The 56,805-nt window shown below is 33.0% G+C and overlaps 4 protein-coding genes and 1 long non-coding RNA gene across 12 annotated transcripts; 3 read left to right on the top strand and 2 right to left on the bottom strand.

Annotated features, from left to right (window-relative positions):
* The first annotated feature begins 6,399 nt into the window (after positions 1 to 6,399).
* Positions 6,400 to 21,120, top strand: LOC108328995 (uncharacterized). Of its 7 annotated transcripts, XR_008246787.1 has the most exons (18): positions 6,401 to 6,607; positions 6,692 to 6,806; positions 6,895 to 7,006; positions 9,043 to 9,087; positions 9,187 to 9,254; positions 9,353 to 9,407; positions 9,520 to 9,599; positions 9,694 to 9,777; positions 14,437 to 14,550; positions 15,463 to 15,581; positions 15,674 to 15,791; positions 16,051 to 16,184; positions 16,271 to 16,424; positions 16,510 to 16,589; positions 18,517 to 18,686; positions 19,270 to 20,410; positions 20,834 to 21,013; positions 21,085 to 21,120. XR_008246787.1 is itself a non-coding variant. In XM_017562946.2 (15 exons), the coding sequence occupies exons 1-15, from the start codon at positions 6,429 to 6,431 to the stop codon at positions 18,608 to 18,610; spliced, it is 1,551 nt and encodes a 516-aa protein (XP_017418435.1). In that variant the 5' UTR covers positions 6,401 to 6,428; the 3' UTR covers positions 18,611 to 18,701. The 7 variants fall into 7 exon arrangements, 1 of the variants encoding a protein (XP_017418435.1); XR_008246788.1 differs by lacking the exon at positions 20,834 to 21,013; XR_008246786.1 differs by having other exon boundaries at positions 20,834 to 21,120.
* Positions 18,794 to 23,723, bottom strand: LOC108328994 (chloride channel protein CLC-b). The gene is made up of 6 exons (XM_017562945.2): positions 23,335 to 23,723; positions 23,005 to 23,205; positions 22,747 to 22,924; positions 20,901 to 21,433; positions 19,237 to 20,395; positions 18,794 to 19,071 (listed from the first exon to the last, which is right to left on the bottom strand). Exons 1-6 carry the CDS (start codon positions 23,529 to 23,531, stop codon positions 18,964 to 18,966), a joined length of 2,376 nt encoding a protein of 791 aa, XP_017418434.1. The 5' UTR covers positions 23,532 to 23,723; the 3' UTR covers positions 18,794 to 18,963.
* A 17,118-nt stretch (positions 23,724 to 40,841) lies between these two features.
* LOC128195527 (uncharacterized) lies at positions 40,842 to 42,799 on the top strand. 2 transcript variants are annotated; one of them, XR_008247147.1, is made up of 3 exons: positions 40,842 to 40,919; positions 41,348 to 41,543; positions 42,656 to 42,799. It is a non-coding gene; the product is annotated as an uncharacterized LOC128195527 (long non-coding RNA). The 2 variants fall into 2 exon arrangements; XR_008247146.1 differs by lacking the exon at positions 40,842 to 40,919 and adding an exon at positions 40,926 to 41,011 and having other exon boundaries at positions 42,656 to 42,798.
* Positions 42,800 to 42,841: 42 nt separating this feature from the next.
* On the top strand, positions 42,842 to 43,721 carry LOC108329691 (uncharacterized protein At1g28695). The gene is made up of 2 exons (XM_017564030.2): positions 42,842 to 43,030; positions 43,215 to 43,721. The coding sequence occupies exons 1-2, from the start codon at positions 42,842 to 42,844 to the stop codon at positions 43,719 to 43,721; spliced, it is 696 nt and encodes a 231-aa protein (XP_017419519.2).
* A 2,193-nt stretch (positions 43,722 to 45,914) lies between these two features.
* Positions 45,915 to 48,678, bottom strand: LOC108329692 (30S ribosomal protein S21, chloroplastic). The gene is made up of 2 exons (XM_052873434.1): positions 48,242 to 48,678; positions 45,915 to 46,191 (listed from the first exon to the last, which is right to left on the bottom strand). The coding sequence occupies exons 1-2, from the start codon at positions 48,628 to 48,630 to the stop codon at positions 46,071 to 46,073; spliced, it is 510 nt and encodes a 169-aa protein (XP_052729394.1). The 5' UTR covers positions 48,631 to 48,678; the 3' UTR covers positions 45,915 to 46,070.
* Between the last annotated feature and the right edge of the window lie 8,127 nt (positions 48,679 to 56,805).

Below are 56,805 nucleotides of genomic sequence, written 5' to 3'. Positions count from 1 at the left end.
ATCGACAACATAAAACACCAAATTTTGCTCAATTTTGATTCACCTCCAAACACTTGGCAGATCAAATTCTCATTAGCTTCTAAGCTATCTTTGATTTCGATATGGATTTAGCCAGCAAAATACAGCTATATAAACTCTTTAATTTTATCACAATAAATATTTATTCCGACATCAATTTTTATTTGAAAGAATTATTCCATTTGAGATATTATGATAACTCTTTCGGTCACATTGAGATCGATACTTCAAAGTATTCAAAACTATCCCTTTCATCATTCAATTACGTTATTCTTTCTTTTTCTTGTCCTAATCGTAGAAAGATATCTGCAGAAAACACTTTAACGTTCAACTTAATAAAGATTAATAATTAGAGTCTCATACCTATATTTTTTGTTAAATATATTTATAAATATTATAATAAGTTTATTATTAGGTCTAACTCATTACTCACCAATTATTATTATTTTTGTTAATTGTCAATCAATTACTATTATTTTTCTAACTATCCATTAATAACTATTATTGTTTAGTATAATTTCTAGACCGATCATTAACCGCACAAGGTGATCCTACAATACAATAACTTTTTTTAATATACTTTATTAATATAATATCTGAATCAATCACCACGGCATTTAAAAAATTGTTTGTCATTTAAACTAATGTCACTGTTAAATGTGTGCATAATTACAACAGATAAATATAACTAAATATTAAAGTTGAGATTCTTTGTACACTTTAAAAAGGAATTCTAAAGTAAAAAGTACTTTGGAGGATAAACCAATAAACTAGCAATAAGTAAAAAGGTACTTAAGTAAGTGTTTTTATTCAATTTTGATAAATGTGGAGAGTGCAAAAAGAAACACTTGACAATGACGGAAGAAGAGCCTACTGCAGAAGCTAGTAATGTTGAACCTGATTCTGCTGTAGAGGGTATGGAGAATATTGCAGTTAAGAGTTCTCAACTTTCGAGTAATGCATATTTTATTTGACAGTGACATCACTCAGGATTTTATTGATTTAGATATGGCAAAAAAAATATTGGATCGCAAATTTGAGAAAATTTCCCCATTCACAACCGAGGGTGAGATCAATTGGATATTCCTTTCCATGTGCAAAGGGTTTACTTGGCAGTTGCAGACATTTCACTTCTCAGTGTGACCTCGTCTCTATTGCATCATAGTACTATGATGTGGTGGTGTTATTACACAGGTGTAAAATTGTGCATATAAAATTTTAGAAATAAAATAAGAAAATTTAGAGATTGAATTAATATCTCTTTTTTTTTCTTATATGTTATAATATATTCATTAATAAACATTCAAATTGCATTAAAAACTTATGATAGCACATAATTGTATATTTTTCTTAAACTTGTAAACTCAACGTTAATGTGTTGTTCTTAAACTTTTAAAAGTTTTTTTTTTAATTCTTTTAATTTTTTTTATACTAATTAGTGCTTCAAGTTTGAAGATCCTCATAAAAGATACAACTTTTTACCATAAGTGAGCTAGTTGATGGAGTACCATGAAATTTTTACTAAAGTAAGAAAATGGGTGCTTTTCTTGCAACAACACAACACCTATTCCAACACATGATGCATCGCATTCTAACTCCAAAGTTTTTGAAAAGTTTAACAGAAGAATTACTCTGAGTTGCTTGAAAGTCAACTCTTATCTTTCACCCCAACAAAATGAGGTATCCTTTTTCACCAACTCACTGAAGGGTGAAACATTTACTAAAGAAGTTAGGTGCAAATCTTTTATAAAAAACTTGCAAGTCCATGAAAACTTTTAACTTTTCCATATTTTGTGCAGTTGGTGATGGAAAACTATCCCTAATTCCTTATAAGAAGAACGTCAGGAGGAACTAATGGAATTGAAAGGACCTATGACAAGATCAAGAACTAAGAACTTGAAAGAACAAATATATTTGAAATTATTGATACTACATGAAGATGAAAATTTAAAGGACCCAAAGATCATGGCTTGGAATACAATCGAATATTAGTTTAGGCAATCAAAAGTTTTGCAATTTCTTTTAATTTAATTTATATAGAACTCAAAGGGTGAGCATCTTTTACTAGGCTAACGTCTTTTGTTGGGTGAGCATTTCGAGTCTAACATTACAAATTGCAAAATTCGATGGGCAAGTACCACCATTGGGCAAGCCTTCACTAAGCCAATTTTCATTTCCTGTAATTTCTTTTTTTAGTTTTAATTTTGTGTTTTAGGCTTTCTTTTTTGTTTCTAGGGTTTATTAAACATTAATGGTCTATATATTTTGAAAAATAAAACCTACGTACACATTTTTAGTCATATATTGAATTTGGCTTTTATTAAAAGAGGATTCTCTTGGATCTTGTTTTAGAACATCGATTCTTATCAAAGATTAATATCTTTACGGTGAATTTTCCTTAACTTATCAATTTGTTAGATTGTAGCATAATTTCATTCTTGTTTAATTTCGCATTCTTTATCTTATTTTATTGTTTGTATTTTAGAACAATTCAAAGTAAAAAACAATTGACATCTTTCCTGGATCGGGTCGTATCATTTTAGTTTCTAGAATTTCTTATTTTATCTTATTTTCCTGTTATATGAAGGAAACCCTAAAATATTTTAATGTTTGTATCCTTCATATTTTTCAATTTAAATAGAGTATTTTTGCATTTGATTCGTAGAAATTATACATGTTGGTGTTTTCTGTAATTAATTGATCCGCATGAGTTTTGGGTTTTGAAAGGACATTATGTGTAAAATTTTGGGTTTTTTTTAACGATATCATTGCCTAGCGAGAGAAGTTAAAGAGCAAATATCGCCCAATGAGTCATCTTGTCTCGCCCGTCGAGGCTTTGGGTTAAGTGGTGTGTTTTGTGTTCGTGTGTGTGGAATACAAAATCAAGGGGAAAATTATTTGATCCAAGAAAAAAAAGAGAATACGAATATAAAATAAAGGTCCACAGTAAAAAGGAAGTTGAAGAGTCCAATACAATTAATTTGCTACACTATCTTATGATTAATTTATTTGTTGATTTTTGCATTCAGTATTTATCATCAAGTTTCTCCGTTGTCAAAATTAATTCCTTTTGGTAGTCTTATTTATTTCAAGGTTTATTTGATTTTAGTGTTTTTTTTTAAATTCTTGAAGTTTTGCGTAAGGCCCGAAAAAATATAGAGTTTATAAATAAGGCTTAAGTATATTTTATTAGTATCTTAAGGTGTTGTGTAGCTTAATTAATGAGAGCTCTTTCATAAACTAAGTGGTCATGTGTTCAAGCCTATATTAGAACGTAAAGTTTTATGTTATTTATTTATTTTTGATGATATAAGTGTAACACATGTTATTGTATGATTGTTAAATTTGTAAGGTTATGATAGTCTCTATACCATGGAAATTATAGTTTTCTTTTAATTATAATTAAGAATTTATGAAGGGTTAAGGTTTCCTTTTAATTATGGTTAATATTTCTTTTTAATCACTTTTAATTAGCACTTTCTAATTATTTTTAAATCCTAATTTTAATTATTAATTTCTAAATCCTAATTGGATATATTAGGATTGAACCCTAAATTAATTTTCACGAATGGATGTTTCACACTTAAAAGAAACCTAATCAGGAGCTTTCTTTCCAATCTTGGAGTTATTTTTCTTCGCGGACCAACGCAACCTTGGGGTGCCATTTTTTAGCTCGTGCAAGATCTTTGGGTGGTATAGAGCTCCACTCGAAACTCTTCTTCGTTAAGGTGGAAATCTTCCATTTGTCAGCCCATTGAAGGTTCTCTCACCTCCATGGGCAACATGGCATCAATGCCGTATGTCAGGTTGAAAGGGGTTTCCCTAGTGTCGTGTTATATGCTTCGATATGCCCACGGTACCTTAGATAGTTTGTCCACCCAAACTCCTTTAGCTTCTTCTAGTCGTCTCTTGAGCTCGACGATAATGGTCTTGTTGACGACCTTTGTCTGACCATACGTCTATAGGTGTTATATTGAGCTTGTGACGTGCTTGATGCCTTATCGATTATGACTGTTCAGGGTAACCCAAAGTGGCATTTGAGTTTCCACATGAATTTTTGCACCTGTTAGGCATTGATGATGGTCAGTGCCTCTACTTTGACCCATTTCATGAAATAATCGATGACCACCAAGAGGAACTTCTTTTAAGCCTTGTCGATCGGGAAGGGGCCTACTAAATCCATTCCTCATTTGGCAAACGACTAGAAAGTCACAATGTTGTAAAGTTGAGTCAGGGAAGCGTTTAAGTTGTTTGTGTGTGCTTGGCAGGCTTTGCACTTCTGAACAAAGTTCTTGATATCCTCCTCCATAGTAGGCCATTAATAACCTGCTCGGACTGCCCTGACTTTAAGTGTGTGGCGGCCGGTGTGAAATCCACATACTTCATTGTGGAGCTCATCTAACATGTATTGGGCCTCTAACTCCGATGGGCATTTAAGCAGTTTTCTGTACAATTCCTCACCCTTTAGGACAAAATGGGTGACCTTCTTAGCTTCAGTTGGCCAAACAACCTCTCCTTATATATTATCTTCTCATTAGCAACAGGTACTTGATCCTCCTTTCCATGTCATTCGCCTGACTCCTAGCTTAGTCTGAGCTCCATGTATCCTCACGTGTCCATCAACTTTTCGGCAAAACCAACAATTTATTCGTTGTATGATACGATGAGGTCCTCTAAGAGATGCATCCTTTGGAAAGTCTTCCAATATAGGGTATTGAATGAGCTCCCCTGATTAATGAGAACCTTGCTCAGCCCATACCTTGCTATCTCCGTTGTAACCATCATGAGGTCATCTTGATCAGGGTCGGGAGCTTTGAAGTCCTCATATGTCCTCGTCCTCAACCACTTTCTCCCTAACAGCCCTGATCGCATTCTCTGCCCTTAGGGCGACCAACTCTCCCTCGTAGCATTGTTGCATTTCCAACATCTGTTGCTGCAGTGCTCTAATAATCTTCGTCGGGTCTTCTAAGTTCATGTTTCTTGTGCTCACCATTGGATTTACTTAAAGATCATTAGGCCCCACGGTGGGTGCCAAAATGTTTCAGGTGTAGGATCAAGGATCACAATCAAACACTCATTCACACTTTTCTCCAAGTCACTTTGTGTCGTCTTAGGTATCCGTAATTAAATTCCTGTTAGATTCTTGATGTTTGAGCTGCAAACCGTGCAGACGGATACCTGCCAAAGGCACTCCGACACTCAAGTCAATATTTGAGTCGATCGGTTACCACAACAATGTCTTAAAATTCATAATAAATGCAATCACCCACATGTTTACCTCAAACTTGTATTTATAGTTTTTGAGATGGACTTATGATTAATAAATCTATAATCACGACCTAATTTCTAATAAGTATGACTTACCTATAAGCTTGATTTTAGGTTTTGCTTAAGACTCCTCAAGATTTGTGACCGCTCGATCATCCTATTCTCCTAACTGTTCTCTTAGCCGATCGATCGTAAACGCATAATATTGCTCGTACACCATATTACTGGCTTACAGTACATATAACATGAAGGTGACACACATTTTATTACGCTATTTAGGTAATTCTTATTTTCAAATTACAATGTTTAGAGGTAGTTGTACGCTAACGAATTTAAGAACATTTGTTCATGATGTTCCTTAGCAATAAACAATATTTGTTGTTGTAAAATTTGTAAAATATCATAATTATTGTTATTTATTAGTGACATTATAATTCATGTATGACTTATCTTAAAAGTTGTCAATCTATTGAGTCAAAATTTAAAAATGTGATTCCTCATGGACTAAAAGTGGAATCAAGTGCAAAATTCTATTTAAAATAGACCTAAAACATCCATAAAAATTGACATATATTGGAGGTAATTTTGTGTTGAAAATGACTTGGATGAAGAAATATTATTGTGTTTGAAGTGGACAACAATTTCATATATCTGAATATTAAAAGTGTTTATTATTGAATGTTTTTTTTTATTAACTTTAGGTATATTTTGTAATCTTATTATTGTATTTTCTATTGAACTTCTTTATTCGAACAAATTATGATATCTTCTAAATAGTTCTATTTCTCTATTCAATATAACAGCATATAATAACTTTATTCTCTATTGTGATTATGGTAACTTTTCTTTTATGATTATTACTCTTATATTATGGTAACTTTTCTTTTATGATTATTACTCTTATATTATGGTAACTTCTCTCTATTACACATTAATGCAATCAAATAAAATACCCGTGCATTGCAAGGTAAAAACACTAGTATACAAGATTTACATACAGTCTAAATCCTGTGCGTAAAATTTTGTATGTAAATTCACAGTTTTTCCTAAATCCTAAACTATGAAGATATTTTCGGAACTATAAATCTGAAGATAATTTATAACTTTATTATCCATTCCCGTGTTGTTCTCCAAAACGGAAAATGACCCTCCGTCTAGTGTCAGCACCGCCATCATTCTCTCTCTTCACCTGCCGCTCCACCGCGTCCACCGCGTCCACCGCCCTCCCTCCGCCTACGCCGACACCAACGCCAGTGCCAGCTTCTTCTATTCCACCGTCTCCGCCGTTAACGTGCGCACTTCATTGCCCGCACTTCCAATCGTACGCTCCTCTGTTACTCAATCTCATTTCATAAATTCCATTTTAAAATGGCAAATTATTTGTTCATATTGTTGTTTTTCTCAGGTGTTCGGGGTGCACGCACGAGTTCAACCTCCACCGTCCGGTCATACTGGACGATGCCAACGATTTCTTTCGGAAACACGGTGTCTCCGACTTCACATTTGACACGTGTAAACTGGTTGGTTTTCTTCGCAATTCGTAAAGTCTTTTGGGTTTATCTCTCTCTTTAAAATAACCTTTTTAATTTAGTTTTGCTTTTGTTGTAGTGGGGTTGGAGGTGCCGTGCGAAATTGGCCGTGCGTGGCTCTTCAACGGAGCCTCTGATCGGGCTCTATGAGGAGGGTACTCATAACATAGTTGACATTCCACAATGCAAAGGTCCATAGTTCGTATATCTATACAGTTATTCCATAGTGCAAAAAAACATAGTTCATATGGCGTCCGGCCTCATAAGTAAGAAACCAGAGAAACTACTTTACTCTAGTTAAAATGTTAGTTAATTTCATTTAATTTTCTCAATGACATTGAAAAAAAGAACTTTCATTTTCTAAATTATCTTTCTCTATGCTATTCCATAACAGAAAAGTACATAGTTTATACTCAATTTACACTCAAATATAGGTTAAAAAAAGCAAACAAACTAATTTACACTAGTTAAAGTTGTAATTAGCTTCTCTTAATTTTCTCAGTCTGATTTAAAAATTGAACTTTCAATTTCTAAATCATCTTTCATGCTAATTGATGGAAGCTTCAATTTAATGGAAAATATTTTCAAATGGGAATACTCTTCCTTTATTTTGAAAACCATGTTATTGATATTATGTGAGTTAAAAAGGGTTATTTGAAGTTAGTGAATTAAATAACGATTATTTGGGAGAATGATTTCATTTAAAACGGTGGAATCAATTTAGATTTACTTATATTTTGGAGCACCTAACTTAGAGACTATATATATATTGTTATTCTTTGAGGGCCATCACAAGATTCTATTCCATTTTTATCCACCTTTCAAAATGGAATAAAATGTAAAACGAGTTTAATACAAAATTGGTACCTTTTATAATTCTCATTGTTTGGTGTACGGACAAGATGTGATCTTCTTATCCTATTGTCTTTTCTATCATGTTGGTTCAACAAATTTTTTCTCCTTAGGTTGAGTTTAGTTAGTAGACAGCATGATGGTATAGTTGATTTCCCTCTCGCCTCTCACTACCCGTGGTACTTCTATTGCAACTACTATCATTGTCACCGCCATTCAGTTGTTGCAACTACCATCAAAACCTTTGTTGCTGTGGCACCACTGTCACCTGCACCATTATTGTTGTTTCCGCCACCTTCATATACATTGCTTTTACCATCATAGTTATCATCATCTTTGTCAAATCAACCATCGCTATTACTACTATCTGCGTCACTGTGGTTACTTTAGCAATTATCACTACTCTATTAGCTTCACTACCATGTCATCCTGATAGGAACTTGATATTGTGGAGTGCCCAAATCCCACAGTAGTATGGGATGCTCGGTGGAGTATTTAGTGTTTTAGTTCTTCCCCTTTAATAGCTAGCTTTTGAGGGTGGGTTCTCCAAGTACTTGGGTACTTATTAATTGGTATTAGAATTGGTGGTTGATGTCTTGAAAAGGCTACCTAAGAAGACATGTGAAGGGTTTTGAGCTACGAGAGAGTTGAGTGAAGTGTCATCAAGTAAAGTCTTGTAGAGTGGAAGTTGTTGAGGGACAGTGCTATGATAGGAACTTGGGTATTATGGGTCCAAATCCGACATCAGTGATATTTTATGTTTCCCAAGTGATTGTGTACTTATCACATTTTTATTGCAGCAACTATCTATTGTGTACTTATCACCACCTCTACCACCACCTCTATTGCTGACACTACAACTACTTCTACCATTGTTATCAGTATTAGCACTATGGCCATTATAGTTATTACTCTCACAACTAATTATTACCATTGTCATTACCTCCACTCTCATTGAAGTCACCATTAATATTGCTATCTTTTACTGTTATTGTTGTAATTGTCACCATTGTCGCCACCATGATCACCTCTACGACTACCATCATCACCATCAACACTGTTATTGTCTCCACCATCCCCACCAACACCACTATGTAGGATTACTGTTTTTCTTGCACTTATACAATTAGGTTCTTGTCTTACTCTTCAATTCTATTTTATCCTATAATTTTCCCCACCAAACGAGCCCTAAAATTGTTGGAACTAATGTTGATAGATAATTATTTGAGTTCCAATTTGGTCACTTTCTGCATTTTGTTTTCTTTGGCTGTGTTTGTGAGTGCAAAAGTAGTTTGTTTCCCTTTTTATTTTTTATTGTCTCAGTTGTTGTTGTGAAATTATGTCAATTAAGCTAGTGTATGTCTTATGCGTGCAGCTCATCATCCTAATATTAATGCTGCTGTGGAGCTGCTTCGACGGGGTATTTCACTGTATTGTTATTATCACTATATTTGTTTATTTTATTCTTCAATTTATTCATTTAATTATGTTTTATGTGCTTTACCTCAATATCATCTAGGTATTACTGAATTAGGCATTGGACCATACATTGAAGATGAAGTTACCGGTGATTTGCGATATGTCCAGGTGCCCTATTCATAACAATAGGGTAGTTGAAGAGTTCAGTCAATGGTTGTAATTTTCTGCATTCGTAAAGTTAACCACTAGTGAATGGGTGTTTGCAGATGGCGGTGACGACTTATAATACATCTCTTCCTGCGGCTGAAAGATATATGAACGGTTACTTCTTAGTTTCTATAACTCATTAATTATGCCAGAAAAACGAATAGATATTTTCTTACTGTTAATGGCATTGAATAACAATGGCTTCATTTATTTTATATGATTTCAGGAAAGGTTCAGATTACATTGGTTTGGAATTCTAGAAATGAAAATTCACCTGGTGCTGACAAACTGAATGCATTGGCAAATGTGAGCTTGTTGGTTCCTTTCTTTTTGCTTTTATAAGTTCTCCTGCCTCTTCCCTTTTAATAATAGAAAGTGATGGTCGATATGATTGATACAGTTTCTATGGAAAAATGGTGGGCCACGGAGCAGGGTTCATTTAATTCACTCTGTGTGGGCGAACTTTCAGACTTCTACTAACAATGTGAGTTTAAATTATTCTTATAAACCAAATAAATGGTTTATATGTTATTAAAGTGGAATCTGGTATGCTGTTTGTGGTACTGGGAAGGTAGATGGTGTAGTTGCAGTAGGGAAGAAAGGAGGGTCTATATATGGTTCATGAACTGCTTTATTACACTAATCATTTGATGCTGAAAATTTAAATAACAATATTGTTGATTCTTAATGGTTATATATTTGAATTTTAGGGAACAAAGTGCTGGTTTACAAATTTTCCCTTAACATTTCATGGTGGGCAAAAATATCACATGTGGAGAAATTGTAGAGAGAGTGAGGGTAGGGCATGGGACTTTACAACATGCAAGCAGAGTCTTAAATATTACTTCAGTGGTTGTATATGTTGACTTTGCAATTTAGGTTGCCTTAGCAAAATGATATCATATGAACAGGCAATCTGTGGAATAATTTTTAATTTGCTTACTTTGGATGATGAAATTTTGAAAGTTTGTGTTTGCCAAAACATTTCATCTGTATTATAGATGAAATTTTGATAAAATTATTTCATCTGTGTACAAGACAGTATTTTTGATAGCTTTTAGCTTATGTCAATAAGCTACTCATATTACTGTTTTAAAATAGTCTACCCAGATGAAACTTATATTTTACGGTCTTGCCCCTTCAAATAGAAATAGAAAACCTCAATGTCCAAACTTTGTTGATTATGATAATTTTTGGATTTAATGTTATTGTTTGTTATTGTTTTAATTATTCATTATTAATAAAATATTTATTTATTTATCGGTAAATGATAACTATTTTAATTTACAATGAAGAATATTTTTTACACATATTCCTTGAAATGTATTAATATAAAAAAATTTAGATTATAAAAAAATTAAAACAAATTAAAAATAGAAATTTATTTTATTCAAATATGTAATTACCTAATATTAAGATTTGATATAATAACCAATCATGTTCTTATTTGTCATTTTACAACTTTCAAGCAATTCGTCCACTAGTTTCATCAAATACTTTTTTTCTTTATAAATTCGGGCTTGGCATGACGCCTTCGAATGGATAAATTTATTAAAAGAAAACAAAAACAAAAAATATATGGGCAACCAAACCAAACCCATCTAACAAATTACTTAGAGAATGTTAGGTTTCTTCCAAGAAACTGGATTTTCAGATTCAGTAAAGAAATAAGCACTCAAATCTTACTACACAACGTAAGACTTTAATCAAGGAAAACATAATACAGCAAACATCCAACAGCTTCCAAGAGAAGAAATTCCCCTCAACCCTGATTCTGAATAAACTACTCAACACCCTTTTGCAGATAAGTCTCCCCCCTTAAAAGATAACCCACCTTAGGCATCATAATCGTCTCCTAACTACTACAATTAATCCCTCTTAACTTCCTAACCTCCTCTCTTCTTACTTCTAATTTCTGTGTTATTTTTGCCAAAATATATTTCTGCCAAACTGTCTAAAAGTTGTCTAATACATTATATATCCTATCATTACTTGCTGCTGCAAAACAACCTTGTCCTCAAGGTTATAGTCTAGAAACTGGTCCTTAATCATTGCGACTGCGTCAAGGCTTCCTTTCGGCCATTGGATTAATCCTTTCCCATTACGTCTACCAAACAGCTTGGTTGAAAAAAAAAACAAACACTTTACTTTGACCCGAAGTTCAATAAGAATCCCTTGATTTGAGTAGCTTTTGTCCCTTTGGTCAGCATCCTGCACCCCTCCTATGGTCAGACAACCTACTTGAGCACCATCTATGTATGTTGTGCATGTCACCTGAGTATCATGAGTTTGATTGCAGAATTGTCCAGCCACGTAATCCTCCCAACTCTTTGAAGGTCTTCTCATGATATACCTCATTATCCTCAATGATAGGATGAATGTGTTCTCATTGTAATGTAATGACTTCGGACTGTTTCAAGAGAGACTGGATGATCGAGACCTTCACGTAGCCCAATTTCAACCATCTTCAGGGCTGATTGATGAACTTGTTTATTGAAATCCAAACATCTGCCCACAATATTATCGCAATATAATTGAACTATATCCTCATATCTGTTTGTATCCCTAGCACTAGTAGCAACAGGGACACTCTGCCCAGCTCGTACTGTGTAGCCACCAACATTACCATCAATTTTTTTTTTCGTTCCCCTTTGGCTTTCATCATCCAGAAAATACTCGTACATGTTTTTTAATCCTTGAATCTATAAAGGGTCTAACTTTGACAACATAATCTTTCACAAACAGATGCTTAATAAACAGTCTAACTCGGCTTCCAAAATCAACAAATTTATTATTGGACTTTGCTAGCAATCAATTTCCATAACAGATAATTAACCCAAGACAAACGGGAGATCGTCCAACTTTCTTGTCCTTCATGCATAGGACCTGCCACTTTGTCAAGAAATACTCTCCCAATTGGTTTTCTAATGTTGGGTTTACTAGAGATACCAATATCTTGAATTCTTGGATGACTTTTTTCCCTCTCCCCGTCCTTGTTACTACTGCCATCCCTACTGCCATCCTCTCACGTAAAATTTCCACACTCCCCATCTGTGTTATTGCTGCTAAACTCTCAAATAACATGTTTCCCATGTTCCCTTCAACTATCCTTAGTTGAGGTGTTGCAAGATGATATGGTCTGGAAGGTGTATGAAAGGAGGAGGAAGAATAGAGAAAGTTTGGAAGAGTGGGTAGGAGCCTAACTGTTTTACCAGTTAGGAAGGGGCAGGGGTACGGGAATGAGATATTATAAATAGTTTTCCTATAACTCTGTTTAGGCAGTTTTGTATTCTTTGTGTAAAGACAGGACATTGGCCTGTGGAGGGGGATTAGGTTCCCGATTAGCTTACCATACGTGTACATTTGTTCATTTGTTAATTCAGAAGTTCTATTCTTTCCTTTGGTGTCTTACTGTTGAGTGTTTGAGAGGGAGCTAGATAGGTTTCATTTACCAGGAACCTATCACAAGATCTTCCCAAGAAAGGTTCTTGGATTTCTGTTGCCAGGTCTTGAACCCCTTAACTTCATCTTCTCCCATGTTATTGAAGGTTAGGTGTACTTTTGTGGTTCCTGTAATGTTCTAGACTTCAAAAACATTTATTGTCCCCAACACCATCTACCTTTGAGCCATCCACACTCAAAACAACCTCATCTTTTACTTAGTTACAATGGTCCCACCACATTCAGCCTTCTTTCCTCTATCTTCACCCTCCTTCACTGGTTTGACATATTCACCAAGACCTACCACACTATCCCCACTAAAAACAATAGCTTTTGAAACTTCATTCTGAAAAGCAAGAATCACAACATTCCCATCACAGTCTTGGTCTCCACCTTCCTCTTCACTGATATCCTTTTCTCTTTTCTTCTCTTGATTGATGGACTTGTCTCCTACATTTGAGGGTTTCTTGGCTTTCTTGATGTCTTGTGAACTATCTTTCCCAACAACCATACCCTTCTTTACCTCTTTCTTTCCTTTCATGATGTCACGAAGAAGTTCCTCTCTCCCTCCCTTTCTTGATCTGTCAACATATTTCTCCCTTCCTTTAGAGTTCCTTTCTTGAATCTAGTCATCCAGAATCCTATTACATTCCCGTATCATTTCTTCCAATTTTTAACTTTTTCTCATCTCTTGACGCCATGTCCTCACCTTTTCTAGTTCGCTAGTCCCCCTCTCCAAAGTATTGATGCATCCTTCCATGCTTTCCGTCCTTTTTGATTTGGATTTTCAATTTGTTAGGTTTCTTGGGAACAACAAACCGGATTTTCAGATTCAGTAAAGCAATAAGCACTAAATCTTACTGCACAATGTAAGATAATACTTTAATTAAAGAAAACATAATAGAGAAAACATCCAACAGCTTCCAAGGGAAGAAATTCCCTTCAACACAGGTTAAGACCTGGTTCTGAATAAACTACTCAACACCCTTTGTCAGACAAGTCTCCCCCCTTAAAAGATAACCCACCTTAGGCATCATAACTGCCTCCTAACTGCTATAATTAACCCCTCTTAACTGCCTAACCACCTCTCTCCTTACTTCTAACTTCTATGTGTTATTCCTGCCAAACTATCTCTTTTTATTTCTGCCAAACTGTCTAAAAATGGTCTAAAAACTGTCTAATACATTATATATCCTATATGAGAACCTCCAAACAAAAACTAAACAAGTCTGAATGTAAGTAGTTGATATCCTTTTTGGAAAAAATCAAGAAAAATTCTGGATGGTATAGAAGAATACCATTTATACTCTATTCTATTTTCTAAACCTAAGAGACTCAATTTATCCACATAATGATTACCTTCTCTATAAATACGAGGGCATTTAAATTTCATATCCTGACAAAACTTCATACAGCTTTAGCCTAGTTTTTCATCTTTTAGCTAACATTTTAGCTTTCAGTTATTTCAGCTAATTTTATCAAACATAACCTGTATTTACGGGGAAATCTTTAGATGAGGAAATTCACAAACTTTATTTTCCATTTCAGTTCTTAAATAAAGTAACTAAATTATCCAGGGTTCCTTGTATGGCAATCATGTCAACTTTTCTTGACAACTTATGATGATTACTTCATGAATAGTGCTGGCCATAGTTTTTCTAAAATAAATTCAAACCTCTGAATTCTTTACTTGATGCCTCAGATAATTTTTGGGAATAGATGGAGACATCTTCTTGGAGAAAGAGATTTTTGGGAACATGTTGGTGGAATTGATGTGTCCTTGGAACCTTCTAGTTTTGGCCAGGCAAACACACGGGTAAAGATTTTTAATTTAGTGGATCTTCATAATTTATATGCAAATCAGATACTGCATCTAATTCATCTTTTTGAACTAGTTACTATTGAAGCTTGGACACTGGATACAAAATACAATCATGCATATTTATGGTATTGGTATGTCAAGATGTATATGGGAATATGTCTAAACACTATATTATGCTTGGCTGTGTTAGAGGGCAAGCCATGGTGAAACAGTAAGTACTGTTGCCTTTTGACCTGGAGATCATAGGTTCAAATCTTGGAAGCAACATCTCTAAGTGTAGGGTAGACTGCATCTATCCTCCCCAAAATCCATTAGGTATGCACTAACTAAATCACCTTTTGATGCATAGTATGTGTTTAGAAAAATTCTTTTAGGATAGCTAGAAACATGTTTAGTTACAGGTGTCAACTAATTTTCTTTCCTAGAGCGTTATATTTAGGTTCCACTGTTTCATCTCAGTTTGTCAATGTGAATACTATGACTTTATTGAGTGAGATGTGTTGGATACAACAGGTTTTGTTTCTAATGATCGTACTTCGTAAGTAGCAACTAAAAGGAAAATCACACAATTAAAAAACTTGGAGTATAAAACCCCTCAACAAAATCAAAAGCTGTCAGATAAGCCTGACAGTTACTGGAAACTTTTCAGCAAAGTTGCTGGAAGAATCCCCTGAGTTCTGACAGTCTCTGGAAAAGCTGACAGTTGCTGGAAATGTCAAGAGCCTGGTCAAACTTAGTGAGAATACGTGAGTCTGATACCATGTGAGAAAACGTGAGAGGAAATTTTCTGAATGTGCTATTACCACATAGAATATATCCAATGTTGTATCATTGAGGGTCGCTGTACCATTAAGCCTGTAAGGATTGATTCAATGTGCCTCTTGTCTTGCTTCCTCATTCTTCCAGGCTTTTGATACCTTGCTGCGGAAGTTACAGAAATATGTTCCATATGAATCAGCTGTTGCTGATTTGTATGCTGGAGCTGGGGTTATTGGGTTGTCATTAGCTGCCACGAGAAAATGCAGGCAAGATCTCGATGATTCTAAACATCTAAAATGTTGTTTTCTAACTTTGTATACATAATTGATTTGGAGGTTTTATGCTAGTTATCTTACAGATCTGTAAAATGCATTGAGATAAACAAAGAGTCGAAGGCATCTTTTGAGAAGACCATTGAACGTTTACCTTCCACTGTTGACAGCAGTATTACTTGGCATCATGCAGATGCTTCAAAGGTTAGTACTGCATATCCGAAGCATCATCATATACAGTGTTTTACTCCCAAATATTTTGTTTTCTGATTCACATAACAAAATTATGGTTTAAATTTTGGTATGCATGTAAATTATGAACATATGTTAAGATTTTATTTAAAAGGATAATCTATATGTGTCTATGAGAGAAAACATAGCACGTTTTTTTATATCTAGAAAGAGATGTATCCTTGTCATGTGTTATTTTGAACTGATTGTACGAAAAATTTACAAGTAACAGGAGCCTTTTTTGTGGCTTGTGGGATCAGATGTTGTTGTCATTGATCCTCCTAGAAAAGGACTAGATGCATCTCTTATTGATGCATTGAAAAACATATCATCAATCGAGCGGAAAGCCTTGTCATCTTCTGAAAGGTTTTAATTTTGTGAACCTATCTTGTTTGGTCTGTACCAAAATATTTCCCCAGGCAAGTTTCTGATCTAGTGTAAGTTAACTGCAGCTCAAACTCATCCCAGGAAGAGAAAAGACCATGGGTTTTACGTGCTAAAGAAGCTTCAGTCCAGATTGGAAGCAAACCACTACCGGCTAACATCCCTCAATCAGTGCCACAAACCCTTATTTATATAAGTTGTGGATGGGAAAGTTTTAAAGAGGTGTATAACCTCTCTTAATGTTTTATGGACGTGATTTTACTTTTCTCAAACTTTTCTTTATGCTAGCATTAAAATTTGTTGACAGGACTGCAAGTCATTGTTGTCTAGCAAGGCATGGTATTTGGAAAAAGCTCATGGATTTAATTTCTTTCCTGGTACCCAGAGGTATTTATGTTTTTCTTTATTTCTTAATTATTTATATGTTTTATTATTTACTAATTATCATATTTTCTCTTATTCTTGCATAAAATCTGAACAGAGTTAGTAAATTTCCCTTTTTCTCATTTCCTGAATTACATTCTAATTGCGTTTCCACTTTTTATCCATCCTGAACACAAACCTTTGGTATAGTGTTTATCCACTTCAAGTACTTATATTTATAATGATTCAGTAAACTATAGATTACTATGAAGATCATATATTCATACATTATGGGTCTGTTTGGACGAATTTTTCACAAACGCTTCCAGGAGAAGAAAATAAGAAAACTATGAAATAAATATAACTATAAGCTATAATTAGCTCATGCATAAGCTTATTTGGTAGCTCTCTCATGTTAGCTTCTCCAAAATTAGATTTTTGAATTACGATTTAGCTACTTTTAGATTATGGAAAATTTTCTTTTCTTTTCCTAAAAATGCTTATTAAGAAGTTTATCCAAATAGGTTCTATATCGTATCAATGTCATCATTGCTAATCCTTTATATTTTTTGAGTGAAAGGTCACAAACTATTGTACAACTCATGAATGTTGTTATTCATTTTATTTTATTTTTTGTGTGCAAATGGTTAGCTCGACTTTTCGGTAAGTGTAGGGTTCCCTTGGGGTGGGAGGTTGATATTCAGTTTAGTCAAATTAGGTCTACAAAACATGGTAACTAATAGCTTGTTTGGTGTAGTTTAATTCGAGAAAAAATAATCCCATATTTTTCAAAATATCCTTTCGGAAGTTGAAAGAAATAAGCAATTATTTCTGCAAAATAAGCTAAAGCAAAAATACTAAATTGGAAACGGAAATAATGGTTAACACCCAGGAAAATTTAAAATTGCATTTATATTTGAACTTGGGTTGTTCTCGCAGTACTCAGCATCCCTACCCAATTCTTTACAGTCTCCTCCCTTGTCCTGGGAAGGGTGGTACTGTGCCAGCAAAACGAAAAACCCAGCTCCTATAGTGGACTCTTATTATACTTCAGTTGTTTTATTTTCTTTATGACCTTGCTCAGTGAGCTCTGTTTACAGCAACCCTGTATTTATACCGCTCCTTCATAAGGAACTAAGCCAATGATAATCTCTGTTAATTTATATGTATCTTCTTACTTTAATTTACTTGTGCCTCTCTTTTATAGAATAGTAGACGTTGTATCAAGGAGAAAGGGCTACCATCAGGTCACTGTCAATAGAGTGAAAACTGTTGTGGACAATGGATCTTAAAGGAATTGATAATGTGAGGAGTTCCACATTGAGTAGGATAATCTACTTGATGCGATACTTAAGCCTTGAGGTTCTCCACCAAATGGACTAAATTTTTTGGTTGGGCAAATGCAAAAAGAATACTACTAATAGTAAAGCTGACTCAGAAAAGAAGATTACCATCGACTCAGTGTTAATAGAGTGAAAACTGCTGTGGACATTGGACCTTAAGAAAGGGTGACAATGTAGTCTCACTTTGAGTCGGATAAGCTACTTGATATGGTACTTTAGCTTTGAGATTCTCCCGGTTGATGTACTATACTAGTTTCTGGGTTGGTTCTCCTCTTCTGCTTAAATCCTAGTTTCAGACATGGCATATGTGCTTTATGTTACTCTAAAATTAGAGCATGATTCCTAAAGAGTAATTATGCCATCTCTATTAAAAGCCTGCTGCATATATGGTCCATGACATGATATATACTTTAAATATGTTCCACTCTTCCCCTTGGATATTTTTCCCCATAAAGTAAAATTTTTTATAACCTTTTTTTTCTCTGCAGAACTAAACTAAGGATACTTTATGTAGTTGGTCGTATGATTGTACAAGCATATTATCCTGCCCCACTCTTCCCCGAAAGTAAAAAAGAATATTAACGTGTAATTTGCCCATTTTGTTGCAGCATTGAAGTCCTAGCAGTGTTCAAGAGGGGCCCTCAGAAAAAGAAACCAGGAAAGAAAAAGAAAAAACACTTGCAAAGAGCTGTGAAACATTAACTTGGACAGGGTTCGATATACAGATTTTCGTGTACAACATCAAATTTATGTAATGTTGCATTGAAGAAAAGAAATGGCAAGTTTTATAGTACTTTGGAGTGGTGAAAGTTTACCATTGCCATTTGCGGGGCGGGGTCGGGGGAAGTCGTTTGTATTGGGGGAAAAATGAATTGTGTTTCATCGTTTGATTAATTGTGTTGAAAGAATATTAAAATTTGAATATAGTTTTACATTGCTTTTGTATCTTATTCAACATGCTTTTGATATAAGTAATACAAAATTGAGGAATTATGAAACCAACTTGCCCCAAGAGGGTGCGGCTTGACCATTCAATCTCAATTACTAGGAAAGCTTCAATTTCTTTTTCCTCTGCTCTTAGATTTTGCCAGGTGAGGAAAGACTGTCAAAATGTTGTGTGCCAGAAGATCTTGCCTGGTCAAGATCCCAATTACTGGGGATACCTGTGACGAGGTGACATCATTTGGTTAGTCATAACATAACTAAATGCTACAAGAATTTTTCAAAATAATTAAAAATGAACAACGAATTTTGTTTATCTCCCTGAAATATTAACATATCTATTTCGTTTTTGAATTATGTTAATATTATGTGCTTAAAAAACTCACCCCGGATGCTTGATACTTGGGAACTACAAGCAGATGACGAAGTCCAACTTGCCTGAAGAGAATCATTGCTTTTGCTACTGACATGCTCTCTAGCACGGTAAAGGGAGTTGTATTGGTTAGAGGATGTAGATCTACAAACATCTCCATTTCCTCGCTGGTCACAGCCACCCCTTCAATACTTCCTTCTCTCTCAGCAAGCTCTACCCAGGTAAATTTCTCTCTCACTTCCCAGTCCATTGTTCTCCTTCTTTCTTTAAAGAACCACTTCTTCTTTAGTGCTTGGATGAGATGTGCTCTTAAAACTAGTCCATGCAACTCTGTTGCTCCATTGGCATGTCCTACTACTGGTGGTACTACTACCCCATCATCCAAAACAGGAAAGCCATTATGCGTAGTGTTTTTCAAGACATCTACTATTTTAGATACCTTCTCTATTCCGTGGAGGGTAACCACTGATGGCTTTACATCAACAAGCTCACCCACAGTGAGATTTCTCATCCATGGCTCGGGATTTGCATCCATGAAAGGGAGGCCTTTCAAGTGCAGTATAATTTCATAGATACTTGGGTTGAAACTGTCTCCCACAGTTTTGGCTATTAGGAGAACAATCATTGTTATTGGTAATAGAAGAAGATTATTGGTGAGTTCTAGAAAGATCACACAAAGGGATACCGTCATCCTCATGGAACCAGCCATGAGGGAGGCTGCACCAAGTACGGCAAACAGCCCTTGGTCAATGTTTGTATGAGGCCCCATATAGAAGCCAAGAAGGCGTCCATAACCTGAGCCCATAAGAATAATTGGGAGGAAAAGCCCAGATGGCACTGCAATTCCAAAAGTAATTAGTCCTAATATGCAATATAGTACAAAGAAAATTAGGAGGGACATGGGTTGATATTCTAGAGGGGTGTTGGTTGAGAATATGTTTCGAACAGCATCGTCATTAGTGGTAAGCAGCAGAGTGGCCAGATCGTTATAGAAGCCAGGTGGGCAGTTGAATTGTTTGAAATTTCCGGATCGTCCATTGGTGGGGCATGCTGACTCTGGAATCGATGAATCACATGGGGTACATTTTGCTAAGAATGGGAGACCATATTGGCACATAGATGTGAAGAGTGCAACTGCAAGACTGAGGAGGAGTTTATGTATCTTTCCTTTCCTGCAACAATTAAAGGTAGGCATCACCTTAGTAATCATGTAATTTTTTTGTGTTGGCATTTTGGCGTTTCTTTATTATAGAGCATGAATCCAGGATACCCTTTGGGGTGTAATTCTATTATATACCCTCAAGTTAGGGTGCATCCTGGATCTCTTATCTGTTACTGTTGGATATGAATAAAATAAATAGACGTTATTTATTTAGTTCAAATCCTATGGTTATGCACCCTACCTTAATGAGTGCGTTGTAGAATTCCTCACAGTTTGGGGTCTTGCTGCAACTTTAGTTCATTGGATGCTATCATTTATTGATTTTGATATATTTTTTTTCTATATTTTTGACTTAGTAGCTGAACACACATCTTGCACACATGTTTTCATTGGACAATGCATTTGTGGTCAGTATAGAACATTAAATCATGATATTTTTTCCTTTCAGTCTTATGTGTTTTTAAAAGTTAAGGATGTGCAATATGTTGAGGCGAGGGTTGGATATCATTGCTTACTGATTGATGAGATTGTAGAGTCTGAGGATCTTGTGTAGCACATGATTGTAAAGGCTTCCCAATACCCCGCCTATAATACCAATGACTACAACGATGACAATATCCATAGCATGGTACCTCACTGTGACATTGCTTACATCAAACATAATCAGACCTCCTTCACCAAAAAGGCCACATTTTCCAGAATTGCAGATTTCAATGAAGGCCCTGAGAACCACCACCACCACAGCTGTGCTAAAAAAGGTTCTCCAGAGTAGAGCACTTCTCCACCAGGTTGCCACCTCTTCAAGAGCAAAGAGAACTCCACCCACTGGAGCCCGGAAAGCTGCACAAACTCCCGAAGATGAACCACAGGTGATAAGATCCCGACGGTCACGATCATTGTTAAAATATCGAAGCCAACGCCATTTGATCCTGTAATTGTCGGGGCCTCCCTGGCCTAGTAAGGAAGCAATGCAGCTTCCTATGTGTACCAACGGTCCTTCTTTTCCCAAATCTAGTCCTGCAGAGACAGCTCCAATGCTTCCAATTATCTACAACAACCAATGCATGGGATATGATATCAATAAAAACTGGAAAAGTAACATTGATCAGCAATTAGAGATTTACACATATGATGCAAGAAGGACCAGTAATTTTTGTACAACAGTGTTTCTGTTAAACGTGGATACCATTTCCATTATAGTTACTATGGTCGTGAATTTTACCGATAACAAGACTTGTAAACTTGGCCAGTGATATTTGTAAGGGTGTGTTTGGGAAACAAGTATTTTCCAGTTCAACAATTTTGTTGCTTCTGTTCTATACACCTACTTATGGTGTCTCTGAAACGACAATTCAAACGCACCTAACTCTGTTGTGGCATCCTAATGTACTATGTAGCTAATGATAATCACCATGTAATATATGTTAGTAACGCCTTACTTCTGTGTTTGTGCGGAAAATAAAAAATAGCTAAGTCCAGTACTTCATTACTCCACTCCGTGCATAGTAATTAAGGATTCCAGTTGGAATTCTAGAAACATTCGACGAGAATTGGTATCTAAATTTTTATATGTATTTCTAATTGGTGGACAGTTGAAGTTTCCAATTTCATAAACAATTTTCTGTAATTTTTTTTTATTAAATATGGTCTATGGTTTAGACAATATAAAAATCCTACATAAATTTCATTATATGATAAGAAAGTATCTTACATCCAAATTGGAACTCTGTTAAATTATGCGTTTAAATTTTAAATTCTCAACTCGAATTATTATATTAAAAATTGGTCTTGTTCATCAAATCTATTATTATTTTGTGTTTTGAAGATTAATGAGTAAGAAAATTTTAATAAATTATATTAAAAATAAAAACAAAAAATAGACAGACATATATAAGTACATGCTCATTTTTGTTTTGCCACCGCAAAATCAAAATATAAGGAAGTTTTATAAACAAAATAATTAAGCAATAAGAAAAGGCTTTAAAAAACACACTTTAATAATCATAAAACAAGTATTTCCTGAAGCATTGTGCTAAGAGTGATTCAAAATTAATTGAAAAAAAAACTGAATTTAAATTTATCATATATAATGAAATGGCAATTTTATCTAAATTAAATGGGTTGAACAGATATAATTTATTCTAATTTAAATCAGATTAAAAAAATCCAATCAAATCAGTCCAATTAAATGGATCTAAATTTCAAATAAAATCAATTTTATTGAATTGATATCGAATATAGAGTAGATTTTAAAATTTTGAATTCTTGCTCACCCTTATCCATATAAACGAGTTTTGCACCTTTAAAATGGTTTGTTGTGAGTTGAACGAGAAACGAAGGAATTGCATAGAATAAACTTACCTTGACAATCAATGTTGTAGCACCAAACATGTTGGGAGTATCAACACCATTAAGATAAGCTTTGATTTCAGGAATTCCAGGTCCTGCTGCTGTGGGTGCAAAACACACGCACAGAATAGCAGCAACAAATGTCAAAAGGAAATTAATGCCCGTGAAATATAGGAAACCTGTCCAGTACCTGTTCCATGCACATTCACTCAATCACACACAAATAACTCAGCACATTGTCAATCCTTAAAGAAACTATAAATCATTCACCTTTCTTTGTGGATGTATTTAAGAACAGCCAGAAGCTTATACCCAGCAATGTTCTCAATAGCAAGATTGATGAGAGTGGCTATAATACCAGTGAGAAGTCCAACAAGGAATGCAAGTAACCATTTCAAGAATATGTACTGCAACACTTGAACTCCTGATCTGCTCCTCCAGTCATGCTTGAATAGATCATTCTCATTTATCCTGCACACAAAAGTTCTTTTCTGATTAACAACAAAAAACGAAGCACAAGAAAGTTTAGTATCTGACAGAATTTGAAACAGTTTTCTCAGAAAACAAAACATTGCATTCACTAGGATAATTCCTTCTTACTCATAATCCAAGCTTTCTATGTAGGAAACTTTTTCTCCAATAAGAGCAAGAGGGTTGGAAGACAGTGTCCGGTTCCTCTTGAGCAGTGGCTCATTCAGTGGATTGCTTTCTGGGTCTATTTCTTCCTCTCTTTCAACTTCTTCCATCTTGTCGTTGATTTTGGTGCTTTCTCCAAACTCCCTAGAATCCTCTCCCATTGGAACAAACACAGATGTGTTGAGGTAGAGAACTTATAATAAGGCTGCTCAACTTTGTGTTTGTTTTGGATCAGAATAAGCTGAGACTGCTAATTATTTTTTCTCTCTCCCCACCTGTTCTATCTACATGACTCCATCCCTTTATGAGATCATCACTCTTGAAAACTCCTACCGATGGTGTTCAAAATAATTAATGACTTTAAGTTTCACAGAACAGAAATGACAAAGATATCATTACATAAATTGTTTTTTTTATAAATTTAATGTTTTGAGATTTTTGTTAGAAATGGTATATGTGTGGGGTTATGTCATATATATATATATATATATATATATATATTTAATAAACTCTTTTATATAAAAACTTATTAATAGTATTAGAATGAGGTTAGAAGTGATATCATTTTTTTTTATGTGGATTGAGTTATGTCACGTACGTATAATTTTTTGGTGACCCTCTCATAAAAAGGGAGAGAAAAAAAATAATCATATAAAAATGTTATATGAGAGAAAATTTAGGAAAAGAAAAATGTCTTTTCAAAGTGAGAGTAGGTCGTCAAAAATTTAATCTTTTAGTTAAGAAAGTTATAATGTATACGTAGCTCAACTAAGTGTATATATTTGTTAAAGAAGGTGTTACCTTTTATAAATGAATGATTCTAGGCTAAAGACAATGGTTGGGACCAGAGACAGTGAATGCAATTGTTCTTTGCGATGAATGGATAAGTTTTTATTATTATGAATATGGATATGTGCTATTGAAAAATAAACTAGTTTAGCCAAATGGGTTCTTCCAACTTGCCATCTGATGTGTGAATTTGATGGCTACATCTATGCTTTTTCACCATTTTTATCTATATTTTTTCCAAGGATTCCATTCCAACTATCAAACTAATTAAAAAAAATAATTCAAGATTCCACCTCTTGCAATTATTTTAAAGGTACCTTTCACCATTCAATATTATGGTTATTATACACAAATCTGATCTATATGAAGTAAGGCTAGAACTGTAATATTGTAACATCTTGTTGGTAAGATTTTTTTTTCTTTAAGATTTTGAGGTTTTTGTTGGGATCTCATTATATAATATTCTAAATTTTTACTTGATTTATTATTGTTATTATTGCTTTTCTATCACAAACAATTTTAGTCTTCAATGCCTTGATGTGCAATTCTCAAATTATGCGATCAATGATAAGGGATCAGCAAAAGTTGAGACCTTTTCCACTTTAATATTGGGGTGGGGTGGATCTAGCTTGTAAAGTAGTACCTTCAAAAAGATTACGTGCTTTTTGTTTCATTTGAAATCTTAATACATATGATTAAATGTTAAGAATAAACAAATAATTGAAAAACTATCTTTATGCTATTCAAATAGTATACCTATTAAAAAATTAGTTATTTATATGGATGAACTGTTTAACAAAACTAGTGGATAAATATATACTTTTGTTTATTAATATTTGGTGTTAACTTGTATTCATAGTTTTTTATATAGTTTAAAATTTTGGGATAGTCCTTATATTTGTATTAAAATTTTAATTTTGTTCTCAAATTTTAAATAGTCTAAATTGGATTCTTATTTGTGAAAATGTGTATCAAATAAACTCAAATCGTTAACGGGGTATAAATGGTTAACGATGGTACAATATAGATATGGTGATTCAAATTATTTTATTATGTGGGGTTTAATTTATGATGTGAAATTTTTTAATTGGAGATCTTAATTACAACAAAACTTAGGCATTTAGGGATTTCAAAACAAGAATTTGAATACAAAAAGAACGAAAAATGAACACAATCTATCAGGGATATCGAAACACTATGAAAGGGATTTCAAGAGCAACAAAACAAAAGACCAACACAAATAACTAGGGATTTCGAAACAACTAGGTGAGTTTGATTTGGTAGGTCTTTAGGTGTTGTGTTTTTGTTTTGGAGATGAGAAATGGGTTTTACGTTGTATTGTTAGGGTAGGAGCATTTTTACTTCCATGGATCTTACCTTGAAGTTAGGGCAACCCCAGAATTTTTTTTCCTTATTCTTAGGAATTCTAGTAGTTTGAAACACTGCATTTTCACTATAGAAACAAATGGGTTTAACCAACATCTTGCAACGCCATTACTATGTTGCATCTCTAATCATTGCATGTGCAAGATGAATAAGAATGAGACATGTCTCAGCTGAATAATGTTCGAAGCCTTCCACATTTCACAACCTCTTCTTTCATAAACCCCACATATTCATTAATAGATCTTTTAAGTAAGACGATGAGTCAACATGTCAACCACAAAAGTTATTCAACAAAAAAATAACTCATCACGTCTTGATGTTGTTTCTGTCAAATTAACAAAAAAAAATTATTTGATACACATTTTCAAAAATAAGAACACAATTAAGATTACTTAAAATCTAATAACCAAATTAAAATTCTGATACAAATATGAAGACCATTTAATAATTTTAACTTTTTTATATATTTAAATAAAAGTCTTGTTGTTATTAAATTCAAAATAGAATTTATATAACTCGCCGAAGTATCAATTGATCTTAGCTCAAATATCTTACCTTTTAAATTGATTAAATGCCTATATTATAATAATTAATTGTAATGTCTCAATAAGTTACAAAAAATATACAAATGCAAATTTTTAAAAATTATAATTTCATTAATAAAGAACATATACAAAAAACATATAGACTCTACGTCAAAAGAGATGCAATGCAACACACTTTAATTTGTTTGATGCAAAAAGAATTTCTTTTTAGCTCACTTTGACAAAAGTACACTTAAAACTAATAGTCAATTATGAAATAAAGTGATTATATCTCTTGATTGTTATGAAAACAAGTTAATCATGTTAAAAAGATTGTCTCTAAATTTTTTAAGAAATTCAATTATAAAAATAATGTATTATGATACATTGATTTATAAATAGTTATAAGATAAGTTTTGTTTTAATCGAAGAAAAAAAATAATGAATGAAATTGTGAAAAAAAAAATATAAATAATTAATAAACTAGGTATCATTAAAGGAAAAAAAACATACATGTATAATTGTTGGAATAGAAAACTTAATGTTATTAATATAAACACATTATTGAAACCAAAGAAACATATATTAATCGTAATCCCTACCGGAAATGGTTATTATACTACTTTCTATTTCACAATATTAATTTTAACATTTAATAAGTTGATTCTAAAATTTAACATTTAATTTTAACATTTCGAAATATTAATTTTAACATTTAATTTTAACATTTCACAATATTAATTTTAACATTTAATTTCAACATTTCACAATATTAATTTTAACATTTAATTATCATTTCACAATATTAATTTTAACATTTAATTTTTAACATTTCACAATATTAATTTTATCATTAATATTTCACAATAATAATTTTAACATTTAATATTTAACATTTCACAATATTAATTTTAACCTTAATATTTCAGAATATTAATTTTAACATTTCACAATATTAATTTTAACCTTAATATTTCACAATATTAATTTTAACATTTAATTTTTAACATTTCACAACATTAATATTTCAGAATATTAATTTTAACATTAATATTTCACAATATTAATTTTAACATGTAAATTTTAACATTTTAATATTAATTTTAACATTTAATTTTTAACATTGCACAATATTAATTGTAACATTAATATTTCACAATATTAATTTTAACATTTATATCAAAATATATATTTCTTTTTTTATTCATTTATTAACATAGAGAACTGTGCTTGTTAATTCGATCGTATGATCATGAAGAGGGGTTTCTAAGCGGACGGACGATCCCGAATAGTAGGGACTCCTAAACATTGCTTCTATCAAGATTACAAGTAAGAATTACGTAATGAGTCATAATTGGACCGTGATTAAGGTTTCACTAATTACAAGTTCATATCAAAACCTATAAACAGATGTCAAAGATAAGAAGGTAAGTGATTGCAATTATTACAAATTTAAGATTTTCCTATAATTTCAATCACACTAAGTTATTGACTTAAGTATCTAAGTACCTTTAAGAGGTACATCCAAACGGTTTGGTGTGTAAATAAAAAATGACTTTGGCTAATGACATTTAAAAGTACCTAAACGAATTTGGAATAAAATGTGAAAGATGGTTTTGTGAATATCCTGTACCCTACACTTGAAACACACAATATTAATTTTAACATTTATATTGAAACATATATTCCTTTTCTTGATTATTAAATTTTAATAAGTTGATTCTAAAATTTTAAAACGGAGACTATTAGTCAAACTTAACGAGTTCTTTTGCGACAAAATTTAAGTAACATATTGTGAAAACTAATGATGATGTATAAGAAAACACATTAAAAAAGATATTGGTAGCACGGATAAGGATAAGTTTTAGAGCAAGTTGTGATGTGCCACGTGGCTTCTTTTTTGAGGAGTAAATAGGATGAAACCATTGATAATTGAAATAGCCATTGACCCCTTCGAAAGGGCACTTACACCCACATCATACATCTCTCTATTATTACTTCTAATCAATGTACGCAACATTGTCCAATCTTCATACATCATCAATTTTAATTCTTTTAATATATATATATATATATATATATATATATATATATATATATATATATATATATATATTTCTTTTCTCTAAAATGTAGTTGTTTCAATCCACAGAAAACTAATCATATCATTCCTTATCCATCTTTACAATGCTTCTAATACTACTTATTTTTAAGTAATTCTGAAAATATTAAAAATAACACTAAGACTCAGTTATATTTTATCGTTCAGGGTGAATTTTAATTTACTAAATTCGATAATTAGATTTGAAATTCCATTATTTTGTAACTAATTTCTTAACATGAATGATAAAGAGATTTAGTGAGATAAATAATGTTTGAATATATATGTTCACCTTTTTAAAAAAATATATTTAATTTTCATTCATTTTTTTCTTTATTTAACTATCAAATTTCTATTACGTTTTATTTTTTCAAAAGTTACCAATTGGTTAGATATTTTATAGGTGATGAATTGTTATAAATAAAAGTGTTCAAAAAATAAAAAGTGGGATAAAATTCGACAACAAAATGTGTTTTTGTTTTGTATTTTTATAGCTTTGTGTTGTGTTAGAGATTTTAATTTTTTTTTTAAATTATGTAAATAATTAAAAATTATGATAAAATATATAAAAATAAATTCAATGATAAAATCTAGATTATAAATTAGAAAGTATAATGTGCTTTGTTATGTTTTTCATTTTTATTTTTTTGCCATTTGCGCACGTGGGAAGCTTGAGTGCCACTGCAATGAGATCCATAGACACCCAAGTCCTCGTGGCTCAGTCATTGGTGAACCCCACAACCATTATTCTATTTTGTTTTTATATGAATATATAATTCATTTTAAGTTCTTCAGTCTCCCGAGAACAGGATGGTCTTTTTTTAATACACATTTATTTTTATTTTTATGTTTATTTTTATTCTTTTAAAGGAGAAATTGAGTGAAATATGTTTTCAAAAAAATTTTTATTCTTATAAATAATTAGTGTAAAAGGCTTTCTCTAAACACTCACATTTTATAAACAATTTAAAATGGTTATTTTGTTTTTTTATAATTTCGATAGTAAAAAAAGAAAGTACCGTCAACCAGGATGAATTTGTTTGTGCTAAATTGTTTACATGAAGTGTTTTTCCAAGAAAATAAACATTTTTATGCCTTTATATGTGTTTATTTATTCTACATATATTTTAAAAATTTAGTTTTCTACTCTTCTTTTTTTATTGAACGTATTCTATCGGTTTATCAAATAAGTGATTTTTAAATATTATTTATTAAAAATACTTACTATAAGCATAATCAATCTGACCATGATTTCGAGAACCATTCTAAAGAAATAGAAAACACTTTTTAATTATATTAGGTTTAGGATTAAAAAGAAGGTACCAATGGTGTCTTTTCGAGAGCCTTTTTCCAAACATTCCGTGCACAACGTTGTTGCGTATACATGTAAGATTGGTGAAGGTTGCACAATACAAATAATGATTGGGCCATAAGAACAAGCACATAATTTGTTTGGTGGGGACTACCAATGTTGTCAATTAGAGTGTAAAACATGTCACATGTTTAAAACTATTACACATCAATAAGTGACGACTCGTAATTGTAGTATATATTTTTTAGAAATGTCTTTTTAACATGACAATTTTTTTACAACCACTTGGCCTATTTCAAATATATAAATCAATAAAATAGTAACACATATTTTATTATAAAAAGATTGTTAACATTTTTCATTTTCTTACTCTCTTTTGTATTTCATTGTGCATTATGGTAAAGGGTGGTGATCCTGGTGCTAGTTGTTGTGATGGTCGTAGTTTCTATCATTTAGTTATTGGTGGGAGTAATTTCTTTTTTGAGGTTTGAGACCAAAGTAAAATTTGAAGTTTAAAAAATCCTTAACTGGCTTTCGAAAGCTGGTAAAAGTTGGTTAAGGACTTGTCGGCTTTCGAAAGTCGATTAAGAGTCCAACGTGTTTTGAAACATGGTTAAGGCTTCATCGACTTTCGAAAACTGATTAAGGTTTCGAGGTATTTTGAATTACGGTGAGATCTTAATCGGCTTTCAAAAGCTGGTAAAGTCTTAACTGTATTTCGAAATATGGTTACGACTTTTAAGCCTCCATCCTCCATCCTGCATTTTACATATATTTATCTATCTACAAAATTTCAATCCAATCTAACATATACATTTCCAGCACAACCATAAATGAGCATACATTTCAATCCACCACACAACCATGAACAAAATGAATGAGCAAAAGAGGAGGGGAAGGAAACCAACCTTTAGAGCACAACTATTATAAAATACTAATTATTTTTTATTGCAAAAGAACGTTAGCTTTGCAACGTTCACTACAACGTTCAAAAATTTATTAAGTGCTGCAACGTTCAAAAGTTTTATTATTCTATTCTTCCCTTCTAACTCCATAAATAGAGATCTTTCTCCATTCCGAAAATCACATCAAAATCAATATTCTCTCATTCTCTTTTCTTCTTAGTTTCATCCTTTTTCTCTTTTCCTTTTCTAAAAATATTTTGGTTTTAATTTATACTCTTTTTAGATATCCTTGTTAATATTGAGATCCTCAGAAATTTCTAGGAAGTTCTTGTTGTATCCTAGGGGACTTGTGCAATACATCGTGGATAAGTCCTTAAGGACAGTGAAACACACGCCTAAGGAAATATTGTTCGTGATTTTGTCAGTTTTTATACAACAATCTTAAGAACTTATGGTTGCATCAACAACATGACTTCAGAGAGCCAAACCATTATTTCCGAAACTCAAACGGTCTTTGCGAAATCATTCCAAACGTGTCAAAAGTCGAGGCTTTCTCTGGACAGAACTTTTTGTGCTGGCAAGAACGCGTGTCCACCCTTTTAGACATGTATGGAGTTGTTGCTGCTCTTTCATCTTCGAAGCCCGACTCAAGTATTCCTTGAAACTCAAAACTAGTTGAAGAGTGGACTTATGCGAACAAGGTATGCCAACACACTTTGCTTCGTGCATTTTCTAATGATTTGTTCAATGTGTATTGCTCCTACAAGGAAGTAAAAAACATTTGGGACTTGTTGATTCTCAAATACATTGTCGAAGATGTCTTGAGACAAAGATTCATCATAGGAAACTACCGTTGGGAGATGATTGAAAACAAGGACATAAAAACTCAAATCAATGAATACCACAAGCTGCTCGAAGATATCAAAGCAAAGAATATTCTTCTACCGGATGAATTTGATTGAAAACTTCTGATAGAGAAATTGTCACCATCTTGGATAGATGACAAACAACAATTGAAACACAAACACATATTGATGGTCTACTAGAACTTATTACACACATAATTATTGAAGTTACCAATAGGAAGGAGTCTGCTACGGCAAAGGCCAAAGCTTTATCTACAAAAGCAAATATGGTAGAAGTAAAACCTACTCGTAAAAGGTACGAACACAAACCTAAACACAAACTTGGTCACAGAAAGAAAAATAATTTTCTTAAATCTCATCCCAATGAATATAAACCCACCTTTAAGAAGAAACAAAATTGTTTTGTATGCGGAAAGTCAGGCCATCATGCACCACAGTGCAAGCGTAGAGTAAGAAACAACAATCCTTCTAGGAAAAATATAGCCAAAGGAGATGACATTATTGCTGCGATTGTTTCTCAAGTAAATTTGATGACCAATGAGCAAATGAGTGGTAGACTCTGGTGCTACCAGACATATTTGTGCAAACAGAAGTGTCTTTACCTCTTACACTAATGTAGGGGATGTAGAAGAACACGTCTACCACGGAGATTCCAGGACCACTCCTGTTTTGGGAAAACGAAAAGATCTTCTCAAGCTCACATTTGGAAAGACTCTGGACTTGAATGATGTGCTACATGTGCCATCAATCAGAGTTAATTTAATCTCTATAGCATTACTGGGAAAATAGGGGTTAAAGTGTCATTTGAGTTTGACAAGAGCATTATGACAAAAAATAATGCTTCCATGGGGAAGGGATATTATGATCAAGGACTCTTCATATTGAATGTTTTTGAAAATATTAATGAACAAAGTTCTTTTGCTTATATTGTTGACTCATATGATATATGACATGCTAGATTAGAACATGTGAATTCCTTGCATGTTTTGAAATTACAGCGACTAGGATTAATTAATATGCATGATAAATAGAATAGTAAATGTGATATATGTGTAGAATCTAAAATAGCAAAGAAAACATGTTATTTTGTAGAACGCCAAACTGAATTGTTAGGGTTAATTCATATTGATCTAGTTGATTTGAAACAAACCATGTCTAGAGGAGGTAAAAATTATTTTGTGACCTTTATAGATTATTATTCTAGATACACTAAAGTTTACTTAATCAAACATAAAGGTGAAGCCTTTGATGTGTTTTTAACCTATAAAACAAAAGTAGACAATCAAATAAATAAGAAAATTAAAAGGATTAAATCAAATAAAGGTGGTGAGTATGTGTTTTTTAATGAATTTTGTGTTAAAGAAGTATCATTCATGAAGTAACTCCACCATATTCACTTGAGTCTAATGGAGCAGTTGAGAGAAAGAATAAAACTCTTAAAGAAATGATGAATGTTATGCTTGTTAGTTCTGATGCACCTGATAACCTTTGGGGAGAAGCCTTGCTTACTACATGATTTTTACAAAATAGAATACCCCATAAGAAAACTGGTAAAACTCCCTATGAGTTGTGGAAAGGCTACCAACCTAACCTTAAATATCTAAGAGTTTAGGAGTGCCTAGCTAAGGTGATATTACCCGATCCTAAGAAAAGGAAAATAGGCTCTAAAACCTCTGATTGCTACCTATAGGTTTCTAGTTCTTAAAAGTAACATACTTGAGAGAAATTCTATAATGGAGACGAAAAATGTTGAGTTTTTTAAACATGTATTTCCCTTAAAGGTTAGTGAGATGTCTCAACCTGTTGATGATAATAATAATAGTGATACCATGAATGAGAATTTGAGAAGAAGTAAAAGACAAAGAAAACAAACTTACTTTGGAGATGACTTTTATACTTATCTTATTGATAATGATCCAACAAACTTTGTAGAAGATACTATTGCTCTTGATGCAAAATAGTAGGATAAGACCATCAGGACTGAAATTGAATCAATTTAGAAAAATAATACTTGGATTTTAGTAGATTTGCCTAAAGGATCAAACTCATTGATTGTAAGGGATCTTAAGAAAAAGTATCACCGTGATGGATCCATAGAGAAGTATAAGGCAATATTAGTAGCAAAAGGTTTTACTCAAAAACTCAACATAGATTACTTTATACTTTTTCTCCTGTGATTAGGATTTCCTTCATTTGAGTGTTGTTAGCTTTAACAACCATCCATAAGCTAGTGATACACCAAATGGATGTTAAAACAACCTTTTTGAATGGTGACTTGGAGGAGGAAATTTATATGACTCAACTTTAAGGGTATGCTGCACCTAGTTAAGAGTATAAAGTATGCAAACTCTTAAAATATTTGTATGAGTTGAAACAAGCACCAAAACAATAGCATGAAAAACTTGATAATGTGTTGCTTTGTGATGGTTTTTCACCTAATGATGCTGATAAATGTGTGTACTCTAAATTTAAAAATGGTGATTGTGTCATTATATGCTTGTATGTGGATGAAATGTTAATCTTTGGTACATGCAATGAGATTGTCGCTAGAACTAAATTGCTTTTAGGATCAAATTTTGAAATGAAAGACATGGGTGAAGCTAGTGTGATTTTAGGTATTAGAATCATAAGCAAATGAGACATTATATTACTATCCCAAGAACAATACATTGAGAAACTTCTTAAGAAGTTTGGGTGTTATGACCTAAAACTAGTGAGTACCCCTTATGATGTTAATTCTAACTTAATGAAAAATAAAGGAGAATTTATATCTCAGCCTTAGTATGCCTAGATAATTGGGACTTTACTACACTTGATGAGGTTCTCTAGACCTGATATTGCTTATTCAGTAGGTAGACTGAGTGGGTACTCTTAATTTCCAAATCAAGAACATTGGGATGCACTTGCTAGGCTTATGAATATAGTGGATTTCTCGCTGTACTAGAAGGGTACAATGATGTTAACTGGATCTGTGATTCAGATAAGACAAAATTCACTAGTGGTTATGTATTCGCACTTGAGGGTGGTGCGATTACATGGAAATCAGCTAGGCAAACAATTATTGCAAGATCAACAATGGAATATGAGTTTGTTGCTCTTGAGATGACTTGTAATGAGGCTAAGTGGTTGAAAAACTTCCTAGCGAACATTCCACTAGGAATGAAACCAACCACATCAGTGTCAATACATTGTATTGCCAATCGACAATATCTATAACTAAAAGCACGAATTATAATGGAAAGAATAAACATATACAATTAAGACATAATTTGGCGAAGCAACTACTAAAGAGTGAAACTATTTCCATTAATTATGTGAAGTCAGAACGAAATCTAGCATATCCTCTAACAAAACCCCTGGAAAGATAAATTATATTAGAAACATCGAGGCGAATGAGACTTAGGCCACTTGCAAACAAACAAGTGATGGTAACCCAACCTTTGTAATTGGAAATCCCATGAATAAGGTTCATATGGGTAAAAACAAGTCACTTGTTAGTTATGATTGTACTAAATTGATGTTAACCAATTATGTCCTTTCCTATGATGTGTGTGAAAGTTCTAGAGACTACATTATTGAGAGGCTAAAACTTTGTCATTAAAATTCTATGTTGTGAAAGAATTTTAGCCTAAACAAAGTTTTTAATGATTTTTCATATCCCTTATGGGTGGTGTATGATTTGCAACATACACTTGATGAAATCACCTATATGAGTGTCGATTGGGGCCGCTTACATGAAATCTTGGCATGAGATCTTGGCATGATCTCTAAAGCACTCATGAATATTGGGCACATGCATGGCCTAGTAAGCGCAACACAACGATAATAACAAGGATTGTGAGGGTGTATTGTGATTGATGAACCTCTAACACACATCAAGTGTCTTTGGTTCATATAACTTGTTATTGTGTGTTAAGTTTCTCAATCTAAGACTGGTTCATATAGCTTGCTATACCAACTCTGGTGCATTACATCCTATGAGACCTTAGACAAAAATTCTTATCTTTCTTTTAATGTTTGTTTAATCATCAGAATTATTTGGATCGAAGACTTTTGTTTCAACTCTCTTTTGCAAAAAGTGTGGGATTGTTGTAAAATATTCATTATTTTTTATTGCAAAAGAATGGTAGCTTTACAACGTTCACTACAACATTCAAAAATTTATTAAGTGCTGCAATGTTCAAAATTTTATTATTCTATTCTTTCCTTCTAGCCCTATAAATAGAGGCCTTTCTTTATTCTGAAAATCACATCAAAATCAATCTTCTCTCATTCTCTTTTCTTCTTAGTTTCATCCTTTTTCTCTTTTCCTTTTCTAGAAATATTTTGGGTTTATTTTATACTCTTTTTAGAGACCTTTTTATACACGCCTCAGGAAATATTGTTCGTGATTTTGTTATCTTTTATACAACAACAGCCACGCAGAATATGCGAGAGGAAAAGCACCACACTAACACCAACAAAGAGTACCACACTACCACTATGTTATCACACTAACACTGGAACATTCGCAAAAGAAAACAAGAAAGGGAGGCGCGAGGGAGGAGAAACTGAGGAGGCTCTCGGAGAAGATGTGAGTTCAAATTAGGGTTCACAATTTAAAATGCACAAAAGAATCTTTTTGGTCAAAGATTCTTATTCAATTGTTAGAAGTGGAAGGGCAAAGTTAGAATTGGAAAAAAATTTGGAGGTGAGGACGAAATTGTGGTGCAAGAAGAAACATTCTTTTGCATTTAGGGCTTTCATTTCATGGACTTATTTTTGTTTCTTTTCTCTGTTTTTTTTTCCATTGAAAGAAATGAAGCTTTACTTAGGTTTGATAGCCATATAGAAATTATAAACTATAAATTGTTAACAAGACTCATCCCATCCTCCTACAAGTATCAAATTGACCCATGACCCATGGGTCAATCCTAACCCATCTTGGAAAAAGCTCTTTTTAGGAGGCCTCCCTTATATGGATCCAAAAAAAGTTTCAACCCCCAAAGTTTCATCTTAAGTGGGTTAAGGTTAGAGTTAATGTGAGTTTGACCCTAGTACAAGACTTTAGTTAACTTTTATAAAGAATATCATTTATGTACAAATATAAAATTATATATTTTATTAGATAGTGTAATATATTATAATTTTTAATATTTTTATATCATATTTATTATTATGTTATTAAATAAATTATATAATATATAATTTAATATTGACTATAATTTATTTATTAATTTACACTGATATAATTTGTGTTATAATATATATATATATATATATATATATATATATATATATATATATATATTAGTTAATCATTTTAATGGTTAGTCATGTCATTTGGTTTGACCAATGCATCTAACACCTTCAAGGTTAATGAACCATGTCCTAAGAAAATGCATAGGGAGGTTGATTGTGGTCTACTTTGATGACATCTTAATCTATAGTAAAGGTCTTCATAAACATCTTGATCATCTTAGGTAAGTTTTGATTCTTCTTAGGGAACATAATCTTTTTGACACTTTGATAAATGCACTTTTTGTCAAGATAAAGTTATTTTTCTTGGATTCAAGGTTGGGAAAGAGGGAGTGAATGTTGATCCTGAGAAGATAAAAGCTGTAAAAGAATGACCCATCCCTAAGATAATGGGAGAAGTTATACTCTCAAACCCACCTTTGAGAGTTTGAAGTATAACTTGCTTTACAAGATTATCGCCTTTGTAAACTTTCTCAAGAATATGTCATGTTTCTCTTGAAGATTTAACATTCACTATCTTCTCAAAGCCAGATTCAATAGCAGCTCGGTACAGTATGTATAAGGTTGATTGATCCTTCCCTAGTGATTTTTTTAATGCAGAAACTTGTGCCATTATCTGCTTTACATCTACCACGGGCTCTTCATCGCCATTCACAACAACATCCGACACACATCTTGGGATCCTATAAGAGATCTCATCTGCACACTTCAATTGTCAAAGTTGTCTTTCTTTGTCAACTGAGATAGATACACACTGTTTGCTAGGCTGATCATCTTTCTCTCACTATCTCTTTCTCACTTAGACACTCATACTTTCTCAGCTCTGATGCCAATTTATTAACAAATGACACTCACTTAGATATTTCTGAATATACTTATAGTGTTTTCCACATTATGTGTCAATAAGACACTTACAATTTATAGACTTACATATTGGCTTTTCACCTATAAAACCATAAATTCTACCATTAAGACATCATTTATTCGTTATTATTGTCTAATAACCACTATATTAATCTACTGACCACCCAAAACTGACAAAACTCTTCAACAAATAAACAAGGCAATTAAATCTATCACATTTGAGTTTACCCTAATACTAACTATGTAGTTCTAATGCTATAGAAACAACCTCTGAAAGAATACAAATTTTCTCTAATTCATCCACAATGAAATGAACATTTTCAAACTGCACGACTACCTTTAGATAACTAACAGTTAGGACTATTTTGAACAAACCTATGAAACTAAGTTAAGTAACTTAATTCTGCAAAACGTGACCATCTATTGAAGCCAATTTGGACAATTTGACAATGTCGAGTAACCACTGAAACCCTACTGTAAAGGACCCAACTAAAACTATTTCTCTAATCAGGCCTAAAGTTGAAACCTCTAGACTGAATTGCCCATTTAGCTGAACCACTAACAATTGCCAAAATGAGTACTTTAATGTTGTAGGCCAACCTCTAAACTTTCGCTTAAATTGACCTAATTTCTTACTGTCATAGAGCCCTTTTACTTGTTGTTGTTATCTGTATCATACCTAGGATAGACCGAACGGTCAGTATTCAGCACCGTTCGGTCCATCCACTTAGGGTCGTTGGGTCCATCCGCTACGGTTAACCGGGTCAAAGATTGGACCGCAATTGGGCCAACGCTTAAGCTATTATTGGGCCAATAGTCCATCAAATAATAAAATCAAAGAATATCTAATTAAAGATACTGATAAGCAGATTATAAACAACCAACCAGATTTTTTGGTAAGTCTGTTTATATTTTAGTCTGTTTTTATTTTATTGGATCCGTGCTAGATTAGGTTCATGAGACAACTTATAAATATAAGGTCAATGCCAAACGCCAGATACGCTCAATTCATACTCCAATACGTTTCACTCACACTCAACCCATTCTCAAATACTCAAATAGTGACAACCGTTCACTAAGCATTCAATTAAGAGCCAACACTCTTAAAATCACACGCCTAACTTGGGCGTCAGAGTGTCTTTTACAGGTACCTCCCCCCTCGTCCAGAAGGAGACCGATCGGTCCACACCAATACCGATCGGGCAACAATAGTAGATTGAAGGTGACCAACGAGTCCAGGATGAAGAAAGGCAGACAATCCAAGTACTCAGAAGCGAGAAAGACATGTCAGCAGGTTAGTCTCTCGGTCCCAAAAATATTTACCGAAACATTATCTAACCTTAAACCCTTCACTTAAGTAGCCGTTCACCCTTTAAACAATTTACCTTACGCTTCCCACTCATAGTTCTACCTTTAGCCAACCCTTCTACACCAGTGAGCTACATAAACATATTATAGGCACTTAGACCAGGTCCTACATGAAACCATAGTTTTCGCACTTAGACCATTCCTGTTCCATGACTCTATTACTCACTAACTAGTAATCAAACACACTCACCTCACCTCTGTCACGCAGAGTTAGTGGAGTCAATGCCCTGCATCCAAAACTCAACCCAATATCATTCATTCCAGCAGTTAAAACATATCACTTCATGTTCTAAACTTAGGCATTAAACACCTATAAACTAAATTATACTCATAAACAAGCTTAGGGAATTTACTCCAACTAATTTAGAACTCAAGACAGCAACACCAACCCAAAGCCACTAATTTCAACATGCTTAACCAGTTTCAATTAGTTGGAAACTCCAAGATCATCAAACCAAAAAATTTGATTCCAATAAGATAGTATAATACCTTTTTTGTCAGCAAGCAAAACTGCAAATAACAACCATGGAACCATCCTAAACCTGACACACTACTTAGAATTAAAAGACGTGACCTTTAATACACCACTACAATCTCTTATCAATTAAACCACATATTACTTGTCAATAAAACCTCTTTTTATAAAAGAAACCCATAAACCACCCACAATTCTTATATTTACAATGCACTTGGTACCTCTTTGTATCTTCTCGAGACATTCTCAAATCAGATAACTTAGCCAAAAGCAAGTACAGTTTTCTACAAATAAACTAGTTATTGGGCCTATGAGCCAATGAATCCATAATTGTGACTCATAATCAACAAAAATATTATTTTAATCATACTTTGATTTTACTTTTTGTATTAATTCAGATTTGACTAGATTCTCTTATTAGTACTAATTTGAACGAAAATTTTTTAGAGAGTTTCCACCTTTCGATAGAAATACCGGATAATAAGAAGTTTATTAAGTGAAATAAAACTTTACAAGATACATTCGATTTCACAGTAAGAGTTAAATTAACAACATTCACTAAGTATCTTGATTACTTTTTAAAACTTTAATTACAAATATTAATTTATAAATAAGTTATAAGAAAACTATTTTGTGTTCCATCAGCACACCTCATAAGTTAATTGTAGAATTATTGAAATTTTAAATGAAAATAAAACTTTTTTTAATATCAAAATAAATATTTTTAATAATGGTCTCCCTTCGTATTAAATTACCTATTCTTATGTTAAGCATTTAGTTTTTATCCTTTTGATGGTATATTTTTTTATATTAAATATTAAATTAGTATGCTATGTGAAACTGATAGGTACCAGACTCGTTGATTTAGGTAAAATATATTTTAATTAATGATGAATTTTTCCAAATCAATTATATCTTGTTGAATAAACATTGAAAAGCAAAAGAAATAATATTGTTAGTAGTGTAAGTTATAGATAGATAGATGCTAGCTAATTGTGGAAACTATTTAAAAACATGTTTTAATCAGAACGGTGAGATTTTATGGAAGGTAATAGAATGCAGAATGATATTTTGTTTACAAGAGCATATAATCAATAAAATTAATATTTTATTATGAATAATATAAATCCGATCAGTTTTTATAATTAAAGAGTTATTTATATTAAAATTCTTAATTTTAAAAAATTATATTTGTGAAATACATATTAAAATATTATTTTTATTGATAACAAGTTCGCGTAAATCATACTCAATGTTACTAAAGACTAAACTAAAAGAGAGTTATAAAATGGCATTCAATAAATTATTAATTGCATTAAAAGCTGTTATATTTCATAAATGAATATTTAACTAGAATCAACCTGTACTATATACGTTTTAAACCTTTTTCTCTTTCAAAGGTTATTACTTGTAGAGTCATCAAATGATACCTTTTAGCTTGCATAAAACACTGTAAATAATAAACAAATTTATAAAAAATGAGAATTTTATCAATTTAATAGGTGTTATAACTTCATGTGGATTGTTTAGGTCAAAATTGAAAATGATATAAACATATTTAAGTGATCCACTTCTTAGTATATATAAAAGTATATAGTATAACATCATATATAAAATAGTTTTGAATTGATATAAAATTGTATATTTTTTTTAAAATGACTAAAAAGAAGTGGTCATTGTGGTGAGTGGAGGGAGTATTACATATAGATAGAGAGATAGAGGTGAGTGAGAAAGAGAAATTTGTTCTTTATTATGTAAAGCAAACCAAAGGGGGTGGTGTATCTAGCAATGACTGTAAAAGATCCTGATTTTGGTAATCCTTTTTCTTAGGGGGATGAAGAAGATGCATCCATTGCATCCACATGGGGTCACCTAATCAACAAAAGTTACCATAATAAAGCCAAATTTCGAAAGCATATCAGATTTCTCAAAACCTGAAACGGACAAAGTGTTTAATTGGATAGTTAAATATATTTATTAGCATTTATTTTTAACTTTTTCTTTATTGTTGCCTATTGAATTCATTCAACATGTCAACCCATTTGAGCATATATAATTTGTATAATCTGCTTTTCTCAAATCTCCCTGATTCTGGCTTTTCATGCAAAGGGGTCTTCTCTCAACACATTCATTGGTTTCTTTTTCACAGCACTTGATAAACGTGAGATCAACTTTCAAGATTAAGCTAGGCCTACCCATTTGCATTTTGAAGGATGAGAGCTTCCAGATTGAGAAATTCTGTGTATCTTTCTCTCTTAGCTTTCTTCATCGTGCTGGTATGCCTCCTTCTATATCACTACCCTAGATCACATGAAAGTATGCTTCTGTTCAGGCATTCATCAACTGTAAGCACTCTGTAGATTCCTTTTAGCTTTGTTTCTGTCAATTAGCATCATACATACATAAATTAACACAACGTTTCCTCCAATCAGTAGAGGTATTGGAGTTTTGTTTGGTAGCAATAGGTGATTGGTTTCCGTGATACATGTTTAATTTCTCTTATATAAAATTTGTGGATTAGTTTTATGTGTGTGAAGAAATTGTTTTAAGGCACTTAATTATACCATTTTAAAGGTGAAACAGTAGCAGAGTTACACTCATTTATATAATCCAAATTAAGAAAACAGTTTTCGAAAAAAATTCGAGTATATTTTGTCTTCTGTTTTTAAGTCAAGTACTAACGTTGCAGCGTACTAGGGAAATTTATTGTTTTTGTATGAAGCCATAGAATAACAAAAAACATTATATGGTTATCCTTTTCGTCGTTAGGGATTCTTATTGCACGCCCCTTGATTTGATATATTTGAATTTTTTAGTCTCTTTGTATTAATTAATTAATTCCAGAATCTTTTGTCTGTGTGCAGATTGAATGATGATACAAAAGTAATTAATTGTGAATGTAATATAATCAAATTTTATTTATAAATATAAACATATAAGGTATAAAGAATTTAATTCATAGGTATTTTTCCAAAACAAAAAATTAAATGGAAATATAAAAATATAAAACATTTAATAGATTTCATTTTATAAATAACAAATAATTTAATTGAAAGAAATTTTCATATTGATAAATTGTAAATACATTTAACGTTTGATATTAATTGAATAATTAAAAATATTATTAGTAAGAATGAAAGATTGACAAAGTATTTGATTTGATTGAATTCAGACACATACATGCATTCCTGTTTTTAACAAAGTATTATAACTTTTACTAACATTTTCATCTAATTAGGATTCAAATTTCTTTTATAGGTGAGTGGACTTTTTTTACATCATCATAATTTTGTTCTTACACTATATAGCAGTCAAACTTCTTTAATAATGTATTGATATGTAATTGAATGGACCTGAAAGGCTGATTAATTACCGCAATATCAATGAAAGCAAACACTGACTAGATCATTAAAATAATTTTGGATTCTGGGTTAATTTGTTATTACTTCCCTATCAGTACGACCCAGAGAATGAAAAATTAGGGGATACGCTGAGGAGAGCTACGATGCCAGACAGAACTGTTATTCTAACAATGGTAGATGAATCATTGGCAAGTCCAGGATCTCTCCTTGAAATTTTACTACAAAGCTTCAAATCAGGTGAAGGGACTCAAAGGTTAGTGAATCACTTAGTAATCATAGCCATGGACCTCCAAGCTTTTGAGTACTGCAGGTCCTTGCACCCCTATTGCATCCACCCTTCCATCTTTCCGCGTCATTTTGCCACAAAAACACAATCCATTATGACAACCTCGGCTGATAAGTTATTCACTTGGACAAGAAAGGATGTCTTGTTTGAAGTGATTCGATTGGGTTACAACATAATTTTCACGGTAAGGCTTTGTGAACAATGCTATCGGCCTATTCTTTTCTAACATTTTGTGAGACTCGCATAATTTCTCGAGTCTCAATAAATTTCAACAAGGAAAAGAGTTATCAATCTTCAAGTTTGATGTAAAAAGTGATGGATGAATGGTTATTAGTTTACTTGAATTGATTGTGACTTTAATTTTGCAGGATCCAGATGTACTGTGGCTTAGAAGTCCATTGATAAACTTAAATCCAATTGATGAACTCACGATTTCATGTAGTGTGTTAAGTGATGGAGAAAGTGGAAGTTACCTGTATGATGAGGGAATATTCTTCTTGAAAGCAAATACCATTTCCTTCGAATTTTTCAACTATTGGAAATTGACCAAGATTCTTTATCCAAACGATCCCGTAGAAGAGTCCTTGTGTACAACAATAAAAGCAAGGCAAGATATAGCTGACTCGTATGGCTTTCGGATTCATTTAGTAAATACAAGCTCTTTTGGTGGGTTTTGTCAGCTAAAAAAGGATATGTTCAAGGAGGTTTATACCATTCAAGCTAACTGTTGTGACGATCTAAAAAGCAAAGTTCATGACCTGAGGATTGTTCTATATGATTGGATTCGCTTCAGAAAACGTGCACCAGGGGACAATGCTTTGGATAAAATGGCTTTGAGATGGCCGCAGAAGTGCTTCAGAAGAAATCATACTTAGAATCATATACCGTTCTCAATTGTTTTAGAAGGAACTATTTTGAAAGCTTTCCCTCATCCAAATCTTTAAGTTTAGCTGAACTGATATGTTATCACTCAGTCTAGCTTTAATGTCCATGTCTTTGGAGCATCATAACAGGTTTTTTTCTGCTTCTATTTTGGAAAAGCTCTAAATATAAAAACAACTTATAAAATAAAACAGCTTAGGACAATTGTGGTTTTGACCAAAAAGTAGTTCAAAGAATTAAAAAAGTTAAATAAAATGAACTGCTTTTAAGAATTTCAGAAAGGCTAGCTAGATACTACTTTAGTGAAAAGCTAAACATCTCCTTTAGCACTTTGTAGTTGTTGAACCGAAGAAGGGAAAATATTACACTTGGAACATTTACCCCAGATATATATACCATTTTCTTTGGCATTTCAGTGAAATAGAAGTGATTAAATCTCCTTCCCTTTTATCTAATCCTGGAAGTCTTGACTTGAGGTTGTTTCAGAAATAGTGATCCTATTTTTCCCAATCTTTCTTCCGTTAAGATAAAAATACGCCAAACTTCATACAATTGATCCCAACCATGAATAAAACAAGTTGCCTATTTTCCAAGCAAAAAAAGCATTATTCTCTCTAAAAACACAACCATATTTTGGCACTACCTACATTGCGTTTTCATGCCTACGTTTTTCAGTTCAATCTTGAAAATGACACTAAAATATTTCTGAATATGCTTCTTGTGTATATTCATTTCTCATGAGCCTTACAATTTATAGGACTAACATTAGGCATAGTGGCCTATTTACACTCATTCGCATAGTGGTCATGCTTGCCACATTTATAGCATTCTACTCCATAATTAATAGATCGACCTCCTCGACCTCTCGCTTTTCTACTACCTCTCCAGTTTTGTTGCCCGATTTGTTCATCTCCGTCTTCACGATCACCTTGGCCACAACCTCTGCTCCAGGACCACCTCGGCCTCGAGTGTTTCAAACACCTCCCTTCAAGTCAAGTTTTGCATGAAGTACTTGATCAAGTCGCTCAAACAACATCCTCCTCCGCTGCTCATGTGCCTCCAAAGAGCAAGCAAGCCCTTCAACCGAGAGCATTGCCAAGTCCTTGGACTCCTCAAATTGCACACACAATATTCTCCACAATACGACTGACAGGCAACTCCTTTACATTTCTTCCGAGTTGATTCGTTACAGCCTCCAAACGAGATATATACTCGGCCACTCGTTATCTACTCTCCAATCTCAGACTCTCAAACTCGTCTTTGAGAGTTTGAAGTCTAACTTGCTTTACATGATTATCACCTTTGTAAACTTTCTCAAGAATCTGCCATGCTTCTCTTGAAGATTTAGCATTCACTATCTTTTCAAAGCCAGACTCATCAACAGCATCTGTGATTTTCTTAATGCAGCAAGTTGAGCCACTATTTGCTCTACATCTTTGCAGACTCTTCATAGCCATTCGCTACAACATCCCAAATGTCTTGGGATCCAAGAAGAGCTCTCATATTGTCAAAGTTGACTTTCTTTGTCAACTGAGACAGGGACATACTGTTTGCTAGGCCGGTCATTACAAATAATACACTATAATGACCATAAAACATAACAGAGTAACTTCGTGACTCTTCCTCTCCCAATGCAATAAACACTACACTCTTAATAATTATTTGGTAACTCCTAAATTTAAGCTTATTCCTACAATTTACTCTTGTTCCAATGAGGTCAAGGATTTCCAGTAACCTCATTAGAGGAAAAACTCTGGTCCGCAATATCTTAAATACATATCCAGCTCAAATTGATGGAAAACTAAGCATGATAAAGAGCATTGCTTAAGGCAGAGAAATTAACTACTATAAAAAAAACATCATTGTCAGTAATTCGAATGACATGCATATACTCCAAAGTCCAAACTAAAGCAAACTTTGGCTTTTCTAACTTGTCCAATCTCTCTCATTTTGAAGATGCTATAGTAGGAAATTCGAGACGAAAAAAATTTTAGTGTCCAGTGAATAGAAATTTTCTTTTGGCACACATTTTCCACGCATTGAACTCTTACATATTCTTCCTATCTGATAAGTAACTTTTGCCTCGCTGGTAAAACTGAACATCATAAAGGGACTCTAGATTGATGCAAGAAGGGAGAATAAAACAGACTGCGGCCAGATTTCATAAAATCAATGCCAAAACAAAATTTTGATGCACAAATGAATAAATAGCATAACTTAAAATGAAATGTGAATTGAACATTACACTTACTGCGTCCAAGGAATTGATTTGACTCAACAGAACTCATGCGTAAAAAGCCTTTCACAATAAAATGTGAAGAATCGTACAGAATGTAAGTGGATCATGTTGTTGAAATATATGGAGCGTCTACTTCTGGAAGATCCCAGTTATCATCATCCTCTACCTTCTTGGTTGTTGCAACATCTTGCTTGTTTTGTGCTTGAAATCTTGATTGAGGGCGCCTGAAAATAATGCAGAAAAGACAAACAGTAAATAATCTTACTCAAGGCAACTATCTAACCAGAAGATGAAACCTAATTTTGACAAATAGCAATCTTTCTGAAGGGACCACGATGTGTCAATGGTTTTGACCTGCCTTTTTATCACAGTCTAATTTAGCAATTTATGATAAATAAGGCGGGAGAAGCAGGGAACTTTGATACAAATATCCTATAACCTAGATTGTAATTGCAACCAAAATCCCATTACGATTATCTTATCTGCACTCCCCATGTAAAAATATTGTCTAAATACCTTTACTTGTCACAACTCAAAACAGGAGACTATTTTCACACCAAGCAGTATTTGACCCAACTTTCTTCTTGAACTTATCCTCCTTACACATTTATCTATATAGAATCGTCGGATGAATATCAAAAGACTCATTTTATCTTGCTCAATTAACTTAAAACGCATTCAAAATTAGAGCCATCTAAGCTTTGTCCAACAACAGTCATAAAGGTGCTGAATGCATGATTGCCAGCAAAAGTGAGTGCACTAAACAGGGTTCTGGACCAAAACTATGTCTTAGCCTTACTTAAGTTACCTAGCCTTTCAACTCAAAGAAAACATAAGAATGACGACAGGTGATACTTCCCTGAAACCAGTTATCTTACTGAGCTAGATCCTAACTACTCTTTGTCATATTATGAAATGAACTAAGGGCTTGTTTGGTAATAAGGATATAAAAGGATAAGATAAGATAAGATCGAAAAAGATAAGATAAAAGCAACATAAACATTAATCATATCTAATATTTAGTGTGTACAATGATAACACCAAATAATTTTATGTTGCAGTGGGGGTAGTTGTAGTGATGGTGGTAACAATGATGATGATTATGGTAGTGATAACAACAGTAATAATGATGAGATGGTACCAACAGAAGGTTATGGTGACACTGGTGATAATGATACCGATTGTAGTGGTTATAATGACAATGATATAACAAGATAGTGGTAGTAGTGAAGATGATGGTGAGAGCGGTAGCAACAATAATGGAAGTAACAGCAGTCATTATGACAATTTGGTGGCAGTAACAATGTCGACAACTTAAGTGGTGACACTAATGGTGACGGTGATGAGGTATTGGTAGTTATTGCAATGAAAATGACACGGCAATAGTGATGATAAAAATGATAATAATGGTAACAATGATGATGACAATAGTGGAAATAGCGGAAGTGGTTGCAAAATTTTTGACAAAAATGGTGGAAGACGTCTTGTGTTGGCCAGTATAGCAACTATGTTATTAAGAATGGCAGTTGTTGAGACAAAGATGATGTATAGAGGAGACAATATCCATGGAGAGGTGACGACAACAACAAAGGTTGTGAAATTGATGGTGGTAATGACAATGAAAGAAATGGTGAAAATGGTGGATATGTATGACAATGAGGACATTGATGATAAAGATGGTGATGATGAGACTGGTTGAAATGAAGGTTGAGTAGTCTAGCAGGAAGACGAAGGTTGACTATCTTATCTTGTTACTTTCTAACTCAGCTCCCCCGACACGATAAATAAGAGGCACACTACATAAGATAGACAATAGGATAAGAAGAACTCGACATACCAAATAATTTATTAAAGCATGAGAGGATAATTATCTTATCCTATTATACTCTGGCCACTAAACGGGTTTATCCGTAATTAGTTGTCCTTTTAATAACATTAATCCAACATATAACATATCAAACAGAAAATTAATAATAGAATTACCATTTTGGTCCTCAAAGTATAATGTGTTGTTATATTAGTATTCAGAATAACAAATTCTAAACATTTTCTTGAAAATTTTCTAAATATTTCATCAAAGCAAGCCCACTAAAAATATATTTTTAAGTTAAACACTTCTTTTAAAATTTGAAGTAACTTGATTGATGAATTGCATACTATTGTTACTAACTAAACTCAGACTTAAGTCCACATGACTGCATGATTGTTAATTCATTAAGAACAATGAGATTAAAATGCAAAGAGAGTGTAAGCACAAGGAAGGAAGGAAAGAACCTGCTTCTGCTTTTACGCTTAGCAGCTTCGCGGTTCTTGCGTTTCTTCTCCTCCTGCTTGTTCTCAAAGAAGCGTCTCCTCTTGCATTCTTGTATGACTCCAGCTTTCATGACCTCTCTCCTAAAGCGGTTGAGCAGCCTTTCCTCGGGCTCGTTCTCGTCAACAACCACCTGCACGTTGTACGCAGATCGGAAGAAGAGCGTGTTTGCGTGCGCGTAAGAAGGGTTCATTATAACGTGCGAGGACAGCTCCGGTGAGTGGTGGTCCTGGTGTTGAGCACAGAGCTTGTGGCTTCGAAGCGAGAAACGCGCGAGGGAAGGAGGGTGCGATTGTGGCTTTGGTGGGAGAAGAAAGGAAAGGAAGGAGGTGAAGGAGGATGAGGCTGCCATTGCCGTTGGTTGAGAATGTGAGGTTGGAACATTGTGGACACTTTTTCAATTTTGTTTTATCTCATCATCAAATAATATATATATATATATATATATATATATATATATATATATATATAATATATTTAAATAATATTTTATTTGGTCTTATGTAATTTGATTTATTTTTAGTTTAATAAACTTTTAATTTTGATTACTTTAGACGATTAAATTATTAATGTGAATTTTATGTTATATATTAATTAGTGATTTTTTTAATTTTATTTATTTTTTTAATTTAAAAAATTATTTACATGTAATATTATGTTATATAGTGTTATTCTTAATATTATGTTTGGTTTAAATCCTCGGATTGTCCTCATATTTGTTGATAAATCAGAAGTGGGTACTCATTTTTTAAACTGTCAAAATTTGGTTTATATACTTGTAAAATTGAGCCAATTTTGCCCTCTTGATTAAATTTTTACAAACAGTGATAAGAGATATTGTGTATTAAATTAAATGGGTTATGTGTTGTAGACCCTCTCCACTGTCAACCTCGTTGGATCCACCATCTTCTTCTAACCCAACCAAAAAACGCGTCACCAAAAATAGAACCCATCAGGAACCTTCTTCTCCATCTTCGTCAACCTGTAAACTCAGACCAAAGCCAAAAAAACCTTAAATCCCAAGTTGCGCCTTAATTAGTTCGTTCTTTTGTTCTGAATAGTCACAGTCATTGCGGTAGAGAAACACAACCCAACCACTTGAAATTACAAAAAACAAAAGTCAACATATTACCATGTTGTCGGAAAACAGTTAAAAACCTTTTACAATGTTATACCATTCCCACAAATTCATAAGATTTTTCAATCATTCCGAAATTGAAACCCCTCCCCCCTCCCCCATTTAAAAAAATTCAATTTTTTCAACTTCATAAGAATAACATCCGCAGTGACAGCAGGGAAACACAACAAAAACACCCAACAGAACCCAAAAAACATAATTGTGCAAGAAGCAAAGCAAAACCTGATCCATCCCATCAAGTAAAGGCTGAGCAACAAAGGTGGGGATCTCATCCATGAACTGGTCAGGCTTCCCAGAATGAAGGATCCGAGTGAAGCCTCCCATCCCATATTGGGGTCCATGCTTGAATTTGTTGTACCAAAAGTACATCACTCTGCACTGCCATGTTTGTAGACAGAGTCAGATGTAGTGACTGCAGTGTGAAAAAGCCTCTTTTTTTGGGAGGAGGATCTGTGGAGTGGCATCTTGATGAGAGGATCCACCGAAATGGAAGGGCTGAAAACACCTTCACACCTTCTTCACTGATCCAACCTGTAAATAAGAAATTAAGAACTAGACAAAAGGAAAACCCTTGAAACGTGAGTCGATCGCGGGAGCTTTAGCCGCAAATCGAACCTGCAAATAAACTCTAAAATCCAAAATTGCAAACTTCAAATCAGCACCACCACTTCGCATCTCAAGAGTCACCATGAAAAATCATCACCAATCTTCGAAGCTGGTAAGCAGTCCCACTACTCAAATTTCAAAATCCCAAGATTTTACTCATCGAAAAACATATAGCTTTTTTTTTTATTTTGTTTGAGAAGGTTTAAAATTCGAATTTCGAATTCGGCATTGACCTGAGAGTGAGTTCGAGAAGAAGGGTTTTTTAGTGCATGATTTGCAATGTTGGACCCACCTAGAGTCCGATCCATGAACTTTGTGGTCACCAACCCCGACGCGCATCCAGTGCTCGTCCCGGAAGACAACAAAGTCCAGTGGCTCGTCGGATTAGTGTGCAGTTGAGAAAGAAGCAGTGTGGCTCGTCGGGTTAGTGTGCAGTTGAGGAAGAAGCAGTGTGGAAAAATTTACTTTTCCACGTGGAATGGTTATTCAATAACCCATAACCCATAACCCATTCAATTTAGAATGATTCTCCCTGCACCTCACGCGCTTCGTCCTGCACCTCCAAAATATAATTTAATTCCAAGTATAGCCTTTGCAAGTCAAAATTGATTTTTAAAAAGTTTGACTAAAACTTTAACTCTTCCCTGCCGCATTTCAAACTCAAACCCTACACCCCCTTTCCAAATCACCCCTCCCTCTTTTTCTCTCCGTCTTCCTCTGCCATTCTTCTCTCCCTCGTATCCTCTACCACCACTGTATTTTGTCTCCGCCCTCCCTCTTGTGCAAGCGTTCGTCCTACGTGCCAAGACTCTGCGTTCGTCCTTGCCACGCTTTGCGTTCGTCCTGTCGTGGCCTCATAGATATCTGGCGTCCAGGTTAGTACCATTGCATCTACTTTTTTTTGTTTGTTGTCATATGCATGTGCTTGTGTGCTTGGGTGTTCGCTTCGTCCGCTGGTTCGGTTCGTTCGTTCGCCGGAGAGCTTAAACTCCGTTGGAGTTGCGGTCAGAGACGTCCACAGTTGGAAGTGCGGAAAGGTGCAAATAGAATCGCATTTCGATCTGCGGAAAGCAAACGATCTGCGAAAAGTGCAAACCGCAGTTCGATCTGCGGAAAGGACAGAGTACCACCGCATTTCGATCTGCGGCAGCAGACTAACCGCACATGGAAGTGCGTTAGTTGTTTGCCGGATTTCAAAGTGCGGTTTATGAATTTTTTTATTAGGTTTTTTAATTTTTTTATTAGGTTAGTATATATTTATTTTATTAGGTTTTATTTTTATTAGGTTAATATAATAAATTTAATTTTTTATATTAGTTGTTAAATAAAATGTTTTGTTTTAATATATTTTGAATTATTTTCTTTTTTTTTGTTAAATTTTCTTGAATTTGTTATTTTTCAATATATTATTATTTTCGTACTATATTATTTATTATGTATTTAATTTTATTTAAGTTTTTTAATTTTTTATGAAATTGTTTATTGAATTAAATAATAATTATTATCTGTAATGTTAAATATTATTTTGGATTTATTTGTAATAATTTAATTATTATATATGTAATTTTTTTGGAATTTTATATTCTTAGATTACTTTTTATTTGTTTGAATATTTTTGATTTCTTAATTAATTACTTTTTTGTATATAATATGTTAATAATATAATTGGTTAATAGATATGGTTAAAACTAGAGGGGGATATCATGGTGAGGCTTCATCCTCTCGTAGTGAGCCACCAGATGAAAGAAGACGACCTACCGCATCTCATATATAATAAGAATTTATTTCAGAATCTAAATATGGATACTTATCCATCTCATATAATTAAATATGACCTACAATAAATATTACAATTTAAATATTTATTAAATTACAAATAAAAAATTCAAAAACACTGCCTAATAAAAAGTTCATATTCATCTTTCAACATAAAAATCAACTAACCTAAATATTATTAAAGAGGTATTTCCAATTCATTCTTTGAGTAATAATATATTGCCTAATGACTAAGCATAATCCATGAACAAAAAATTTAAAATAAAAAATCATAACATAAAACAAGAAATTTAAATAAAAAATAATAACATAATACAAAAAACATAAAAAAAGAACATTGCAGGAATATAACACAAAAAACATTAAATAAAAAAAGCATGCATGAAATAAAGAAAAAAAAAATTAAACAAAAAAAGCATGCATGAAATAAAAAAAAATACATATGACAAACCACACTTCAAAGTGCGGCTAAAAAATAAAAAACGCACTTCGAAGTGCGGCCACTGCTTTCCGCACCTCGAAGTGCGGTTACGAGATTCATTAATTAAGTTTTGACTTTTTGTTAAAAAAAAATACAACTCAAAACTTTTCAACGCCGTCTATCAAAATTTAACGGAGAGGACAAAATTGGCTCAATTTTATAAATATATGGACCAAATTTTGACCGTTTAAAAAATGAGTACCCAATTGAAATTCCCCAACAAATATGAGGATGATCCAATGGTTTAAACCTATTATGTTTTAAATTAGTGTTAATATTATGTGTCAACTCATTATAAGTGTTAAGTATTAATATAATTTATCATTATTTTATATTCAATTTAGTCACAAATTTATTGTATTTAATTTCATTCTAATTTTTATTAAATTTATTAATTCAATCCCTTTTCTTTTAAATGAAATTTGATCGTTTGGGATCGAATTTAATTTTGATATAAATGTAATACAAATTTTTTAATAAAATTCATAATCTTGATAATTTTTTCAATAAAATATATTTATATAAAAATTAATTTATAACCAATTTTATATTAAAATTAAAATTCATCGTTATCTAAAAAATAAGATCACTTGCTTTATTAAAAAAAAGTTACATATATAAATAAACTTTTTCTATCTTTTTCTGGCACAAAAATAAGTTTGTCTATATTATTGTATTCTATTTCTACAACTTAGCTTTAAAAATAAAAATAGTTTTATATTTAAGAATTGGTGAAACTTTTTATAAAAACAAATATATAGAATAAAATATTTACAAAAATTGGTTTAATTCATAACGCATAATTGAAAATTCATTAAAATATATTTTTTAATAATGCATTTCACTTAAGTTATAAATATTATGACGTACATTAATACAAGCCTTAAAATGTTATACCGAAATGTTTATTAAAAATGTGAATTTTAATAAAAGTTTAGTATAATATTTATATAAAAATTAAATTTAATCTCAATTTGAAAATAGATAAAACTGTTTTATTTTAGACAAAAAAATTGGACTTAATTGAACAAAATTAATGAAAATTTAGATTGAATTGAACAAAATTAATGAAAATTGAGACTGAATTGAATAAAATTGACAAAAATTAGGATTAAATTAAATATATGAAACTTATACGTGAGATTAAAAGTAACACATGACATTGAAACTAACACATAATACTAAAATTGACACATGACACTGAAATTGACTATGACACTAATACTGACTTGACATGTGAATGTGACTTATGTAGGTTTAGAGGCAGGATGAAACCAGGTGGAAGAGGCTCGTGATTTAGGTGGTGCAATTTCAGTGGTGGTTGATTCTAACAATGGTGCCATTGATTTTTTCGGTTAATAAATGCTTTCTTGGTTGGATCATTTATTTAACCAACTTAGTGCATCAAGGCTAAAGAGTAGACAATAATAAATTGTAAAGCATGTTAACTGAGAGTGAGCTTTAAAGAACTTAATAACTACATCGTTTATCAATACTGGTTCACCTATTAAGGCTACATCCAGTTCTCCTCTAAATAATTTTAGAGGGTTCCATTAGATATTCAATGAAGTACAATCTAGTTTAACTCACTCCTGATTGCTTAGTATTATTCACCACTCTTGGTACCCCTAAACGCTATTAATCCCTTTAAGACTCGTTTAGTTTAGTTTTCCCCACTTCTAGTTGTGTAGTATTACTACTCTTGGTATCCTTAATCAACGAATAACCTCCAGTTACCCTAGACCAGTTGAGTATCCGTACCATTCCTAGTACTTAGTAACTCGCCGATATTTCCTTGACTATTTGCACCATTTCTGGTACTCAACAACCCACCGAGATTTCTTTGAGTATTCGCACCACTCTTGATACTCAACAACCTGCCAAGATTTCCTTGGGTATTCGAACCACTCCTGGTACTGAGCAACCTGCCGAAATTTCCTTGAGTATTCGCATCACTCCTGGTACTCAGCAACCTGCCGAGATTTCCTTGAGTTTCACCCATTCCTGGTTGTGCAGTATTATTTACCACTCTTGGTATCCCTGATCAACGAATAACCTTTAGTTACCCTAGATCAGTTGAGTATTAGCATCACTCCTGATACTAGACGATCTCGCCTAGATTACCTTAACTTTAAAGAGTTAAGTTGTAAGTGTTTTGGTTCTCTTCAAAATTGCAATCATAGATTGCTTACAAGTAGTTTAGATTATATCTTTCTACGAGAGAATTTGAATACAATACAAAGCAATCTAAACACTCGCATGTGTTTCTCTCATCTCTCTTTTCTCTCCTTACAAAAGTAAGCATATAATATAATGAAGTATAAGGGAGATGATTTACTTTTCTTCATTACTCTTAGAATCAAACTTCCCTAAATTATCTTTGATATTCAATATGAAACATTGACAACCAAAGGGATGGAAATATGATATATATTGGGTTTTCTATTCTTTTATAATTCATATGTTGTTTTGCCTAAGATGAGTCTTATATAAACTCTATTTTGAATATAGCAAGTTGTATTGGATGCTTAAGCTCAACAGTGTTTAGGATTTGACCATTTCTTGTAAAGATCTGTTCTATCTTTCAACCATTCTGTTTTTATGCGGCCTCCTTGGAGTTAAAAAAATATGTTTAATGCCAAAGTGTTTGCAAAAATTTTGAAATAGTTCATTTTCAAATTCTCTACCATGATCACTTTTGATTGAAATAATCTTATAACCTTTTTTATTATGTATTTTCTTACAAAGTTTATAAAAAGCATCGCATGCTTCGTGCTTATAGACTAGGAATAAAACTCATGTCCATCTAGAAAAGTCATCTACTACCACAAGTCCATAGCGTTTACCGCTCATTGATGTTGTCCTTGTAGGTTAAAATATATCTATATGTAGTAGCTCAAGAGGTCTTTTTGTAGAAACAATATTTTAAATTTTAAAAGATTCTTTGACGTGGTTGTCTCTCATGAAAGTGTTACAAAAGATTCTACCATTGAATGATAATTTAAGTAATCCTCTCACAAGGTCATGATGTTGAAATTTTGAGATTAATCTCATACTTGCATGTCCACATTTCCTATGCCACGAAATTGCATTATCTTTTATAAACACTAGGCATGAGACACTTTGAGCATGTAATTCATCTAGATCTAACTTGTACAAGTTGCCTTGTTTATTGTCAATAAATACCAGTAGACTTTGGTTATTTAGGACTTTCCATTGGCCTTTTTCAAAGATAACATTGTATCCGCTGTCACACAATTGGCTTATGCTCAACAAATTTTGTTTCAAGCCATTTACTAATATAATGTTGTCAGTAGAAGGGAATGTGTTTATACCTATCTTTCCAATACCTATTATTCTACCTTGTTGATTTCCTCCGAATGTTATTTTCCACCCTTCTTGCTTGTAGGGACTTGGAACATAGACCTTTGACTCATCATGTATATGAGCATCCACTGTTCAGGTACCATGATTGGGGTCTCCTTGGGGTCATCAAGCATATATGCAAGAGAGATAATTTTATCTTTAGGTACCCACATTGCCTTGGGTCATGTATTGTTAATCTTATTCATTTTTCTCTTTTCAGAGTCGTCTAACGAGCATTCAACGATATTTATCATGTGGCAGAGATTGACTTCCTCTTCTTCCTCATTAGACTTTGAGAAGTCAAAATCATCTCAGATACTCATTAGTTCCTTTTTCTTGCCTTGTTTGGGAAAGCTAGTTTTCATCCTTGTTGTTGAAGAATCCTTGAGGAAGTAGATGGAGGTGTGAAAGCATGAAGATTGGAGGTTGAGAGGCTTGATGAGTATGGCGTGATATGCATCCTAAAAGGAGGTTGGGCCAACCTTGAAGGAAAAGGAAGAAGAAGTCTAGAAGATAGACAACTCCAAGGAGAACATAGGAAGAGAGTCTTGCAATTTTGGCAAAGTTTCTCTAATATAATTCAAGTTTTAAGAAAATACAAGAAAGAGGGGTGCTTCTCCTTTTATAGTTGAAGGAGAGAGCTACAGTGCATGCATTTGAAAATAGCCTAGAAGCTTATTCAACCAAGAAGGATGAATAAGAGTCTTCTGCCTTTACTTCATCCAATCACATTTTGTCTCTTTTTCGGCCAATCACATGCAAGGGACCTTATGGCTTTAAACAAGCCAAAAAAAGTTGGATCACGTCACATGCAAGCCCAACTCAAGAAACATGCCCATAACTTGTTCAAGACATCATCTTGTCAGTTTTGACCTTTACTGAGTGTTTTGCCCACAACTTTCTCCACATAGCTCCAAATGAGATGATTTTTTTTTTGTTGGAAACTAGACTCAAATAGCTTTCCACTTATTATAAGCACATATCTTTTGGATTTGTGAACTGGTTGCAATTGAGCTTCAAAAATTGTTGACATGAAAGCAAGTCTAGAAATGACATGATATCTTGACCAAAATAAAGCCCAAAACAAAAACTTGTGTACATATTTACAAGGCTTAAAAGAAAGTAAGAACAAACTTGAAAACAACATCTTCCATAGGAGT

Source organism: Vigna angularis, chromosome 2 (assembly GCF_016808095.1).
Source record: "Vigna angularis cultivar LongXiaoDou No.4 chromosome 2, ASM1680809v1, whole genome shotgun sequence".
NCBI classification, from domain to species: Eukaryota; Viridiplantae; Streptophyta; class Magnoliopsida; order Fabales; family Fabaceae; genus Vigna; species Vigna angularis.
The sequence above is the reverse complement of the archived record's forward strand: the minus strand, read 5'-3'. Positions and strand labels throughout refer to the sequence as shown.

What these genes read in the sequence shown, in the direction of transcription:
- LOC108329691 (XM_017564030.2), top strand. Translation starts at nt 42,842, where the DNA reads ATGGACCTCCAAGCTTTTGAGTACTGCAGGTCCTTGCACCCCTATTGC. An exon ending in GTTACAACATAATTTTCACG is followed by an intron (nt 43,031 to 43,214) that starts GTAAGGCTTTGT and finishes TTAATTTTGCAG; the next exon opens with GATCCAGATGTACTGTGGCT.
- LOC108329692 (XM_052873434.1), bottom strand. Translation starts at nt 48,630, where the DNA reads ATGGCAGCCTCATCCTCCTTCACCTCCTTCCTTTCCTTTCTTCTCCCA. An exon ending in AAGCGTAAAAGCAGAAGCAG is followed by an intron (nt 46,192 to 48,241) that starts GTTCTTTCCTTC and finishes CATTATTTTCAG; the next exon opens with GCGCCCTCAATCAAGATTTC.
- LOC108328995 (XM_017562946.2), top strand. Translation starts at nt 6,429, where the DNA reads ATGACCCTCCGTCTAGTGTCAGCACCGCCATCATTCTCTCTCTTCACC. An exon ending in GGCTGAAAGATATATGAACG is followed by an intron (nt 9,408 to 9,519) that starts GTTACTTCTTAG and finishes ATATGATTTCAG; the next exon opens with GAAAGGTTCAGATTACATTG. An exon ending in GCTGCCACGAGAAAATGCAG is followed by an intron (nt 15,582 to 15,673) that starts GCAAGATCTCGA and finishes GTTATCTTACAG; the next exon opens with ATCTGTAAAATGCATTGAGA.
- LOC108328994 (XM_017562945.2), bottom strand. Translation starts at nt 23,531, where the DNA reads ATGGGAGAGGATTCTAGGGAGTTTGGAGAAAGCACCAAAATCAACGAC. An exon ending in AAATACATCCACAAAGAAAG is followed by an intron (nt 22,925 to 23,004) that starts GTGAATGATTTA and finishes TGCATGGAACAG; the next exon opens with GTACTGGACAGGTTTCCTAT. An exon ending in CTCTACAATCTCATCAATCA is followed by an intron (nt 20,396 to 20,900) that starts GTAAGCAATGAT and finishes TAATTGTTGCAG; the next exon opens with GAAAGGAAAGATACATAAAC.